General features: G+C 35.4%; 4 protein-coding genes and 1 pseudogene across 22 annotated transcripts; 2 read left to right on the forward strand and 3 right to left on the reverse strand.

The window, feature by feature from the left end:
* The first annotated feature begins 1,216 nt into the window (after positions 1–1,216).
* LOC144552575 (ethylene-responsive transcription factor RAP2-2-like) lies at positions 1,217–4,137 on the forward strand. Of its 2 annotated transcripts, none has more exons than XR_013511166.1 (4): positions 1,217–1,626; positions 2,325–2,547; positions 3,095–3,629; positions 4,015–4,137. XR_013511166.1 is itself a non-coding variant. In XM_078300557.1 (4 exons), the coding sequence occupies exons 1-3, from the start codon at positions 1,365–1,367 to the stop codon at positions 3,570–3,572; spliced, it is 963 nt and encodes a 320-aa protein (XP_078156683.1). In that variant the 5' UTR covers positions 1,217–1,364; the 3' UTR covers positions 3,573–3,619; positions 4,001–4,137. The 2 variants fall into 2 exon arrangements, 1 of the variants encoding a protein (XP_078156683.1); XM_078300557.1 differs by having other exon boundaries at positions 3,095–3,619; positions 4,001–4,137.
* Positions 4,138–29,295: 25,158 nt separating this feature from the next.
* On the reverse strand, positions 29,296–34,021 carry LOC144552570 (uncharacterized). Of its 5 annotated transcripts, none has more exons than XM_078300537.1 (6): positions 33,797–34,021; positions 33,161–33,215; positions 32,529–33,052; positions 31,569–31,820; positions 29,742–31,084; positions 29,296–29,544 (listed from the first exon to the last, which is right to left on the reverse strand). In XM_078300537.1, exons 3-6 carry the CDS (start codon positions 32,989–32,991, stop codon positions 29,509–29,511), a joined length of 2,094 nt encoding a protein of 697 aa, XP_078156663.1. In that variant the 5' UTR covers positions 32,992–33,052; positions 33,161–33,215; positions 33,797–34,021; the 3' UTR covers positions 29,296–29,508. The 5 variants fall into 5 exon arrangements, with proteins under 5 accessions (XP_078156663.1, XP_078156660.1, XP_078156664.1 ...); XM_078300534.1 differs by having other exon boundaries at positions 29,742–31,099; XM_078300538.1 differs by having other exon boundaries at positions 33,161–33,219; positions 33,797–34,017.
* A 1,553-nt stretch (positions 34,022–35,574) lies between these two features.
* Positions 35,575–44,872, reverse strand: LOC144552571 (alpha/beta-Hydrolases superfamily protein). Of its 5 annotated transcripts, none has more exons than XM_078300540.1 (11): positions 44,051–44,872; positions 43,537–43,813; positions 43,083–43,268; positions 41,968–42,120; positions 41,280–41,663; positions 38,597–40,555; positions 38,213–38,379; positions 37,872–38,027; positions 37,326–37,560; positions 36,449–36,762; positions 35,575–36,072 (listed from the first exon to the last, which is right to left on the reverse strand). In XM_078300540.1, exons 1-11 carry the CDS (start codon positions 44,791–44,793, stop codon positions 35,778–35,780), a joined length of 4,869 nt encoding a protein of 1,622 aa, XP_078156666.1. In that variant the 5' UTR covers positions 44,794–44,872; the 3' UTR covers positions 35,575–35,777. The 5 variants fall into 5 exon arrangements, with proteins under 5 accessions (XP_078156666.1, XP_078156668.1, XP_078156665.1 ...); XM_078300542.1 differs by having other exon boundaries at positions 38,213–38,376; positions 44,051–44,867; XM_078300539.1 differs by having other exon boundaries at positions 38,213–38,382; positions 44,051–44,866.
* A 4,428-nt stretch (positions 44,873–49,300) lies between these two features.
* On the forward strand, positions 49,301–58,731 carry LOC144552572 (uncharacterized). 9 transcript variants are annotated; one of them, XM_078300549.1, is made up of 11 exons: positions 49,301–49,662; positions 50,265–50,603; positions 52,104–52,369; positions 52,707–52,892; positions 53,232–53,384; positions 53,686–54,087; positions 54,627–56,515; positions 56,705–56,860; positions 57,169–57,403; positions 57,547–57,833; positions 58,220–58,731. In XM_078300549.1, the coding sequence occupies exons 2-11, from the start codon at positions 50,474–50,476 to the stop codon at positions 58,512–58,514; spliced, it is 3,999 nt and encodes a 1,332-aa protein (XP_078156675.1). In that variant the 5' UTR covers positions 49,301–49,662; positions 50,265–50,473; the 3' UTR covers positions 58,515–58,731. The 9 variants fall into 9 exon arrangements, with proteins under 9 accessions (XP_078156675.1, XP_078156674.1, XP_078156673.1 ...); XM_078300548.1 differs by having other exon boundaries at positions 50,273–50,603; XM_078300547.1 differs by having other exon boundaries at positions 50,352–50,603.
* A 271-nt stretch (positions 58,732–59,002) lies between these two features.
* On the reverse strand, positions 59,003–60,178 carry LOC144553337 (carboxylesterase 1 pseudogene; annotated as a pseudogene). The gene has a single exon (XR_013511358.1). The product of XR_013511358.1 is annotated as a carboxylesterase 1 pseudogene (transcript).
* Between the last annotated feature and the right edge of the window lie 770 nt (positions 60,179–60,948).

The raw sequence follows: 60,948 nt of genomic DNA on the forward strand, positions 1-60,948 counted from the left end.
TTATTATTTGAATATCTTTTTTTTCTCATTTGTGTCTTTTATTTTCATTTAAATATATTTTTCTTAATTTTGTGTGAATGTCAAACAAAAATATATCTTTATATTCTATTCAATCTTATAATATATTCCCGTTGCAACGCACGGGCAAGATACTAGTATATATATATATATATAGAGAGAGAGAGAAAGAGGTTGGCTACTCTGCTTTCATAAGCATATGAGGGTATATGCTTATAAGTCATTTTTTTATTTACAAAATCCAAAAAGTCGATCTGAACCGTTATATGTGATTTCTATATTGAAATGTGCTTGGAGACCAAATTTTATATTTTTTTGAATTTTTTACTATTTATTAAGTCACTTTAAAAATCGCTAATCCAATAGTGACTTAACAAAACAATAAAATCAGAAACCACCGTTGAATCAGTTATTTTCAAAGTCGCTTAATAAATAGTAAAACAAATTATATAGATAGAGAAGGAAACTACCTAGAACTACAAGTGTTAATGGTACGATAATCATATAGATAGAGTACAAGTACAATTATTTAACTAAATAATAAAACACGTAAATAAAACTAATATCGGCGCAGGCGAACTTACTCGTTTTCTCGTGTCAGGTGAGGTGAGGCGACTCTTGTAGACTAGTTGTAGGAAAGAGCGAATCATTATTTGAAATTGACTGCCACATTTTGAAGTGATAAATATCCTACGTGCACGTGGAGCATGAGCCAGCCAGACTTCAGTAAATCATAAATATGCAGTGAGGTCCTACACAACAGAGAAATTATTTTACTATATCCGAGTAAATCTTTACTATATCTTTAATCATTACATGTGAACCAACTGCACAAAAGAGCACTCTTCCTGCGCGCTAGAGCTAGATTTCTGGCAATGGCAGTGGCAGTGGCAGTTTCTTTTAAGCCCTTCAGAAAAGTAGGAATTGTCATTTACACCTGGAAATGGTTGTTAACTTTCTGTTCACTGCGAACGCTGTTTTTTATACTGAAAATAATTTCTAGACAGAAAAATAATAAGACTTAAAAAGATAACTTTAGTATAATTTTTTTTTAATTCTTTCTGCGGCGAACAGTAGGGGTAAAAAATATTTACTCTGGACTAGATCGAGAATTTAATGATTTGAGAGGGCATATTAGAAAAAAGTGACAAGCTTTCTTTCTTTCTCTCACTTATAAAAGACACCTAACTCTGTCTATGCTCTTCTCTCTTTACCATTAAATCACTCGCACAAGTAACCAAATAAATCCAAAGCGAACCTTCTCTCCTACTCCATTTTCTCTTCTCTGGCAATATAGCCTACCTACCGAGAAACAAACCAAAATTGTGACCTAGAATCAAGGCACCATGTGTGGAGGAGCGATTATCAGCGACTTCATCCCAGCCACGAAGTCTCGGAGGCTCACGGCGGATTTCCTCTGGCCGGATCTGAAGAAGGCGAAGAAGGCAAAGAAATCGACTGTCCAGATCGAAGATGACGCGGATTTCGAGGCGGATTTCCAGGAATTTAACGATACTGGGATCGAGTCCGACGAGGAGGACGATGACGTGGTAGAGATCACCACCCCCCAGCCTTTCTTCTTCACTGCTACTCCCGGCATTGCTAGAGGTTTATTCTTAATTTCATCATTTCTTACTTTCTTTTAAGACTTATCAGAATAGACAGAGATAGAAGAAAGGAACTTTTTTTATTTTATTTTTTTCTTCTTTATTCTGAGTTCACTCGTGAGGCTAGTGAGTGATTCCATCGTTTGCCACGGAGCTTTAGGAAGCGATATACAGAACTAAAAATAAGTGGAATTTTAGGAAGCAAAGTAAAAGGAACAACTTTTTCCGGTCTCTCTTTTTATCACTTTTAAAGTTTAAGCCTTAAGGTGGGAATTAGGTTGAGATTAATGGAACCTTTAGGTTCTCTGTATGGAAATTTTTCCTTTGTTCCAAAGAAAATTTGTAAAAACAAGAAAAAAAATTTATCTTCCATAAATTCTTTGCACAGGCAAAATCTTCAGAGAAAAAAAACTGTTCTTTGATAAAACGTTTGCATATATCTTACTGGAATCTTTCCAAAAGCAATCTATGTCATGTTAGTATTTGCATGTCCCAAAATTAGAGGAAGCAACAAAAAATATGTGCAGGACATCTACCGCATTAATTGTTAATTAGATCAACTGCATGCATATTCTCAGTTCAATTTATTATCAAAGCTGCTCTAATAGCAACTACAAAGCCCCTCTTTTATTGAACCAGAAGATGAAGCAACACATCACTTCAAACCTTCCTATAATTAATTATTAATTTTTCTGACAGGTGGACCTGCTGCTCAGAAGAAGGCTGTGGAGTGCTCCAGCCTGGCAACAAAATCGGTCGAGTCCAAGAGGAAGAGGAAGAACAAGTTCAGGGGAATTCGCCAGCGCCCATGGGGCAAGTGGGCTGCTGAGATCCGGGATCCGCGCAAGGGTGTTCGTGTCTGGCTCGGCACCTTTAACACTGCCGAGGAGGCTGCTCGTGCCTATGATGCCGAAGCCCGCAGGTAAAAAATTGATATCTTGTATATTTCTAGAAAATAAATTAGGAAATTAATTGTTAATAAGTAAAGAGTTTGAGTTGGAAATCTAGAAAGTAGGTTGGACAAGAAAGGGAAGGATTACTTGCTGAATTAGGGTTGGTATAAATTTGGTAGATAGCACTAATTGGGATTAGACATCACTGTACGGATCCCTTTTATTTGGTACTCATGGGTGTTGGATTGGACATAACATCGCTATCAGTATGCTTTATGCCTTAATTCAACCCTTAGGTGGAAACTGTGAAAATCAAGAACCATATAGAAAGGTTAAAAATATGAAGTAAAAATATAAACATAGGCTGGTGGCACTACTGTAATACTGGTGGTCTGTATGATGCAAGCAGAATATAAAAACAGCATAGATAAAAATGTATTTATGTGTGGTAAACAGGTAATGACTCTTTTTTACTCGGTACTATACTATTAGTAGAATAAATTATTGTTAAAGAGTATCAGAAGCATGCATAAATGGTAAATTTATGATGTTAAATCTTTCATTTTGTGCTTGCAGGATCCGTGGTGAGAAGGCCAAGGTCAACTTCCCTGACGACACTGCCCCACCACCGGTTCAGAACTCTTCCAATCCAATGCTCTCTCAGGCCCCCATGGTGTCCCCCAACAATTACCTCCCTGAAATCGACTTTGTCGAAGAAAAGGTGGTTCCAATGGGAGACATGAATATGTACCCCTCCAACCAGTTTGCAAATTCATTTGGATATAATGCAGGGTTTGGATCTGCACAAAACATGGCTCCGGCAATGGGAAATGAGACTATACCTGACCTTTCTGACGACATCTCTGATCTCAGTTCATATCTGAAATTTTATCTGGATGGGAGCCCTGACGGGTCCACTGATGGATCTGTTAACGGGTTTCTGGGTGACGGGTTATTGGATGGCAGTGATGTTACTCAGGATGTGGTGGGGAATGAGCTGTGGAGCTTTGATGACTTCATGCCAGTGATGCCTGCTGCGGGCTCCTCCTATTGAGTGAAATTTGAGTTCTGCAAAGGTGGCTTTGTAAATATGGAGCTAAGGTAAATACTAGTATATATTTGGAGATCCTTGATCTTTTTTTGTTAAGATCACTATGGTGCTGTGCTGTCCCTTCTATAATGCCATAGCAACCTTAGGAATTGAAGGATGTATTCGGCTTCCATAGCTTTGTCCTTGGTTTCCTATTTGTCATATGTGCGCCCCCAAATCAGAAAATATTACTTGTATCTTGAAATTTTAATTATGAGCCTGAACAAAGAAAAATTGTTTCATTTTATTATACAAGTATTATATTGTGCTTGTCAGTGGTTATATATGAAAGGCCTGTAGGGTAGTGGATTCTGTGTTAGATAGTTTGGATTTTTATCAGTATATAAAAGTGGTGTGTATAAAGTATGAATTATTTGTAATAATTTTTGCAGAGCGATATGCTAAGATAAGATGGATGAAGAGATGAGAGCTAGCAAGTCCTGTTACTCTATGTTACTGTTGAACCTTGTGGACTCTGTAATGCTATTTAAAAAATTATACTATACTATTTCTAGGTACTATTGATGCAGCATCTTGTGTTATGTTTATGTTTGTTTCGTGAATTTATTGCTGTGTGTTTGCTAAATTGCTAGTTGGCTATGTGATGTGATGTGATGTGATGTGTATGTGACCTATATGCTGTCCTTAAAAAGTTTATAAGTGTGTCTGTCTGTGTGGCATCTGCGCATATGTACCAGTGTACCTTTGTGTAGTGTTGTTATGCGAGAGATGCTTGTCACTCATCTTTTGGTGGTTTGGGTTTGGGTTGGAGATTTTGGAGAATAGGCATCAATTTAGAGGGTGAGGTGATAGTCAAATTATAATTTTTTTATCATTTATTAAATTGATCGTTACTTCAACGGTTTAACCCCGAAAACTAGAATACATATAAAGTCAATACTTACTTAAATAATACATATTATACGGATGTAAAAATGTGCAGTGGGTTGAGAGATTTTTTAGGTAATGATTATACGTTTCCCAGATACAAAATGTCCGAAAATGAAACACTCATGTTTTCAGTTTAATCTAAAATTATGGTTCTCTTCTCTGAAAATGAAACAAATGAGGAGGGGTCAGGGGACGAATGAAAGAGAAAGATATTTAATTATTTAGCTTCTCAAGTTGCCAACTTGTGTGGGCTCACACCTCCTCTCCATTTTTTTTTTTTTTTCTGTGAATTTGCTCACATTTCTTGCTACCTCCAATTTTAGTTTTCACCCTGAAAATCTATTAATTAGATACTCTCTTGTCCTCAGCAAGATTTTCAAAAATATTTACTCATTTGATAATGAGATGGAGCAGCCCGACAATTTTTATTTTTACCTATTTTCTAATATATTTTAATAAAAATAACTAAACTTTTGAGTTTTTTATTAAAAATATCTAAGTCGCAGGATTTGATTCAAAGTGTTTTTTGTGGACTTGGGTATGCGACTTGATTCAAAGTTTGATTCAAAGAATTGAGTCAAAGTTTAAGATATATATTATTTTATTTTATGATTATTTTTTACCGAATACTCTGGAAATTTAATCGTTAATAATTCTAAATTCATTTTTATGACAAAGAAGTCTAATTAGATATATTTTATTTTATTTTATGATTATTTTTTACCAAAGACTCTGGAAGGTTATTGGCGATTAAATTTCTCTAGTCTTCGGTGAAAAATAACTATAAAATAAAATAAAATATATCTAATTGGACTTCTTTGTGTTAAAAATTAATTTAGAGTTATCGGCGATTAAATTTTCAGAGTCTTCGGTGAAAAATAACCATAAAATAAAATAAAATAAAATATATTAAAATATATATTAAAGTTTGACTCAATTCTTTGAATGAAATTGAGCTGCGAGTTTGAATCAAACTTTGAATAAAATAATATATACCCAAGTTTAAAACTCAAGTCCACAAAAAAAAAGAAAAAGAAAAAGAAAAGATGGCAGAATTTTCATGCGACTTGGATATATGAGACTTTGCATCGGATCGGAGCTGCTGGAGAACTAACTGCAAGTTTTAATTTATGGAGTTCCTACTTCAAACTTCAAAGGGTTGGTAGTTTACTTTTACTTTTATCCAATGTTTTTCATGCAGTTTTTCTACAGTCGCACATGCGGAATGGAATCCTATATATGAGACTGCATCAATATTTTTATGCAGAATTCAACTACATAAATCACATTTTGCAACACTCTCGCACTAGTTACATACTCTCAAGCCGAGCAGAGAGAGAATGCCACTTCTTCACAAAACACATTTTACAAAAATATATGTAACCAAACTTCCATGCATTGCATTGCTTTCTTACTAGGCTTCAAATTTGCCTCAATTTAGTTTGTATTAACTCAATTTGTTCCTCAATTCATTGTAAGAAGAAGATAAAATAATTTTGTAATCTATACACAGTTCAAAGCATGAACAAACTAACTCGGCTCACAATACTGAAGTCCGACTCAATTTATTCTGGCATAATCCAAGTTCATACTTTATTTCAACTTAGAGTGAGCTGAATTCAAACTTTGTTTAGTTCGGTTTATATACAAACTTTGGGTGCGCAATAATAACATTTGATGCTTTGATCTAAGGATTCTTGAATTATTGTTTTATAAAGGTCTGACATTAAAAGAGCCATAATATGGAACCGAAATTTTTATTAATAGGAAATTAAATAAATAAATATCGATAATGGATAACGAAATTGAGTTTTTTCGAGATATAAGTTAAACGTGATAGTTGATAATGTCATCTGGACGTTATAGACTATCACGGCCAAATTAGCCACAAATTAATTATCTATCCTTCTAACTGAACCGTGCAAAAAAAAAAAGGTCGTGTTACTCTATCATGGCCAGAGGTGCGCTGTATTATGTGTAATTGGTGATTGGATTGCACATGATAGGGTTATGTGTTCAAGACTCTTATAAAAACCTATATTGGATTTCAAAGAATAGCTTGAGTTGAAAACCATCTTGATGAAATCAATTCAAGAACAAACAAAAAGCCCAAGATAGAATAATATAAGCAGCCTGATTACACGGCCCAGCTCGAGATGGAGGCATCCCGATTCAAGGCCCGGCCCAGAGTCGACTTAGGATCACCTCCATTAGCCGTTCGTACAAGGTGGGTGCCACTTAGTCACCGCTTCCTATGCAAACGTCACCGCCTACTATGCGGACCCCACATTCCGAATATGTGAGCACCATTGCGCTCCGCAGAAGCATGATTGTTCCTATGCAAACTCCTCTGATAGTTCTGACAACGCGGTATGTCAATTTGATTACTCTATCATGACTTTATTATTTTTTTTCTTTTATGTACAGTTTAGTTAAAAATGAGAGTAATTAATTTGTGGTTAATCTGACTGTGATAATCTATACATTCAGATGACGTTATAAACTATCACGTTTTTTCTATATCTCGAAAAAACTCAATTTAGTTCTCATTATCAATATTTATTTAATTAATTTTCTATTAATAAAAAAATCGGTAATATTGAAGGATTATGTCCTTTGGCTGGTTATGCGATTGTCGTCGTTTGCTTTTCTTTACAGTAACTCTGTAAGGTACTAAGGTGCATGAACCTGCGCATTTTTTGAAGGAGATATTTTTGGGAAAAGGTGACAGTCCCCGTACCTCCCCACTTGGTTCCAACCTCATCTCCTTTCAGAAAATATACAATTAATCTAAAATGATGGTTCTCTGAAAATGAAACAATTGAGGGGACGAATGAAAGAGAAAGATATTTAATTATTTAGCTTCTCAAGTTGCCAACTTGTGTGGGCTCACACATCCTCTCCATTTTTTTTTTTCTGCGAATTTGCTTACATTTCTTGGTCCCTCCAATTTTAGTTTTACCCCTGAAAATCTATTAATTAGATATTATCTTGTCCCCAGCAAGATTTTCAAATTTTACTGATTTGATAATGAGATGGAGCGTGTTTGGATAAACAATTGTGAAGAGGGAAACATTCAGGTTCAAGATTTTTGTCGATGGATTAAAAAAATTTCGAATCAGATTTAAATTTATTAGCTAATTAAGTACTCGATAAAATACAATACTTTGACTTATACTTTCTAATGCTCCGACTTGTAAGAACCTCCGGGGACCAAGTGGGTCCGTCCCTAAAAACATTATTCTCTCATAAAAGAGTGGATATGCTAATTAATGGCTAGTGGTTTATAAGTCAATGACTAGCTATTATTTTAAAATAATTCTGAAGTATTTCTGATTTGTTTTATTTTCTTTTCTTTTTTAGTATGTTTTCAATTAAAAACAACAATAATAAAATAATGATACTAGACATAAGTTTAAATTTGGGATGCAGTTAAGGGGTGCAAATATAATTTAAATTGAAATATAAGTTTATGGGGATGTTATTGGTCATTTAGGTAGCCTAATAATTAAATTTTTATGAAATTAAATATTATTTGATGATACATCAAAGACCATTATTTTAATTTAACCTTTATTTTTAAAAATTAAAATGGTCAAGTATACCTTTTTTTTCTTTATATATATATATATAGAGAGAGAGTTGGATTATTGTGCATTGCAATGTATCGTTGGATTCGAAGTTTAAACAGTTGATCTAAAAGGTTCAACATATTCTCCATATTAAAATATGTTTGGAGACCAAATTTTATATATATTTTAAAAAAAATTACTATTTTTTTAGAATTTTTGAAAATTGTTATTTTTTATAATTTTTTGGACTATAGAAAAATAGTGATTTTCAAAAATTCTAAAAAAAATATGTAAAATTTAGTCTCCAAACACATTTTAATATAGATATCAAATTGAATGATTTGGATCAGTTATTTGAAAATTAAAACCAACTATTTATAGTGCAATATACAAGAGAGACTATACATTGTAATGCACCATAGCCCATATTTCATTGCAATGTATGAGTAGAACTAGGGTGTTCTTAAGTTCACCAAGTCCCTTGATGAACTCAAGTCTAAAATCCGTCAAATTGGCTTCAAATGACGAATTTGAGCAATTGAAACCCGCCCATCTTACGAGTGATGCGTCTACATGTGAAAATTTTAAACATTCAAATTAATTTAGTATAAAGTCAATCGGTCAAAATTAAAAGGTTAATAAATTCATTTTTTGAACATTTTTTGACCGCTTGAGTTTATACTAAATTAATTTGAATGTTTAAAAATTTCATATAAAGGTGCATCACTCGTAAGATAGACAAATTTCAACGATTTGAATTCATCATTTAAAACCGATTTTAGACTTGAATTCACCAAGAGTCTACTCGTAATGTACAATTTTAGTTATAGAAAGAGGGAAAAATCACATTTCACCGTGTACGGCGCTTATATCCGTTGTTTTGGATATATCTTGAGAGTTGAGAGCTACACAATTTCAGTTTACCCAAATTGTCAACTTTTTGAAGCAATACCCAAATTGGTCCAGCTCTCTCTCTCTCTCTTCCCTCCATTTCAGGAACCGTGCAGAGAGAGAATGCCACTTCTTCACAAAACACCTTTTACAAAAATATGTGTAACCAACTTCCATGCATTGCTTTCTTACTTGGTCCCTCGTATCTCTATAATTAACAGCCAAACATTTTTAGAGCTGACAGAAAAAATAAACTTAGAAAAATTTCATAATTAGCTCGTTTGATTCTGATTCATTCTAGACTTTTAGCATAAGTGAGTTCAAATTTTGCCTCATATTGATTTGTATTAACTCAATTTATTGTAAGAAGAAGATAAATTAATTTTTTAGATCGTAGTCCATATGCGGCTCACAATGACAATACTGAGTCGACAAAATTTTTTAATCTATACACAGTTGAAAGCAGGAATAAACTAACTCGGCTCGACTAATGTCCGACTCAATTTATTCTGACATAATCCAAGTTCATACTATATTTGAAGTTAGAGTGAGCTGAATTGAAACTTTGTTTAGCTCGGTTTATAAAGAAAAAAAGTTTGGGGGCAAGAATAACATTTGATCTATAATGGCATTGTTGAATGAATTATTATTATTATTTTAGAAAGGTCTGAGTTGCAAAAGAGGCACAATATTTAAGGATTATGTCCTTTGGCAATTGTGGACAGTAACTCTGAAAGGTGCATGAACCTAGTACGAATTATTATTTATTTATTTATTTATTTATTTATTAGGTTGGGAAAAGGATATATTTGTATTTGTTTTTGTTTTTTGACACGGTTGTTAGAATAGACTCCCATAGGCATACGATACGGCCATACCTTCGACTTCGACCTTCCCACTTGGTTCCAACCTTATCTATCTCCTTTCACAAATTTAATGGACCTGGCTGTGCCTGTGCCTGTGAGTCTTTGAAACAATCATTTTCTCTCAAAAAATGCATAAAACTAAACATTAAAACAATGATATGCAAGTATGTTGGAGTTTAATGAACCTTTAATTCTTTTTCAAATAAAAGACAATCTTCTTTAAATATAATTTCTGTTTCTTCAGGAGTTATATAAAAAATGTGTGTGTGTGTGATTGGTTAAGCACTTAAGCTATAGCTTTTAGATTTCTTGGAAATGGGCTAAGATTTTGGACTATTAATTGTATGCATTTTATATTTATTTTTGTGTTAAATGGAAGCATGTGGGGCGGGCTGGGACTGCAATAAATAGATGGATTCAATTTCTAAATTTCTCTGCGATTGCTGTCAAAAATCCGAATTTATCAAGAGATCTAAGTCTGCAATGCCATATTATATATACTTCTATTTGTCTGATTTCATTTTTGCTTCTTATTTAATTTATAATAATCACAATCACATGACTTATATGTAAAACTCATTGATTATTTATCTTCTAAAATGTCATCAGAGGATGAGGATTGATTTCATGTTCTGTGATTTTGTATCGATATTTAGAACATTTTTATACTATGATTATGAAAGGGTGTGATGATATCGTAAAAGTATAATTGGGGAACACGCATGTTGGCATGTTGGCATGTTGCATAATTTATAAGTACTTTGTGATATATATGATAAGATCAACAACGACAAAAGAATCAAAGACACGCAGCATATAGTCTGACAATCGACATGCACAAGCACAAATGTCACCTATGTGGCTATATATGTGTGCATAGACAAATTCCCAATCAAGTTCAAATTGTGATTCCTTGATTCTTTGATTGACAGCTCTCATGGATTTTAGCATTGCTTCTCCTTTTTTGCATACCATGTTCAATGATTGGGGTTTCTTTTGTTGTACCCCTTTCGCATGAATTCAGATCCACCAACTGTTTTTTTTTTTAATCTTTTCTTTTTTCTCGTAATGGTTATCACAAAATTCCATTTAAAATGAGGAAATTTAAAAAAAAAAAGAATTCCATCAATTGGGGAAATTAAATTATGGAGGCGGTTGGATTAACACATACCACATGGTGAATGCATGGGTGTTCATTGCGGCGCCTGATTTTGGTATATATACAGCCAAGCCAAGCAGCTTTTCAAGGGTCAACTTAATTTTTTGGTGGTATTTATGATATGAGATATATGTTGTCCTCATAAGGTGGTTGTACGCAAGGGTATTTATTTAATTTTTATTTTATTTAAGGGGTATACGTTGAGAAAGTTAATGCGCATTATTTGCAATTATATATATATATATATATATGATAAAAGGGGGCCGGGAAATTCAGCATTAATATACGGCTCGCATTATTTCCATGCTCATGTGTTTGGTGTTGTAATAAATGCCTATGTATATATTAAACATTAATTTATTTCTTTCTTGTATATCTCGTCCAATTATTTAATTTGCCATATTTATTCACAACACCTCAGCTTCTCTAAAATTAATATGAAAGTACTTTAATGGCTGGGAAATAATGAATTTACATTTTCTTCATTTTGTTTGTTTGTTTGTTTGTTTGTTTGAGTACTAATTAACGGATATTAGAACTTCATGAAAACAAACTACAAAGAGACTAATTTATATATACATTGGCAAACTTGATTGCTTGTATAATTTGGATTATTAATTTATTACTCAAGTTCGAATATATATATAAAAGTTCGGTAAACTTTTAAAAAATGATAATTATAAAATTTGCAAAGAGATCTTCTAGATAAAATATGTTACCTTACCATATTCTGCCGAAATTGTGTAAACTGACATCACATATTCTCCATTGAAGTAAAAAATAAAAAATAAACCATTTTAAGACCAAATTATAATCTACGGTACGTTATATGTGTAGATATACTTTTAAATTACATGATTACTAAAATGTAGTATGTTAATAGCTAATCTTTTTGTATATTTTGATTCAAGTGAGTCTATGGTATTGTGCATAGTATGTATTGGTCCATAATACGGATCAATATTTTCGGTTTTAAAAACTTAACGGTCCATTCGAACTATTCAACATAATCCCTATATAAGTATATATGTACCTACAAACCAAATTTTATATTTTTTTTACCGTTTTAAGATAGGTAGAAGATCACTGTCTTTGAATGGTTTAGAAACAATAATTTTATACATATCTTAACAAATAGTACAAGAATTCTACAAAAATATATAATTCGTTTTGTAAGTACATATTTATATGAAAATCATGTTGAACGAATCATATCGACCGTTAAGAAAATTTGAAAACAAAAAACAAAATGAATCGTATTACCAACCAATCAATACTATACATAATGCCATAGACTCACTCGATCTTTTGATTCCTTACAATTTCGAGATTTGGTGAGATAATTAAAGATGAGAATAAAGTTTTTCAATTTAAAATATTTACGAAAAAAAAATTAGTTGAGTTTCGAACATGCATGGATCGAGTGGTAACGTTTTTAAGATTTTTGAATTATGAGAGCAGTAGAGCACCAACATTTTGACCAATAGTTTTTTTTAAAAAAAAATTACCTAAAAGAAAGAAAAAAATTTCTGGTTTAGATAATAATTAGAAAGATCATCACTTTGCCTGATTGAGGCTATTGTAATGCGCATAGCGCAAATTCGGCCATTTTTATTAATACCCAAAAATAACTTCGCATTATATCTTTTTTTCAAAAATAACCTAACCGCCTGGCCCATAGGCGGCCCAGTAAATAAGCAAACCGCCTGGCCCACGGGCGGTCTCCTTTTTTTTTTTTTTTTTTTTTTAGAAATCTGAGTATTTTGATTTAAATAATTTTGTGAAGAAAAAAATGAGTTTATAACACATGCGTTTATATATATACATATATTATAAAAAAATGAGTTTATAACAAAAAAAATTGTATATATGTATATGTGTATGTGTATATGTATATGTGTATATGTGTATATGTATATATGTATGTATATGTATATATGTATGTATATGTGTATATGTGTATGTGTATATGTATACATGTGTATATAGAGGAGGGTTCAAATGCCTCCATTTTTTAAAACTTTAATAATTCAAAAATTTAAAACTTAAAAGTTAAAATAAAACCGTTGGATATGATCTACATCATTTTATTTATGCACGTGCAAAAAATTATGGCATTTCAATTTTATTTTGATTGTCATCAAGAGCTTGTAAAAAATGCACTAATGTGGATGATTTCTAGACATTGATTTTTGAACTTATTGATTCACATAAAAGTAAAATTGAAATGTGATATTTTTTATGAGTACATAGAGAAAATAATATAGATCACATCTAACTGTTTTATTTTGACTTTTAAGTTTTGAATTTTGAGTTATTAAAGTTTTAAAAAATGGAGGCATGGTGGAGGCACAAAAAATAGAGGCATTTGAACCCTCCTCATGTATATATGTACGAGGAGGGTTCAAATGCCTCTATTTTTTGTGCCTCCATTTTTAAAAACTTTAATAACTCAAAATTTAAATCTTAAAATTTAAAATAAAACCGTTGGATATGAACTATATCATTTTATCTATGCACATATAAAAAATTATGGCATTTCAACTTTGTTTTGATTGTCATCTTGAGCTTGTAAAAATGTATACAAATGTGGATAATTTCTAGACGTTGATTTTTCAACTTATTGATTCATATAAAAGCAAAATCAAAATGTAATAATTTTTTATGGGCACATAGAGAAAATAACATAGATTACATCTAACGGTTTTATTTTGACGTTTAAGTTTTAAACTTTGAGTTATTTAAGTTTTTAAAAATGGAGGCATGATGGAGGCATTTGAACCCTCCTCTATATGTATATATGTATATGTATATGTACATATGTATATATTATACATATATTATAAAAACCGAAAAAAGAGAAAAAGATCAACAAGCTGTGAAATTTTTTAATATTAAAAATAAGTTAAAGAGAAAAAAATTGAAATAAAATTGAAATGCCATAATTTTTTGCATATGCATAAATAAAATGATGTAGATCATATCCAACGGTTTTATTTTAACTTTTAAGTTTTAAATTTTTGAATTATTAAAGTTTTAAAAAATGAAGACATGGTGGAGGCATTTGAACCCTCCTTTATATACATATATACATATATACATATACACATATACACATACACATATACATATACACATATACACATACACATATACATATACACATATACATACATATATACATATACACACATATATACATATACACACATATACACATATACATATACACATATACACATATACACATATACATATACACATACACATACACATATACACATATACACATATACATATACACATATACACATATACATATACATATACATATACATGTACATATACATATATACAATTTTTTTTGTTATAAACTCATTTTTTTATAATATATGTTTATATATATAAACGCATGTGTTATAAACTCATTTTTTCTTCACAAAATTATTTAAATCAACATACTCAGATCTCTAAAAAAAAAAAAAAAAAAAAAAAGACCGCCCGTGGGCCAGGCGGTTTGCTTATTTACTGGGCCGCCCGTGGGCCAGGCGGTTAGGTTATTTTTGAAAAAAAAATATAATGCGAGGTTATTTTTAAAATTAACTTTTTATTTTTGGGTATTAATAAAAATGGCCGGCGCAAATTATCTAATACTATGAATTAATATTTTTATTTTTAAGTTCAAACAATCAATCTAAACCATTCAATATGAACTCCATATGAAAACATGCTTGTAGACAAAAAAATTATATGTTTTACAATATTTATACAATTATTTTAGATAGGATGAAAATCACTCAATGTAAAAATTCTTGATCATTCAAAGAAAGTGATTTTCTACCTATTTAAAAATAGTAAAATAGTTCTAAATAATATAAATTTTAGTATGCAAGTGCATTTTTCTATAGAGACCATTCAAATCAACATTTGAACTTTGAAACTGAAAATATTGATTGATAATACGTATGAATCTGCGCTATGCATAGTACCATATCCTCACTCCACTTTGCCCTTTCTTTTGTTTTCTATTTTAATTTTTAAGTAGCATAACCATTAGAATTAAAAATAGTATCTCTTTTACTATTATGAATTTATTATTAGTCATTTATACGTTTGTGCATGTATATGAATATTGTACTAGATGATATTTTTTTTAATATATAACACAAGAGTCTGTACATTTAATTATAAATAAAATTTGAGAATTAAGGTATAAATAATATATGTGAGATATTTGTTGCTACACCAGACGCATGAAAAAATGAATGCATGTCAAAGGAGAATTATATATCATTTGGAGAATATCCGTATCTTTATTTTGTATGGTGTTAATTGGATCTAGATGAGCAAGGCAATTACACAATGATGTCGACATCGATCAAAAAGAGGATTGCTTGTTGCAAAAATATTCTAAAATTGATTGTGACTTATTACTTTGATAAGAACAAAACAAGTACAAAAGTAAATCTAATCATGTATGTTATTTGAAAATATTAATCTTTGTCGACTATTTAAATAACCACTTGTTGTACTATTTTATTCAAATGATGACAATTAATCCAATTTGAAGAAATTCAAATTTAAAATATAACTTTATTTGGAAAAATCGTCTCTTGCTATATATCCACAAGCTAGACTATAGTTTTGGTGAAAAAAACTATGTCCGTATTTTTATGAGAAATGAAAAAATAACAATAATTTGGGTCTTGGTAATTAAGCTTAGACCAAGTGCATGCAAAGTTTGCAGTTTTGAGTTTGGCAGGCACATGTAAATGTAAATGTAAATGTAAATAATGAAAGAAATAAATGAAGAATGGATACTAGCTAGCTTGTAAGTTGGCGCTTGAAGTTAGTGAGCATTAAATAATAATAATGGGGGCATTTATAGTTTATTTTTATATATCGTTATCGTCAGAGAATTTGTCCTTGACGGCTTCATTGTTTGCACAACATGATCATCACAATATATTTTGTGGGAACTTGGAACCATTCATTCATTCACAAGTCATAACCTACTTAATTTACTGGCTACTGCCTACTACAAATTAAGGGATATTGGAGCGGCCATGCCCATGCATGCAAGTATATATATATACATATGCAACACGCGCCAATTTCTATGATATAATCATAGGTGTATAAAAATGAATTCTAAAAATTATAATATTTTACAAGATGACATATATCATTAATATGAACAAGATCAACAATTTTAATAAAACATTTAAAATTCAAGTTTTAATGTAAAAAACAAAAAAAGTAATTTTATCTTGTTTAATAACTGTTGTATTTGCATGGAACACCATCTAGAAAGATAAAAATGGCAGATGGAGCCATGGAGGGAGAGCGTGGGCTAGGTCGGCAGGAAAGAGAATCTTTTTGAGTTAATGAGTCCTCGATTTGCTTTAAGATTCGTGCAGACTAGATCTGCACTAATGCTAAAGATATTGACTCTGTTTAAAATCAAACGGTTAAGATTTCATTAACTCAAAAGATTCGAATCTTTTGAGTTAATATAGAGGATAGGAATTGGGTCGGCAGATAAGTTTGGCATATTTTGATTTCAAAATTCAAAGTGATCACATGACTGATGACATGTCATTTGAAAGAAACGTGACTGTCAAAAATTACACAGAACGATTAATGAAAATTACGACAAAGTTTGACATAAATTGACATTGACATCTAGTAAATAAAAAAAATGTAGCAATTTATAAAAAAAAATTGAGTGATGAGCTATCCAATATTCCTAGTACAGGCTACAGAGACGTCACCTACTCGGTTATGATTTATCAATGAATAAATTATTTAAATAAATAAAATAATGGCAATTGAAATGGCTGCTGAGCTGTTGTAGACACGCGCCTCCTCCTTTTGTCTTCTCTCCTCTGCCCTCTGCGTGCGCGCGGTGCGCGTCCGTCAACGCTTCACTTTCTAATCTCTATCCGTCCTTTTATGTAGTAGCATAGCATTTAATTAAAAGAAAAGAAACATTAACTTTTTTTATGTAGTGGCATTTGCATTTCGCATTTCGGAACGGCATGACATTGACGCTAACAAAATTGCGTCGAAAATCGAAATGGACGCTGCGAAACAAAGCGGCCGCAATACAACCAGATGCGTCTAGAGACCTCCGCGTTTTTTTCTCTTTCCACGATACAACCATCCTCTTTTCTTTTCTTTTGTTTTCTTTTCTTTTGTTTTGTTTTATTTTGTTTTGTTTTTAACTTATAAAAAAATGGGGCCCTTGCAAACAAATTTAATAATTAGCAGTAAAAGTGGTACGGTGACTAAACATTCTGATTGTTTGGTACATCGATTAAACTGGTTAGTACTATCAAAATCTGTACTGTATATCTAATCCCATTGGATGATTGGATTAATTATCCTAATTGGTTCCATGGCCCATGAAGAAAGGCCTTTCTGGATTTTCTCAATTTACGAACAACTGGGCCTCAACGTTAAGCCACTTCATTGGGCTTTTCATATATGGGTCAAGTCCAAATATTTCACCCAACAAACCCGCACAAAACCGATCTTTCATTCGTCATATCATGAAACAAAACAAAACATATTGGAGAGAGGCTAAATCTTATTTCTATATTATATCTCCATATCAAAATGTATTTTCAACCACTTACAAAACTTATATTTATAGGCTAAAGAAAACAAATAAAAATCCATACCATTAACATGAGAGTTAATACAGAAATTAAATCTAATAGATAGTGGAGGAGGTGGAGAAGGTGAAATGTCTACCGTTATTATTTTATAACACTTCCTCTTAGATATTTTACCTTATATTATACACTATTAATATTGTACTGCAGGACAAATATTAATTTGGTACTTCAGGACCAATTTGAATTGACTGATATTTTCGAATCAGTTATGCTACCTCATTAAAAACCTTACTAAAAAAATCAAGTGGGATAAAACTTAGTGAAGGGAAAAAGAGTGCAGCATGTATAATACTCCCCCTCATTTTAATGTATATCTTTTAAGCGACGGATGCCGATCTTCTGTGAAAGTTGCTCAAAAACTTTGCTTGGCAATGATTTTGTGAATAGGTTTGCCAAATTGTCGCTTGATCTGATTTGACAAACATCTATCAAGCCATCCTTTTGTAGATCATGAGTTGAGAAGAATTTTGACGAGATGTGCTTGGTTTTGTCTCCTTTAATATATCATTCTTTAATTTGAGCAATACATGCTGCATTATCTTCATATAGTACTGTCGGGCTTCCTTTGATTGACTCGAGCCCGCATTCCTCCTAGATGTGTTGGATCATTGATCTTAACCAGACACATTCTTGACCAGCATCGTATAGAGCAATTAATTCGGCATGTTTTGATGATGTTGCCGTCAGTGTCTGTTTTGTTGATCGCCATGAAATTGCAGTACCGCAATATGTAAACACATATCTGGATTGTGATCGGGCTTTATGTGGATCTAATAAATATCCTGCATCTGCATACCCAACTAATTTGGACTTTGTATCTTTTTGATAAAATAGTCCCATATCACGTGTCCCGCAAAGGTAACAAAATACATGTTTAATTCCGTTCCAATATCGGCGTGTTGGATCAGAACTATATCTTGCTAGTACATTTACAGAAAAAGCAATATCAGGTCTCGTATTATTAGCAAGATACATCAAAGCCCCAATTGCACTTAAGTATGGTACTTCTGGACCAAGAACTTTTTCATTCTTTTCTCGGGGACGGTAAGGATCATTTTTTATATCAAGTGATCGAACAACCATTGGTGTACTTAGAGGATGAGCTTTGTTCATATTAAAACGTTTCAACATCTTTTGGATATAATTTGATTGATAGACAAAAAATACCATTATACAAATGCTCAATCTGCAGGCCGAGACATAATTTTGTTATACCAAGATCTTTCATTTCAAATTCTTTCATTAATAATTTTGCAGTCTTTTCAATCTCTTCAGGAGACCCAATGATATTTAAATCATCAACATATACTGCAATAATTGTAAAATCTGAGTTTGATCTTCTAATAAAAACACATGGACTAATTACATCAGATTTATATCCTTCTTTTAAGAGATATTCACTGAGTCGATTATACCACATTCGACCCGACTGTTTTAGTCCATATAAAGATCTTTTTAACTTTATATAATACATTTCTCGAGGTTTTGATTTTAATGCTTCAGGCATTTTTAATCCTTCAGGGATTTTCATATAGATATCATTATCAAGTGATCCATACAAATAAGCTGTGACTACATCCATGAGGCGCATTTGAAGGTTTTCAGTGATTGTGAGACTGATTAAAAATCTAAGAGTTATTGCATCCACTATAGGTGAATATGTTTCTTTATAATCAACCACTGGTGTTTGTGTAAAACCTTGTGCCACAAGCCTTGCTTTATATCTCACAATTTCATTTTTCTTATTCCTTTTTATTGCAAATACCCACTTGTAACCTACAGGGTTTACATCTTTGGGGGTTAAGACTACAGGTCCAAAAACATTCCGCTTTTCAAGCTAATCTAATTCAGTCTTCAGGGCATCTTTCCATTTTGGCCAATCATTTCTGTGCAAACACTCTTCAGGAGTTTTTGGAACATAATCTTTCTCATTTAGCACATCAATTGCTATAGCATATGCAAAAATTTCATCAACACATGTTTCATTTTGGTTCCATATTGTACCATTATGTACATAGTTTATTGAGATCTCATAATCACTAGGTTCCTGAGTTTCTTCTGGAACTTCATCCACCTCTTCTGGGGTTTTATCAATCTCTTCTGGAATTTTATTAATCTCTTCTGGGATTTTATCAGTAACCTCTTCTGGAGGTACACCAACTGTTTTATTCTGCTCTTTCTTTTTTTTATGGATTTTTATCTTTGGAACTAGTTGGTCTTCCATGTTTTCTCTGTATAGTAACCTCTGCTAGGATTACATCAATTCGAGCAGTTGCATTTAAAGCTGGTACATGTGATTTAGTCACTCTTTTTGTATCTGTAAATGCATCTGGTAACTCATTTGCTATTCTTTGCAAATGTATAATCTTTTGAACTTCCGATTCACATTGACCACTTCGGATATCAAGATAAGATATTGATGATGCATTCCAAGTTACTTCTTGTTTTACCAACTTTTCTTTTTCTCCTCAGATTGAAAATATTGTCTCATCAAATTGACAGTCAGAAAAACGTGTTGTAAAAACATCTCCAGTTAATGGTTCTAAATATTTGATAATTGATGGAGAGTTAAAACCAACATAAATTCCCAATTTTCTTTGTGGTCCCATTTTTGTACGTTGTGCTGGAGAAATTCAAACATACACAACACAACCAAAAATTTTAAGATGGGGCAAGTTTGGTTCTCTTCGAGGAACCAATTGTAATGGAGAAAATTTATGATATGCAGTTGGTTTTAATCTAATAAGTGCAGCAGCATGTAAAATGGCATGCCCCCATGCAAAAGATGGTAGATTACATTTCATAAGTAATGGTCTAGCAATCAGTTGCAATATTTTAATTAATGATTCAGCTAAAACATTTTGTGTATGTACATGAGCCACTGGATGTTCTACCTTAATCCCAATTGACATACAATAATCATTAAATGATTGGGATGTAAATTCTCTTGCATTATCAAGCCAGATTCTCTTAATTTGATAATCCAGAAAATTTGCTCTCAATTGGATTATCTGTGCTAATAGCCTAGCAAATGCAACATTTCTTGTGACTAATAGGCAAACATGTGACCATCGAGTTGATGCATCAATTAAAACCATAAAATATCTAAATGGTCCACATGGAGGAGAAATAGGCCCACAAATATCTCCTTGAATTCTTTCTAAAAATGTAGGAGATCCATTTTCAATATTATTTTTAGATGGCCTAATTATCAGTTTTCCAAGAGAACATGCTGCACATGATAAATCTTTTGATAATATTATTTTCAAGTCCTTTAGGGGATGCCCATTTGCACTTTCAATTATTTTTTTCATCATAATGTTACCTGGATGACCTAATCTGCCATGCCACAGAGTAAACATCTTTGTGTCAAGTAACTTCTGGTTACTTACCATATTTGATTCTATTGAATTTATGTTCGTACAATATAATCCAGAGGATAAAGCTTTCAGCTTTTCCAATATGATCTTCTGGCCGTATTTAATAGATGTAATTTGGAGATACTCAATATTATTTTCAGTCATGGTTTCAAGATGATAACCATTATGCCGAATATCTTTAAAGCTTAGTAAATTTCTTCTGGATTTACTAGAGTATAATGCATCATTTATAATTAATTTTGTTTCTTCAGGTAACAAAATACAAGCTCTTCCGGAGCCCTCAATTAAATTACTAATGCCAGAAATTGTATTAACATGTGTCTTTGAAGGAGACAATAGAGAAAAATATTTCTTGCTTTTTAGTATTGTGTTTGTTATTCCACTGTCTACGAGACATTCATCTCTAATATTTATCATAGCTCTTCTCGAGTCTCCAATTATATTCTTTTTCCTTTGAACATAAAAGAAAATGTATAAGATAAAAGAAAACTAATTTTATTTCATGATAAACATTGACTTACAACATTAGGAAATAGATACAAATTAACTTCAGTTTATTAATGTTATAACTTCAGGTTATTAATATCATAACTTCAGATTATGAAAAAGGAGATAAATAAATATAAATAAAAGAATACGTAAATTACATGAATAAATAAATAAAGTTAAATATAACTTCAGGTTAATATTATATAACTTCAGGTTATAATAAAATATTTATTTAATAACTTCCGGTTATTAAATTACTTGACTATGCAATTGTAGAATTTAATTTGAAATAACTTCGGGTTATATTTTCATTTAATGATCTATAATAACTTTTGGTTATTATATTGATTTTATTTGAGAATTTATAATAAAACTTCAGGTTTTTAATTGAGAATAATTTCAGGTTATTATTCATCCAGTGGCCTATAATAACTGCTGGTTATTATATTAATTTTATACTAAAATTTCTAATAGAACTTCAGGTTCTAAATAGAAACAGCTCCTGGCCAAAACAGATAGTTCCTGGCAGAAACAAAAAATGTTGAAAAACAGTATATTCGGCCAAGGCCGAAACTGAGGCCGAAACAGATGCGCAAAAACATTTCTAACAATAACTTCAAGTTATTATTTTATCTGGGTAATACGAACTTCGGGTTCTTGAGATATAGGTTATACTATCAAAATGATACAAAATAAAAAATGCTACTATTATTAACTAATTTAATTAAATATGCATTTGTGCTTGATAAATAAAAAAATAAAAACGATTGAAGAGAAAGAATCTTAATAACTTTAGGTTATTAAGAGAATTAATAACTTCAGGTTACTAAGAGAATTAAGTATTTGAGACATTTTATTTATTTGATTACTTCCGGTTATCATAAATATCAATAACTTCTAGTTGTTAGGTAAAATAAAAACATTCCGTGGCATATAATAACTTCTGGTTATTGTATTATATATAAGAATTTCTTGTTCATATAAGAACTTCAGGTTCTTTTAAAAAAAACTTCTAGCTATAGTATGTACAAAAGCTTCTGACTATTATCATGTACTTGCTTTATCATTCTCTTTAGGGAATGAAAATATTACTCTCATTTAAATAAGAAAATTTCATCTAAGAAATAAAAATTATTACTAACAGTAAGCAATATAAAATAAGAAAATTTCATTCAAGAAATAAAAATTATTACTAATAGTAAAGTTATGAATGTAATCTTAAGAGTGCCTTCTTCTTGAAAAAATCGCGTCACAACTTGACTAGAGCAAACTCGTGCTGATAACGTATTATGAAACAAAACAAAACAATATTGGAAAGAGGCTAAATCTTATTTCTATATTATATCTCCATATCAAAATATTTTTTCAACCACTTACAAAACTTATATTTATAGGCTAGAGAAAGCAAATATAAAGCCATACAATTAACATGAGAGTTAATACAGAAATTAAATCTAATAGATAGTGGAGGAGGTGGAGAAGGTGAAATGTCTACCATTATTATTTCATAACACGTCAATTTATTTCGTTGTTCAGCAACTGTTCAAATTTGAAAATTGAAATGGACCTGATTAAAATTCTTTCGTCTTGCTCCATCCATCCATCCATCCATCCATCCTTGCTTAGTTTGAAGAGATTCATTGCGAAAGGTCCAATTTCCCTTCACCTTTTCTTTTCTTTTATTTCGCTTAGCTTTGAATTGAGGAAGAAGGAGCTGACAATAGGAAAGTGGGGTCCTATTGTCAGCTCCAGTGAGAAAGCAAATCGCGTCCCTCGTTATATTCTATTTTTGGCAAATCCAGTTCGGAAGCGCTGAGTTTAAACTCATCCGTTTTCCCTGAATGAACGCTGTGCTTCATGCGTCATGCCACAGTTCGTGGGGTTCATTTGTCAGTTTGCAAAGAACCAAGCCCATTTCCCTTTTCTTTTCTTTTTCATCGTTGTAAATCCTTCCACTGCCACATGGGCCCCATTTGTCAACTACCTTCATAAGTATCCCTCCCCATTGTGCATCCAGCAACTGTCTTCACGGTGTTAGGTCTCTCCCTCTTTGTGCACCCATTGATGTCCCCATAACTTCTTTTATTTTTCTTTGTTCATCCCTTCTGAATTTTCAGTGTTTCTTCCACCAAAATTCATGATTTTAGTTGTATAATTTTATCATGAATTTTATTTCAACAAAAATATTTTTATTTCTTATTTTTTATAATTTTCAAGAAATTAACCCTTCCAAGTGTTTTTTTAAACCAAATTTCAAGAAATTAATTGAGTAAATTTCTAGAATCCTCTTTTTAATTTATTTAGGGTCCAACACGTGCAAGATTTTGTGATTTAGTAACTTATATTGAGTTCAGATTTAATAAAAAAAAAAATCTAAAATTCATACAACAAGCTATGAACACTGTACTAGAGATTATGCTACGTAAAAATTAATTTATACTTCCAAAATTGATCCAATCATTTTTTACATGTTTAATTATATTTGGAGTATACCTACAAGTTTTATTATTTAATCACTTGAAATGATTCATGAATTAATCATGTAAGAAGTAAGATGGATACAAGTTGTAAATGCTTTACAAGAGGTTCTATTGCGTAAAAAGTAATTTATACTTTTGAAATTGATATAATTACGTTATATTTGAAATATACTTGCAATTTTTTTCTCTGCACAAGGGTTAGGGTCTTAGGGAGGGACTAATCGCAGAGAGAGGGGCAGGTCGAGTAATGATCAGTGTGCAGATTTAGAGTAATGCTAACGAGCCGAGTTAGCTTGAGTTATGAGTAACTCGAATTCACCTCGGAAATATTGGAGTCGAGTTCACTCAAGTTGAGATGGCCGGACCGAGTTGGCTCGTTGACTCGAACTCAACTCGTGAGTAACTCAAGTTGGCTCGTTGACTCGAACTCAACTCGTGAGTAACTCGAGTTGGCTCTTGATCAGTGATCGTAATTACCTACTAGCAGTCTAGCAATTTGATGTTGAACACTTGAACTGTTGATATATGTCATGAGAATGTGCATTTGTTAAACTGTTGAAAAAAATGAGAACATTTTGCCATTTCGGCAATTCTTTACTGTCCCTCTCAGCCATAGTGGCTCAGTTTGAGTGGAATGTGAAATGAAATGAATTGGGTCAAGTCAAATCGGGGTATGGGACGCTGGTAATCAACCGAGTTTGAGTTGTAATGAGCGAGATGAGTCCCAACTCAAACTCAACTCATGAGTTAAACGAGTTACTCAACTCGAGTCAGACTAACTTGAGTTGTTAGCGAGCTCGACCAACTCACGAGCCGCGAGTTTTTTTTACAGCTCTACATCCAATGTTGGACAATGAACTTTTGCGTTGAGCCGCTGATCATTACTCTAATTCTGCACGCTTTTGATCAAGGGAAGATCCAATGCATAACGCGCATTCGAATTCGGGAGGGGAGGTGGGTGGCATCCTGAATTTTGGGAAATAATTTTGATTTAATAAGCCCGGATTAATTGGCCTCCCTTTGTCGTTATTGTTATTTTTAATATATAAAAAATTACTATTTGTTTTTTTGTTATGTAAGAAACTATTTTCGTCATTTTTATTATGTAAGAGACTAATTTTGTTGTTTTTTTTTTATCTAATACTCTATTAACTAATGAACTTTGCCTGTGTACTTTTTACACAGTCTGTCCCAATTAAAAAAAAAGAAAAGAAGGAGAGTTTGTGATAGACTTGGCGAGCCAACGGAAAAAAAAAATCTTTATACAAATGAAACCCTCACGAATTGGACAGGAGTAGTACTAGGATGAATAACCTCTTGGAAAGTCTCTATATTGTTGATTCCGGTTGGATTTCATTTCTAGCCTATCCCAACTTATTTGGGAATAAAGACTTTGAAGAAGAAAAATAAGAAGACTATTAACTAATGGATTTGAACTATTAACTAATCGATTTGATCCCCATAAGTTATATGAATCCGATTTTTACCTCACCTGACAATAAATTCCAGATCCACCCCTGCTTTTTATTCAGATTGGAAAGTTCATGTTACAGTTATTATACGATAAGTACTATCTCAGATATCTTGTTATAATACATTAGACATTTTTATATGTTTGCGAGAAAATCGTGATACATATACATATCTTTTAAGTACATAATATGCATATGTATGTAATTTATCACAACCTTATGCATAATATGATTAGTATTTAGAATATATATTACATACTAAAATAATATATTATGTGATCACCATAAAATATTTGTATAGGTACATATGTGGGTGTAAATGGTCAGATATGGATTGAATAGTGGTCTTCCCATATCCTTATCCGTTATAATTTTTCGGATACGGATACAGATCAGATATTAAACGTTACGGATACGGATTGGATATCGGACGGATACAAATATTTTTCATAATTGATTTGTTGGTTACAAAACATCTATTATATTATTAAAATATTAGTCACTAATTATGTCATAGTTTTATATTGTTCATCAAAAAATATTTATCTATATGTAATTTTTTAAATAATTGGTACAATATGCAATTTAATAAATTAATTTAAGAACATATAGTATATTTGTTGTGGTTTAAAAGTATAAACGGTCGGATACAGATAGTTAAAAGTCTTACCATATCCTTATATGTTATAATTTTTCAGATACGGATACGGATCGGATAATTTAGGTAATTTTCCGGATTCGGATCCGGACGAAATCAGATAATATCCAATCCGTTTACACCCCTAGGTACAGATACATTATGGATACTTGATGGAACTGGATATTCGTATAGGTACAAATACGCAAGTACAGCTGTACAGCAGAAATAAGCATTTTAGAATATTTAACCAAAATTACAAAATTGATTAAAAGAAAATCTCCATATACTTACTATTTGATAAGTTTACAAAATATGGGTCCAACAAAAGGGAAAAGCAACAATTACTATTCAAGAGGAGTATTTCAACAGAATAATTATCCGTATCCCTATCCCTATCCACACTGATATGGATAATTATTTAGGATAATTAAGCAAATACGGATGATATTTGTTCTGTTTACACCCCCCCAAGGGGGTTCAAAGTGGAATAGATCGAAGGACTATGGCAATCGACAAGTGGGAAGAAGAGAAAGAGGTGGGAGGTATTGGAGAAATGGGAAGTAGAAAGGACCAATGAGAAGTATTAATAAGGATCCATTTTGATTATTTGAGAAAAATGAAACAGAGAGCCTTGTTTGCGATTGAAAGATAAGGCCTGAGTCTTAGCTAAAAGATTAATTCATAACAGGACCATAGAGACCACCTGCCCACTCTGATTTTCTAAAGAGCAGAAGCTAAATATATAACTATTTTTCAAAGTGATACATTTGATTTGAGATCCGACTCTTCTTCTTCTTTTTTTTTTACCATCTTTGTAAAAAAGAAGATAAAACCCTTTAGCTAGTTTTTTTCTTTAAATTTTCATATTTATCAGGTTATCAGGTCCACAAATTATATCTGCAGGACCAAAGGTCCACACATTATATATGCGGGACGAACAGGCTGGTCCCGCAGATTTAGTAAATACGGAAGTTGTCAGAAAAAATGGCTAAAGGGTTTATCTTTTTTTTTCCAAAGAAGTAAAAAAAATGCATTGAGGTCCCTGGACTATTCTGAATCATACCTCAGTTCAAAACATCTAAGAACTCTAATAATCAAATGAAGTTTCAATAAACCAATCTACTTAACCGCACCTTATGCAGTTTCTACAATTGGAGAAACTCGAACATTTTCCGTAACCTACACTAAGAACATTGTACTTATGTTTGTTGTAAAATTTCTCATGAGAAAGCACCATCAGAAAACAATTTGCAGCGGACACGGTGATGTCGCTGATGCACATATGAAAACACTGGAAGTAATCACTCGTATCCTCTAGTGGCATGAGGACATCACCGGGCTAAAGATAAACTGGCAGAAAACAACATTTGTGCCAATTGCCATACCGACTGATCTGGTTCCGGTTATCAAGCAAACAGTGGGCCCATTGGAACTACCACTTAAATATCTTGGCCTGCCTCATACTCAGAGGAAACCGATGAAAATACATTACTAGCCTTTCATTACGGCGGTACAAAGAAGAATGTCAGGATGGAAATCTAACTTCCTGTAATTAGGAGGACGGGTGACGCTATTCAGGCAAGTCATGTCGACCATACTTCCACACTATATGCAGGCCTTCAGAATCCATAATTTGGGCAATCAAACACATCTATAGTCTACGGCAAAGGTTTCAATAGCATTTATTGCGTCATAGCGGACCGGTTAAAAAAACAGTGCTATGCCCAAATAGCGCCGCTATAGTGTGGAATAGCGTGCTATGGCGTATCAACGCCGTAGCTTTTATGGTCCGAAAACGCTATAGCGCGCTATTTAGAACCTTGGTCTACGGAGAAGCTTTCTATGGAAAGGGAACAAGGTATGTAAGGGAATAAATTGTCTGGTTAATTGTTAGTGAGTATGCGCTCTGAAGAGGAATGGGGGATCATCGATCTTTCAACACAGAATGATGCACTCTTGTCAAAGTGGCTATGGAAGTTAGCAACCGAGCCATATGGCAGCTGGTCCAAAACCTTAAGGGAATTTTACGGCATAGTGGATGTCTCAAACATACAACCAGTCTATGGCCAATCGTTTTTTCTATGGAGCCCTGGCAAAAATTGTGTTGTTCTTCACGGCTTCGATTCAGGTGGAAGTTGGAAGGACCAAGTTATGGTGCTGGACTGGGCATGGGCATTTACAAGTGATTCAGCTTATGTAGTCATGCCTGGCAGGGGATTAATGTGCATGTTTCAAGAACCATTATGGAGGCTAAAGACACCGCTCAAGGTAAAGGTTTTCCTATAGCCAGATTCTGGAGGTCCCTGGCTGTGCAATTTAACATCCCACTGCCATCTAATGCCTATGAAACATTTACAGATCTGTGGATGAGGTACAGACGATACATCGGACTGAATGGGAGAGGGCAGTCTGGGGACACCTTATGGGCTGCAGGAGTGTGGGCTTTATGGCGAGAGATGAATAAAAGAGTCTTTTCTCAAGAGAATAAGATGGTCCCGGTACTGGTACAAGATACCAGCATACAGGTGCAACTGTAGTGGAAGTGGGGTTCGATACTCAAGAGAATTAGTTTTCTGATTTGTAATTTTCAGTTAGCAATACTGTACATATGAACACGTAGCGGCCATGTAAAAAATTCTCTTTTTTATTGATATATCAGTTAGTAGGCATCTGACCAACTAACCTTCAAAAAAAAAAAAAAGTACCATCAGTACCTTCCACCCTCTCTGTACCTCAAATCCAGAGCTTTAGATCAGGAAATAACCGCCACGAATCCATGCTCAGCTAATCAGGTTAGTCACAATAATTGGAGGGGTACCAATCACCAAAAGCTGAAAGGATATACTCGTATTCCTTAAAGAGCATACTCTTGTTCCTATCCTTAGCCAAAGGATGTTAGATACTATGCCAAGAAAACCCTATCTATCCCTACTCATTTTAGGATCTAGCAAAAATGGCAAGCTCAAAACCAACCAAATAGATACTATGCCTAGAAATCCCTATCTATCCTTACTAATTTTAGGATCTAGCAAAAATGGCAACCTCAAAAAGCAACCTTCCACTCAACCACATCCTTAAGAATCTAAATTATCATTTACAGCCTACTGCTATCAATTATCTACCTGCAATTATCTGCACAAAGCTAAATTAACAGATGTTAAAGATGTTCAAGGGAAAAACTATATCATGGACAACAGTCAATAAGATTCCATAAACCACAAGCTGAACATAGGAAGACAGTTGTAAAGCAAGAATTGAAATAAAGTTCAAGAAGTATCAGTATTGGTACATACAGTTCAACAGGTTCAGCGAAAATCTCTGATGGATAGTACATCTTCATTTGTTGTTATTCCTCTTTCAATTTGCACTGAAACAAACTAAAGCTGCTTCTTAACATACTTGTCAACGTAACTCTGGAAAAAAAAAGAAAAGAATTTATCTCAACAAATTTGGAGTAATTTAGATGCAAGTGAATGAGAAAAACATACTTCAATAAAAAAATCATAACATCATATTTCAGTTTGCTACCAGTAAGGTACCAGGATGCACTTGTAAGTACTTGGAAAATTAAATATCAATACCTAAGGCTGTAATTATAAATACTACGTACCATGACAAGCTTGGTCACTTTCTGTTGAGATGTCTCGACATACTGGTTAATCTTCGAGGGTGTTTTGGGAATATGACGACTTGGCACAGATGCAGCCACCTTGTCAACTGTCTTTTTCACAATTGTCTTAAATGCATCCTTGCTGATATTCCCTTGTCGCCATGCTGGCTTCAATACTTCTTTCACATAATCAGCAAGTGCTACTTTCAACAGCTTCATTGACCTTGACTCCTCTTTGTTCTTCTCTTTTGACCCAGTAACTGTACCTGTACCGCTTGGACTCGGATTTGCTATTGGCTCTGGGCTGAGATTTTCTACTTCACCCACCACCTCCTCTCCCAACTCATCAGCTTCTGACACAGTGGCCAGTTTTGATGACAACTGATCTGGTACTGGCACAGGGTTGGATTTCTTAATGGGCTCGATACTGTCAGACAATGGATCATAAGGGGTACCTGATGTGGAGTGTTTCACTGTTCCATATTTTGCACTGTAACTGGTACTGAACCCTTGGCCAGGTAGGTTAGATGAAATGGTGAAGGGTGGAGGAGGCGGTGGTATTGTTTCAAAAGTGGATGCATAAGGGTTGTAGCGGGTGGTGATCGTTGACCCAGTAAAAGATGGAAGAAGTGTACTTGTACTGACAGCAGCACCAGTACTGGTGTTTGTAGGGAAGCTAGGAGGCAGATTTATAGGTACAGACATTGATGGGTGGGGCCACCTCTCAGCATGAGAAGGAAAAGGAAGGGGGAAATTCTGCGGTGGTTCCACTGGAGGGTATGGTGCAACAAGATTTGTTGTAAAATCACTTGTAGGATGTAAGGGATTATGCACATGCTGCATGTGTGGTGCCAGTGGCAGTGGTGGAGGAGGTGGCAAGTGAGTCCACATTTGTTGACTTGGCTCTTGGGCTGAAATCAGAACAGGGTTACCAGAAGGAATGTGAGATGGGTTGGATCCGACCGGTGGCATCTCAGTTTGTTGTGTGTGGAAGCTGCTTGTCATAGGTGATTTGATTCTCTTTCTGGGAGATTCACTAGGGCTGTTGCTTAGCAGTCTCTTTCCATTTCTCGCCACATTCAGCTCTCTACCATCTATCTCCTTGCCTGTATGTTTCACATTGTTCTTGTCTGTGTTTTCTATTTCCTTGTCAGAAGTGGGGTTGTCAACATCATCCCCGCTATCTAAAGATCCATAGTCTTGTTGTAATAGTTGGAAGGGGCTAGGATTAGGATTCTCTTCCAAAAGTTTGCTGTTAGTGTTTGCATCTATGACACACTCAACAGGTGTCAGTGATGACCTGGCAGGGCTTACATCCTCCATGAATGGCGTAGTCATATCACCTGAAAATAACATATCTAAAGTCGTACCTTTTATACATAAAATATTACTGAAGTTACAAGTCAATGGCGTATGATTTAAAATCTCTAAATTAACAAGAGAGACAAATAGAAAGATATGGGAGATAATGGAAAGTAATGAGAAAAAAAAAATAGAAAAGTATATTTCATTTGCTTATTAAACACAAGGGATGAGAACTGCTTTATTAAACACAAGGGATGTAAAACTGGAAGTTGAGTGACTCAAGCTGGGAAATTATTGTGGACTGATCCATTTATGCTTTCATATAAGACATAAAGAGATGTTAGCTGATTGATTGGAACAAAAAAAAGGTTGACTCAAGCTGGGAAATAAAGTAGACTGACCCATTTATGCTGGGTATAGTTTAGTGACTTCCTAATGGCACTTACCCTTTTATGCAAGTATTATGCAACAAATTGTCTTATTCTTAATATCCTTTGATATAGGCAACAAAATGAAACTTACTTCCAACTGTTGAGGTTTGTGGTAAAGGATTTGGTGTACGTGCATTAACCACAGCATCAGCCTCTCCACCGAGCGTATTGTTGATGCTTTGGGACCCATGCAAAGGTTCTTCAACATGCTCTTTTATCATGCTTTGAGATCCGTGAAAGACTTCTTTGACATCATCTAATTCCTTGTTTTCTAATGAAGGTTTCACGAGTATTTCTCTATTAGACCAACTAGTTTCCTTGTCGGAAATTGGTACATCATCATCTGTATATTCATGAACACATCCAACAAAAGACGATTTAAATAGACCTCAGAAACAACAGAAGAGGCATCACGCTTCCATATTTGCAAACAAGACCTGAAAAACTTCAGGTTACTTTTACGAACAGCACTCCAACTGTTGAAACTTGAAACTAAGGTTAAATAAGCAAAATGGAAATTATTCTAGACATGTTATAATAATTCAACAATGTTTCTCACAACTAGTCCAATCAAACTTGCAAACAGAAAATCAAGCTTGAGCTAGAGCTTTAGGGAGAAAATGGTCAATGCTACACTAACCTACAAATTTACTCAAAAATTTGTTCCATGTAAATTGACTTAGAAAGGCTGAGAGCAGATCTTCATGAACCTCCGTTACAATGCATAAAACCTTCTACTGCTTAGATTATGACAATTCTATCCATTATTCAATACATATGTCAGCACATTCTTGTTTTCTCTTTATTACCAAAAATTATTGCAAAAAAAGTTCTGTTTGTTCTCTTAGTAAGAAACTAAACAAATAGGGCAAGGAAACAATTTAAAAATTGAACATTACAAGGTTTATGCTAGTTGCGGTACCAAAATATTTGTAAGCCCTACTTTGTCTCATGTAAAGTGTAATTTATGAATTCCAACTCCAATTTTGGAATTATGCTATATTGTTCTCCCCAAAAAAAAAAAAAAATTATAACAAAATAGAAGTTACACCTTCCATATCCATATCTGAGAGAGCCGGTGAAACTGAACCAGCTTTCTCTTTCTCCAAATTTATACAACTGGCGAAACCCAAGCTCTCTCTATCTGGTACTTCTTCTCCACGTGGCTCAGGTGCTACTTCTGGGGGAGGTGGAGGCATAGGTGGAGGAGGCAGTGAAGGAGGTGGAGGTGGAGGTGGTGCTGGGGCGAAATTAGGAGGGGGAGGTGGTGCTGGGGCAAAATTAGGAGGGAGAGTGGTGGGGGACTGGTAGAGCTGTTGTTGCTGTGGCGGAAAAGGCAGCCTTGGTGGGGGAGGCAGAATTTGTTGTGTGCTATGGGGGATGGGATAGGAGTGACTAGTAGGAACTGGGTAAGAAGGGTTTCGGCCCGGCGGGCCGCTAGGCCCCATTTGGTTTGGTGCTTGGCCTTGTGATGAGTGACGGTATGGAGGTGGGAAGTTGCCTTGGCCGTACATCTCTCACTTGACTAATCAATTTTGTTTTCTTATTTGGACTTAGAATTCAGCAGCGAAAGATCTGCATAAAAGTGAAAACAAAATATTTATCCCATACATTAGGATACGAAGAACAAAACAAAAATTCAGCATGCTGGCCAATTACAAATCTCAGAGGAGGTAGACGTACCTCATAACCTGTCTAGCCACATTGGGACCTCAAGCACTTCCAAACAGTCGAATAGCTTTCTTAAAGACAAACAAAAGTTCGCTAGTGAAAGAGTAACATTAAAGATATGCCTAATTAATACACAATTATATCTGTAACAAAAACATATCAAAATTTTGCTCAATTTTGAGTAAAACAAAAAAAGAAGTGGAAGCTTCATTTCTATTCAATCCCATTGCAAACCCATTTGACCAGAAAAGTATCCAAGTAATGAGTTGGTTGATGTGGGTTCCAACCTAATCAGCTGACAACATTAAGTTCTACTGTTCAATGACCTTACTCAAAAAAAAGGCCATGGACTACATTAAGCAGCAATCAGAACTTAGGAATGAATCTTATTTAAGTGTGCAGAAGTGAAGGATATATACAATATGATGCATTCATTTGAAATCTGTTAGAGTTGTGCTTGATTGAAATTAATACAAGCCAGTTCTTGAATTGCTATACACTGATACAACCTGATCCTTTAGTTGTGCTTGATTGAAATTTAATAGAAGCCAGTTCTCCAATTGCTATACACTGGAATAGCCTGGTCCATTAATGGAGATTTCCATCAATCAAATCCAAACAGAAACAAGTGAGGAGAGAAGAAAGTACCACAACTCAGAGATCAATCAAGAGACTCCAAGCACACAGACGCAAGAAATAAAGCAAGGGTAGTTCGTTGGGACAGCAGGAAGAGGCGAGCAGGAGCCAAGAGGAGGGATCGGCGGCGGGGACGGGGGCGGAGGAGGAGGAGGAGGAGGAGAGGGGGCCGGATTACGCGAGAAAAAAAAAGGGGGAAAATAGGGTCCGGGTATGATCAGAACCAAGTCTCCTCCCCTCCTCGATTCTGTCGCTTACAGTAACCGAAAATTTGATTTTGGATCCTGACCGTCCGATCAGAATCTGCACGTATATTAAAGGGTCTTGGTGAATTCTATCTCGGACCGGATTGGACCGGGTTCTGATCGGACGGTCTGGATCCAAACCCAAACACAAACTCTTGAGTTACTTTTTTACTACAAGAATTTAAGTTCCCATCCATCATTTATTTAGCAAATCTTCCTCGGTCAGCCTCAGCCACGACTTAGCCGTAAGATTATTTATAAAGTAGATATATTTTAATCGGTAACTGCCCTAAATTTTTGTTCATGCTAAATGAAAAAAAGAAAACATGGAAAAGCTTTACGTTGTCTATTAAATTGTCCGAGCATATTCATCGATAAAATTAAAAAAAAAAAAAAATTAATTAATTCCAAAAAGCATTGTACTTGTATAATTAATTTTAATTTCTTCAACGTTCCAAATAGGGGTACACTAAAAGCTCATCACTCGAAACTCAGTTCGGAATTAATTCGGATTCAACTCACTATAACTCGAGTTAAAATTGACTCGAGTCAAAACTAACTCGAGTCCAAACAGACTCGATTACTAACTCAGTTGATTTATGAGTCGATTCCAAGTTATCCCCAACTCAGTTCGGAATCAACTCGGTTGGACTCATCACACCAAATCCTAATTCATATATTTTCAATTTTTAAGGGGCCCCAAAACCTTAAAAATTAGAAATATTTGCCACTGCCAATATTTTATTTGACTAGTACTTTTTTTTTAGCAATTTGCAGTAGATAAAGAGAAGTAGAGAAGAAAGAGGAAGAAAAGTAAAGAAAAGAACTAAGTACCGCTTTATTAGACTTTTTTTTTTGTAATTTGATAATTGTGTAATGTTTTGTTAAACATCGTAATATTTAGTAATTTTATGAACTGTGTATTATTTCTTTTGTTTTGTTAATTTATTAGACTCTGTATTATTTTGTTAGACTTTATTAGTTTGGTAATTTTTATTTATGTCCTATTTTGGTATTTTCGTAATTTTTAATTGTGTCGGCCATTATTTCATTATGTATTATCTTTAATTGTGTATTATTTTAATAAACTATGTAATATTATTTTTTGTTAGTATTTAATTAGACTGTCTCACTATGTACTACATTATGAGTCACGAGTCAACTCGCTTCGACTCGAGTTGCTCGCGAGTTGATTCAAAATCGGAGTTTTTGACTCGGAACTGGATTAGCAACTCGGACTCAACTCGGCTCATGAATTTGCAAGTTGAATCCAAGTTGTCATCAACTCGGCTCATAAGCAGCCCTAGTTCCAAAACTAGAAAAAATTCTCATACATCCAACAAATTATTTTTTCAGAAGAGTGAACAAATGATAATCAATTTTTTTTTTTTACCAACATGACATTCTAAAAACGATTTCATTAAAAGAGAACTTACTATTTGTAAAATTCTCTATACATATCAACTGAAAAAAAAAATTGCCACGCTGTACTGCAATTGGAATGAAATTGCCAATGTAGATGAACTATGATTATTCAAGATTTCCTTTTTGTACTTTCTATCAACGCAAAATGCAACAATTACAAAACTATTATTATCTAAATTATTATCGACTAATACTTGCCTAATACAAACATATAACTATACCATCCTTTTAAAAGAACAAAATACTATTATTTACAAATTCCTATAACAAAATTTGGCATTTCCCTTCAGCAATTTATACTTCATATAAACTTATTTTTCTCGCTAAGTGCTATCACCTTCATCTTTAGCTCGTTCACGTGGCAAGAAGATGATGGCTAACATCAAACAAATACCCAAACCAACAGCTCCATGGAATGGATGCTGAGGATGGGTACTGTTGAGCCAAAAAGGAGTGTTTGCCTTGTATGTTATGAAACCACCAGTATATAAGGTATAGCTTGTGCTCATTATTCCTGCTCGCAAGCCAATTGGTGCCGCCAATTTACCCATAAACTGTTGCTTTATTCCCGCAAGAGCTACTGACAAGAGCAAAAAAACCGGTATGGAGTACACAGACCTGAAAATTTCCCCAAAAATTAGACTAGTGCTCAAGCCCAAAGGTTTACAAATTCTTCACATATAGTGCCATTTATAGCCCCACTATTCTCCTTTGAGAGCTTGTGGTTTCTTTTGTACTTCTTGGACAACTTATTAGGGAAAATCATGACTAACATTGGGTCAAACTGGGTCTCAGCTGGTGGCTGAGCCGCACTTGGAATTATTTTTCTAACTAACGATGCTGTTGCTGCAACATCCGACATTGTTTGAGTGCTAAAATACTGAGTAGGAAAAACATAGAGGGGCTGGGAATTGAACTCATGCATCCTGCTCTACTGTTACATAAACGGAACAATGGCTCTAAGAAGTTCAATTATAAGATAGAAAAAACATACCTATGAATGAGAGAGAAGGCAATTCCAGAGAATAGAATAGCTGGGTAATAACCATAATCAACTGCAATTTCTTTTTGAAGCCATGACCGAAAAAGCAGCTCCTCCACCAATGAAACACCTGTTGCTGTTAATAGACCTCTAACCACAAGAACCAGCAAATTGCTGTATGCTTTTAACGCAGCCAAACTGCCCAATGAGAAGGGAGGGAGGTTAAGGGGCCAAGAGAGGTGAGCATATCCTAAGAGTGAGTTGACCAAGTGCACTGACAACACGACCATGACTCCACCAGCCAGACCTTTAAAAAATTCACAAACCTGAAAGGAAATAACACTGGATTTAACCGCTATGCAACAGCTGAAAATAACATAAGTTTGTGTTTGGCTTCTTTGACTGTTTACTTAATCCAGTGACTGTATAGCTTTCTATTTTCCTTTAATTAAACTGATTGCAGAGTGCATCATTTGTATGTTAGTCTGCTGCTTTAGAACAATTTTTTTTTGCCAAAGATACAACATGCCTTCTTAATATCCTATATATCATATATGCAATTTAACAAGTCATTCACCAACTAATTCTTATGACATGACAAGTTCATTTTCTTTTTGCTTTTCTTTTTCATTATCTAAGCAATACCAGGTGGAGCCCATCTAGGGGGTGGCACTTGCCACGCCTGGCCCAAAGAAGTTTCAAAGATATGCTTATATAGGAATATTATGCGCCTCTAAAATAATTGTAAAATTTTGCCCCTCTTATCATTATTTCTGGCTCCACCCCTGGCAATAATACGAGTGTGTGAGCATACATATAGGAACTTATATAGTGACTTTGTACTAATGAAACTTAAGCAAAAAAAAAAAAAAAAAACGAGAATAGAAACCCTGGTGGTAGACATCACATCAAGTCCGTAATGAACAACTGGGTCCTCGTATCCACGAATTCTCTTGCCCCAAATTATGACAAGAATAGTCACTGCCGCGTAAAGCCCAATTACACATGCATCTCCAACAATTCCAGTTGAGGCTTTCATGGCCCAGCACTGCACCAGTGTCGGCAAGAGTGGGATCACCACTGGGGACCAGAGCAACAGTGCCATGCAGCCAAATCCAAGTAACCTAACAATTGAGTACATAATTAATTTGAAGACATACTTCACAATGTCAGGAATACTTTACCGGAAACTGCTAAATGTGTTACTTGCTCATTTTATTCAAGAAATTCAAGTTTTCATTAGGTTTGTACTAAAAAATATCAATATAAAGAACACATGTCAATCATTTAACAACAGGGGACCACATTAGGTATAGGGTTCAGATTCATGATCTGATCTTCTTTAGGAATAAAAGATGACAACTTGACCCAAACCACATTGCCAGCTCTCTCAAAATAGAAAAAATATAAGAGAAGTGCCAAAAAGATGAGAGACCTGTGCAACAAAGGACGTTCGCCAATATGCAAGAAGGAGATGAGACGATCAGTGAGGCTCATGGCACCGCGAATGCCTCCCCATAATAAAGCTAGTTTCCCTACAAGCCTCAAAATCCCACCTCTTTGTCCCAGCTCTGCTAAAACTGCAACTAGTCTTCAAAATAATAATAAAACAAAAGTATTAATGCAGATTTGCATAAAGCTGGGACAAATGTACACTACTAAGCTTCATTCGGCTTAATTTAGGCAATTGCAAAACATACCAAACTTCACTATGAATGTTTGTCCAACAGCATTTTTCGCCTGATAAAAAAGAAAAGAATGAAACGTGATAAGTACCTTTCAAGGTCAACTCCACCATTACTTTTTGTGGGGATCACAGACCCAGCAACAGACATGGCCTTCTCAGTGAGGCTGCTTACCAGACTACTGTTTTTTTCTGGTGCTTCATCCACAAAATTCTGATTTGATGTACTAGAGGTCTGTTCTTTGCTTTGTTCATTCTGCTGCTTCATAAACAAATAACAAACGTACCAATAAGAATGAAAATCAATCATCTCCATGGTGATCAGGAAAAATAATCTAGTTTTGAAGAAATCAACTTACCATGATCGACAAGCAACAAAGAAAAAAAAATTCTAAATCAAATGATCTTTAGCATATACTAGTACCTCATGCACATACTAAAGCACCACAAACAACTTGATACTACAAAATAAATACCTGATGCTGCACCAGCAATGCTGATGCACCTAAGGCTGCGGTAACAGTTCCGACCATGATGCCTTGGTTTTGTCTTCTATCCATCTCCAACTCTTTCTCTCTATCTCTCAAAGGTCCACCCTCTTTACCATTTTGCTCTTCCTCTTGAAGATCAACTTCCTTCTCACTGTGATAGTTCTCTCCATCAAAAGAATCATCAAGTTTAATTTCACCATCACCGTGTGACTCGCTGAGCTCGAAATATTTCCTCAAGCATGCCAACATAGAACCAACAACCAAACCCACTGGAAGAAGCCTCCTTAAATGGTTTGACTCATGAACCACACGGGACACTGTCTTAATCAGGTACTCACCCTGAATTGTGCCAATCTTTCCCTTTGGAATATCACATCTGGAAAACAATTCCAAGTTCAACTCACTATGCTGAACCACTTTCTGAGATACTGATGTGGCAAGCTCTTCTATATCACAAACTAGGGTTGCATCAACTTTTTCAATATCTAGGTGTGATACACCCAACTTTCGACATACGTCAGTTTCCAGTGCACCCAACAACTCTTCTCTGATAAACAGTGCTACTTGTTCTCTCGTAGCAGTAAATTTGATATTTTCTTCTTCATTTGGGGTTTCATTGGTGCTAGTCTCCAAAATAACATAGGATGGCTCAACTACATTATCCAGTTGGGGGGAGGTCTCTGAATCAATGTCTGAATTGGGATCTTCATTGTCCAATTTCCACATCCCCTCTTGTGGGTCAAGGATCAGGTCAGTTGCCGTATCTGAATCCAATTCCTTGGCTTCTAACTGCTTCTCAACATCCAGGGGTAAAAATTGCGTGTATTGCATGCTCCAATATAGCTTCTGTGAACTGCTTAATTTCTCATAAAAGTCCTGTTTGAGATAGTCATGACTGAGATCTCTCTCCTTTAGCAGGTTACTCGTGCTTTTCAGTGGTGAGATAATGCTTCCATTGCTCATCTCCTTTTGTGAGTCACCTTCAATCTCATTGGAAGAAGTGGAATGGTTGATTTCATCTTGACCCACTTTCACCTTGTTTCTGTGTTCCTCCGTTCTGACTTCTGTCTTCTGATCTTGGGCATCTTTGCTTTCCTTAGCATCAGTTGCATTCTCATCATTATCCTGTTTTTTCTCTAGCTGGTCAATCATGTTTTCAAGCACACCAAAAACACTGGTAACTGCCATTTGAGTTGAGTCATCAAATCCTGTCAAGGCATCCAGGGCCTGACCAACATTGATGGGAGGCGGCTGAGATACCACAGGTGATGGTTCCTCGATTTTTGAGGGGCTATTTTGTAAATTTGGCTCCACAACAGCATTGCTTGGTGTAGTAGCAACATCCTTGCTCCTGCTTGTTTCATTCACCTGCCCTTCAGTTTCTTTATGTTCTGTCTCATGAGGGTTAGGGTTTGGGGACTCTGCAGGTGCACTCTGTTCTATTGTAGGGGCATCCACTTTTTTGACTTCATCTTTAGGGGTATTTGCGTCATTTGATGTTGGTAATTCATCTCCAGTGAGCTTCTGACCACCTTCAAGCTCCAGATTTGAAATTTGTGGTTGTTGGTCTTGTGCTATTGGTACAGTTTTTGCAGTTTCTCCATCGGCCGAATTTTGCATACCCTTTTCTTGATTCGCCATTCCAGTATCAATGGAATTTTCAGGATTGGATGCACTTTGTTCAGGCAGGGAGCTGGCATCTTTGACTTCTCCACCATCATGGGTCGTAGAATCTATTACGGTACTATTATCCTGGATTTTTGGTTTCAGATCAAGAGGGGGCTGGGTCCCACCATCCTGTTTTAAAACATTGAGGCTTAGATTTGATTTCTGAGCCTGTATTATTTCAGAGGCCACTGTGGTGAGCTTTCCACGTACATCCTCTGGCACAGCTCCTTCTAAAGCTTTAATAAGGGTTTCTCCTCTCCCCATGGCAGTCAAAACCTTATTCAGTCATACTATATGTTAGTAAGCAAAGAAATGGGCAGTAGAAAAGAGAAAAAATGCTGGGAAGTATTCCATTGTTTCCATCGGGTTGATAGTTCAACTGGTGTAATGTGAACACACACACACACACACACACAGAAAAAGAACTTTGGAGGTAGTTCTAGCTTGCAATTAAAACAACTGTTGGATCTTACATCCAGACATAGAAATATAGGTGTTCACATGTAAAATATCCAAAAGTCAGTTGCAAAACGATTAAAATTGCATCTATGCTGATAACACAAATGAGAAATGCTCAATAGAACCTCCGCAAAACATGGAAAAAATTTCACATAGGTTTGTACCCTCTAACTACTGTAACAATAACAAAATAACCCCATCTCTTCATCATTCATTCAGAGACGAACAATGAAAAGAAGGGTATGGGTTATGAAAAAAAAGGAAGCCTTGTAACTTAACTTTTGTTTCAATAATATGAAACGGGCTTTTAGCCTTTTTTCACAAAAAAAAAAAAGCCCACAGAAGATGGGTGCCCTCAGGGTATGGGTTATGAAAAAAAAGAGGAGGCCTTGTAACTTAACTTTTGTTTCAGTAATATGAAGATGGTGCCCTCAAGGTAGACTTTATATTTATTGGAATTTTCTTTTCCTCTTGTTAGCATAGGAATACATTATATTTGTGTACAAAAAAATAAGTGACAGTGTTCCAAAAGAGTCCGCACCTTCTTTTTCTGTTCATCATTCAAAGTACCCGGCATAGTAACATCCAGCATATTCATGACAACAGTTGCCGTTTGTAAAACCTGGCTATCTTCCCCCTCTACTACCTCTTCCTCTTTAACATCCTCTGAACCCTCCACCGCTTTCTCTGAACTCTTCCCTACTTTCCCATTTGTTGAATCCACCTCAACTGGGGGGGCAATAAGATATCCATTTGAAGGGGCCTTGTTTATAGGCAAGGAAGATGATCCTTTGTACCTACGCTCCGGTTTGCTCTTAGCGCCCTTCACAAATGAGAAGTCTTTTGATGGGTTGATAGAGATGTCGATGTCTTCTAAGAGGGGGTGGCGGCCTTTTAAAAATGCAAGCTCTACTGCTGATAGCCACTGTATGAGAAGTGAGAAAATGAGAGATTTCACCATATGCATTATTAGAGGTACTTCGAATATAAGTTTACGAGCTTTTGAACCAGTGAACACGTCATAGCTTGTACAGCATCAAAGTAATTTTCCAATACACAAGAAATAGCTAAACTTTCATTAAGACTTAAAGCATGTTCAATTTATAGGGTACTGAGCAAGTACCAAATAGAACAGAAGTATTAAAGCATGTTCAAGCTCACTTTTATGAATAAACTGTCAATGCCCACAAGCTAAAACAACAACTTTCTATACTCTGTCTGAAAAGTACCTCTATGGCAAGTTGTCCGATCCACATAACATCCATTTGATCACTTCTGATGGTACCAGAAGTCAAATAAGAACTTAGCAGGAGGCTTGTAAAAGGATTTTCTGAAATCTCAGTACGTGGTATTGAAAATACTGGTACATTCCCGTTGCCACTCTGCAAGGAAATTAATGCTATCATAAGAAATCAATCAATGATGTATTAGATCAATACATCAAGCTGAAAAGCCGGAAGAAGCATTTATGAACTGTACAAAATTCTTACCTCTTTGGTCGGGAGTAGAACTAGGGTGTTCTTAAGCTCACCAAGGTGTTTGGTGAGCTTAACTCCAAAATCTATTAGATTAGCTTCAAACAATAAATCCAAACCGTTGAAACTGATTTGATTTACTTCACGAGTGATGAATTTACATGTAAAGTTTTTAAAATTTCGAATTAATTTTGTATAAAGTGAAGTGGTCAAAAAGTGTTAAAAAATGAATGCACTAAAATTAATTTATAAACCTTCTAATTTTGACCACTTGACTTTATACTAAAATAATTCGAAAACTTAAAATCTTTGCATGTAAATTCATCACTTGTGAAGTAGATGGATTTCAACGGCTTAAATTTGTCGTTTGAAACCGATATAATATATTTTGGAGTTAAGCTCACCAAACACCTTGGTGAGCTTAAGAACACCCTAGTTTTACTCCTTTGGTCGGTTCTAGTAACAGCGCTATCTGTACAAAATTTTGACAATCTTTCATTTTTTTTTTCTCTTGTTAAGTTAGCATTAGTTAAGTTCTTTGATTACAAATTCTTTAATTACACAGAAGTTCAAATCAGACATTAAACATTAATTCAGTGACAAAAAAAACAAAAAACATACATTACACACACACAAACAACACAAGCACAAAGCAGACACAGACAAAAATAAGTGCGTATCCAAAGAGATATCTCAACTTTTGCATTACCAACGTGTCCAGTGCCTATTCGGGGATAGTGTGGGGACCAGTATTATTTGTGTTTTGTGATTCGTGCAGAACATATTTGAACGGTTGAAATTTACCAAAAAAAAACAGGCAGAAGTTGAGATATCTCAGAAGATGCGAATTCGACAAAAATGAAAGATACCTCAATAAAAAGGATTGGAGTTTTGACATTTTGAATGGACTGTCTTGTGTTAATCTTAGCATAAAATTGTTCAACGGAGTCACAACCATGAGAGACCATTGATATTGCTTCATCAAAATCTCGAAGTGTCGCAGCTGACAAAGCCTTTTGAACATCAAAACCTTTGCCTTTTCCTACGAACAGCTCCTGTAAAATGTTTCCATTTCAATATCTCACGAAAATTTCAGTTCGTAAGTATTTAAATTTAACATGTGAGAGCATATCTAAATTGGGGTTTATTCAACACAGCGGAAACTTACAAAGAAGTATCAGTTCAGGACAAGAATATCATACATGGTCTTATTTACCTCAATGAACCTCATTTTTTTTGCAATTAAGTCTAAATTTAATCCATCTCAGCTTATTTTACCATCCAATTGTGCAATAAAACACCAAACAGGCAAAGTTAACATACCTTATTTGCCTTCATAATATCTATCAGCCCACTGAGAAGCTCTTGATCCAAGGAAAGCCCATATGGGATAGACCATGTAGCTTCATCCAGGTCGAATGGGTTGTTGATACACACAGCAGCTGTGAGAGGCGTAGAATCACCAACTTCAGCCAGATATTTCGTCAGCATGTTCGATCCGTACCCCCAACTTACACCAACAAGCGTTGTCCATGGCCGCATAGTGTTTAAGAAGCGAACCACTGTGGAGATATCGTCACTGTCAGCTGCTGTAAATAACCTACATGAGCAATGCATCTTAACATAATATTCTTTTTCTTTTTCTTTTTTTTCTTTTTGTTATTTTTCATGCATTTCCACCCATGACTTCACTTGCATCTTGGGAAATTTATAATTGAGGTCTATTGTAGGAATCAGGTTTATAGAGAATTAAACAATTAACATCTTGCCAATAAGTAACTGTATCGTAATATTGATCCAGATTATCAGTTAAAAATGAAACCAAACTAAAGCTAACCTAGGAGTAGTCACCGGCGACCCAGCACAGCCTCTAGGATTCATAACCACAGGAAAGTACCCATGCCGCAGTGCATCCAAAACAAAAAACTTCACTCTCCTATCCATGCTACCTTGTGTTGTACCTGGCACAACCACCACTGTTGTATCCAATCCATGTTCCTTTCTCAAATCCAAGTTCTCAGGCCAATCCACGCTCAACACCCCACCGTCCTTGGTCCGTACACAAACCCTCTGGTACAACAGCTCCGATTCTGACTCCGCATCCTCCTCCGCCTGACCCGGTATCTCACTGCTGCTGAAATTGACGCAGTGTCGTGTCTCGATCAACAGCCGATCATTGACACCGTCCAATAGCTCACCACCGTCTTCAAACGAGACGGAGGGGCAGCGAAGGAGCACACTGCGGTTGAACGGGGTGGGGCTGGTGAAGAGGACCCACTCACTGAACGGAGAGGGGGCGGGAGAGGCCCCGGAGTCTGCTTTAAAATTCGCGCCGGGGTTGTAGGAGGAGAGGAAAAGAGCGGCTCCGGAGATGAAGCCGATGGCAGGGGCGAGGAGGTATAGCGAAGACGGAGTACTGATGAGTTCGTCGAGAGAGGAGTGAATAAGAAAAGAGCGAGGTTTTCGTCGGCGGCGGTGCCTAGGGGTGACGAGGAGGAGGAAGGATGGGTTGCGGCGGGATGGAGCGAGAAGGAAGTGAGGAGGAAAGGGGGAGGAAAGAGGACTTGGTCGGAGTAGCATGGGAGAGTGATAAGCGGCTCAGACGTTCAGTTGGGGGAGTGATAAGTGGCAGAGAAGGCGCGACCCGCGCGGCATCGAGGATGGACTTTTTTCTGGTATCTCTAGCAATACTTTATTCTACATCCCAAAGGAGAAATTTCTATGAGTAGTGGTTTGCAACTCGGGCGGGTACGGGTACCCCGGGTATACCCGTCTCGGGTACGGGTACGTCTCGGGTACGGGTATACTCGGGTACGGGTATGGCGGGTATAATTTTCAAAATCCATACCCTACCCGTCCTATACCCTTACCCGTGTACCCTTGACGGGTAAGGCGGGTACGGGTACGGGTAGGGCGGGTACGGGTATTTTTTTATTTTTATTTTTTTGCTGTTTTTTTTTTGGTTTTTTTTTTTTGCTGTTTTTTTTCTGGTTTTTGTTTTTTTGTTGGTTTTTTTCTGATTTATTTGGGGGGGGGGGAAAATCAGAATTTTTGAATTTTGAAATGGATGAACAGTAACTCAGGTATACGGGTAGTCGGGTACGGGTAAACTCGGGTAGGGTATGGTCGGGTATTGGTCCAAAATAACGGGTCCGGTCCGGTTTTTGCCCGTACCCGCGTACCCGACCCATACCCGAGCTCGGGCACGGGTACCCCGGGCGGGTATACCCGACTGGGGTAAAATCAATCCACTATCTATGAGTGAGTCTATGGTACTATGCATATTACGGGTTATTACCGTGCTACAGCTCTATATTTGAGTTTTCAAATTCTAACGGTTCATCCGAACCGTTCATCTTGTTCTCCATATTAATATATATTTGGAGATCAAATTTTACATTTTTTGAAATTTTTTTACTATTTTTTTAGACATTCAGAAAATCACTTGATCTGAAAATTCTGAACCATCCAAAAACAGTGATTTTCAATAAATCTAAAAAAATAGTAAAAAAATTTCAAAAAATGTAAAATTTGGTCTCCAAACACATATTAATATGGAGAACAAGATGAACAGTTCGGATCGACCATTAGAATTTGAAAACTCGAATATAGAGTCGTAGCACGGTACCAAATCGTAATATGCATAGTACCATAAACTCACTCAATTTCTATTTATATCCCAAAAGGATTTCACTTGTACTGTAGTAGGGGTGAAAAAGGGAAAACAAATCTGCTGCGATCCAAAGCGATTGCAGGGACCTGTTATTTCAAATTCAATCTTTTATTTGACCGTGATAGTTTATGACGGTCAGAGGACGTGATTAACTATCACGTTTTTTCTATATTTAAAAAAAAATCAGATTCGTTCTTCATTATGAATATTTATTTAATTAATTTTTTATTAATAAAAATTTCGGCGAAGCGAATAGTGTTAAAAGTTAAAATTTCTTCATATTTTTTTCTCATTTTACGAATACTAATGTGGAGCGAGTATTACTGATACGTGTAATATTCGAATCCAAACATCGGATATTTATTAAAATAATATAAAATAATATTAAAAATGTTAAAAATCAAAATATTTATCTAATTATAACAATGAATAACATAAATTTTTATAATATATATATTAAAATATATAGTATATATATACTATTCGGGAGATGGGCTATGGTGCATTGCAATGCATGGAGGGGTTGGTGCATTGCAATGCATGGAGGGGTTTGTGCATTGGACCATAAATCTAAAATTCAAAATCCAAATGACCGATCCAAACCGTTCATCTTGTTCTCCATATTAATATGTGCTTGGAGACCAAATTTTACATTTTTCTGAATTTTTTAAATATTTATTAAGTATTTTACAAAATTGTTGATCCAACGGTGGCTGCTGATTTTACTGTTTTGTTAAGCCACCGTTGGATCAACAATTTTGTATAATTAAGAAGACCCATTTGGTGTTCTTTGTATAATTGATGCAGTCTATTATATATTTATTTTTGCTTTTGAATCTGTGGGTCTAGATGTAAGAACTGCTTTTGAATATTGTTGTTCAACTTAATTAGTTAATGTTATGAGTTGTTCGTTATAAATTGATGACATTTAATTAATATGTAAGAACTTGTTTAATACTTTAATCAAGTAAAAAAAAAAGTTTAATACTTTAATGTGCTGTCTATTGGTCAAGTTTACCAAAACTTGTTTTTTGTTCTTCAATGCATCAATGATTTATAATAAATGATATGGATTGGTACAGCTGGTCTCAAACTTAATTAAGTAGCACATGCAAAAGTGCTGTGCTTGTTTCTTTACCCAGAATTGGAATTAATATCCATACACCTGTACTGTACATCAACATTCTAGCCTACTCTAGTCTACTCTTGAATAATCTAGAGTATTTTAGACTAATCTAAAGTAATCTAGAATAATCTAGTAAGCTCTCCATTATAATATTGGTGCTGCAACTTTCAACAGACTTCATTATTAATTAATTATGACTGTACGTACCAGTTATTAACAAAGCTATTCAACAAGTTAATAATATAAAATGCATAACTATAGTTAACAGTGGCAGAGAACGCGCGATCCACATCGTAAATGGAACTTTTTGGTTTTGGTATCTAGATTAGATTCTAGAAAAACTTTATTTATATATATATATATATAGAGTACGGCTAACGCGCTTCTTCTAGCATATGGGCCGAAATGCTTCCGGTGGAAATTTGAAATTTCAAAATTCAAAAAGTCGATCTGAACCGTTCATCTTCTTCTCCATATTAATATCTGCTTGGAGACCAAATTTTACATTTTTTGGAATTTTTTTACTATTTATTAAGCCACTTTGAAAATCGCTGATCCAACGGTAGCTTGCCAAACAGTAAAAATCAGAAGCTACCGTTGGATCAGCGATTTTCAAAGTGGCTTAATAAATAGTAAAAAAAATCCAAAAAATGTAAAATTTGGTCTCCAAGCAGATATTAATATGGAGAAGAAGATGAACGGTTCAGATCGACTTTTTGGATTTTGAAATTTTAAATTTCCACCGGAAGCATTTCGGCCCATATGCTAGAGAAAGCGCATTAGCCGTACTCTATATATATATATATATATATATATACATAGTTTAAATACTCTACTTACATAAGCATACGAGAGTATATGCTTATAAGTCACTTTTTTGTTTTCAAAATCCAAAAAGTCGATCTGAACCGTTAGATGTGATATATATATTGAAATGTGCTTGGAAACCAAATTTTACATTTTTCTGATTATTTTTTTTTACTATTTATTAAGCCACTTTGAAAATTGCTGATTCAACGGTGGCTTAACAAAACAGTAAAATCAAAAGCCATCGTTGGATCAACGATTTTCAAAGTGGCTTAATAAATAGTAAAAAAATTCAGAAAAATGTAAAATTTGGTCTCCAAGCACATTTCAATATAGAGATCACATCTAACGGTTCAGATCGACTTTTTGAATTTTGAAAATGAAAAAATAATTTATAAGCATGTACCCTCATATGCTTATGGAAGTAGAGTAGCCAACCCCCCCCCCCTCTCTCTCTCTCTATATATATATATATATCCGTAAGAATTTCATTTTTATTTATCAATTTTTTTGAATTTAAATTACTTAATTTATTAGTATTTCTATTTTCTAATTTAATCAAATAAAAAATACATATTAATAAAAAAAGAGGAGGGTTCAAATGCCTCCATTTTTAAAAACTTTAATAACTCAAAATTTAAATCTTAAAATTCAAAATAAAACCCTTGGATATGAACTATATCATTTTATCTATGCACGTGTAAAAAATTATGGCATTTCAACTTTGTTTTGGTTGTCATCTTGAGCTTGTAAAAATGTATACTAATGTGGATAATTTCTAGATGTTGATTTTTCAACTTATTGATTAATATAAAAACAAAATCAAAATGTGATAATTTTTTATGGTCACATAGAGAAAATAACATAGATCACATCTAACGGTTTTATTTTGATGTTTAAGTTTTAAACTTTGAGTTATTTAAGTTTTTAAAAATGAAAATATAATGGAGGCATTCGAACCCTCCTCTAAAAAAATGATAGTTATGTCAAAGGTATCCATGTGGACAGGGCAGTTTTAATTCATAGAGTGCACCACAATAGAGCCAAAAACAATCATGTGTATGATTCTTGCTCTGCATGATTCAAAAATTGTCCTGTCAAAATGTGTACTCCAAGGAGTGAATGCACACTGTAGGAGGGTTAATTAACTCTTATTTATTTTCTAAATTTATGTACTTATATATGATTTCTATATGATTTTGAGTAAAATGTCATAGATACTATAAAATTGATCCCATTCGCACCATGAAAAATTTATATGATTGACTTTCATTCATATTTGATCCCCATAGCTTCAAAGTTTGACTCCGCCCCTGTGTGCCCCTCACTTTGCTAATCTGCAAGAATCATATGCACTGTTGTTTTGATTCTTAGTCAGTGCGCTGCATGTAGCCAAAACTACTCTGTTAAAAGTTCTACCCATTTCAATCAAGTACAACTAATGGACCAGGTTGTACCAGTGTGTAGCAATTGGAGAAGTGGCTTGTGATTTCAATCAAGCACACAACCCTTGTCCCTTGCCACAACAAATCCTGCCTCCCCCACCAAGGCTGCCTTTTCCGCCACGGCAACAGCTCTACCAGTCCGGCAGTCCCCCACCACTCTCCTTCCTAATTTCGTCCAGCGCCACCTCCTTTCAAGTTTGGGCCTCTAAATACCAATCCCACTATTACCACACCAGTACCAACCGATCTTCCTCCACCATCCCCAGAAGTAGCACCTAAGCCAAGTAGAGAAGAAGTTGTACCAGATCGAGAGAGCTTGGATGTGGCCAGTTGTATAAATTTGGAGAAAGAGAAAGCCGGTTCAGTTTCACTGGTTCTCTCAGATATGGATATGGAAGGTGTAACTTCTATTTGTTTATATATATATATTTTTTTTTTTTTGCGAAAAACATAGCATAATTCCAAAATGGAAATTGGCTTTCATAAATTACACTTTACATGAGACAAAGTAGGATTTACAAAAATTTTGGTAGCATAACTAGCATAACCCTTGTAATTTTCAATTTTTAAATTGTTCCCTTGCCCTATTTGTTTAGTTTCTTTGCTAAGAGAACAAACAAAATTTTTTTTTCCAACAATTTATGGTAATAAAGAGAAAAGAACAATGTGATGATAGATATATTGAATAATGGGTACAATTGTCATTATCTAAAGTAGTAGAACTCTGTACATTGTAACAGAGGTTTGTGAAGATCTGCTCTCATCCTCCCAACATTTCTGAGTTCAATTTACATGGAAAGAAAGATTAGTAGGTTAGTGTAGCATTGACCATTTTCGCCCAAAAGTTCTAGCTCAAGCTTGATTTTCTGGTTCCAAGTTCCTTTGGATTAGTCGTGAGGAACTTTATTGAATTATTATAACATATCTAGGGTTAATTTCCATTTTGCTCATTTAACCTTAGTTTTCACAACTGGGTGTTGTTTGTAAAAATAACCCAAAGTTTTTCAGGTGTTGCACGATTGCCTGTTCTGTTGTTTCTGAGGTCGATTTAAATCGTCTTTTGTTGGATATGTTCATGAATATACAGATGATGATGTACCAACTTCTGACATGGAAAGTAATCAGTCTAATAGAGAAATACTCATGAAACCTTCCTGAGAAAACAAGGAAATAGATGATGTCAAAGAAGTCATTAACGGATCTCAAAGCATGACAAAAGAGCATGTCGAAGAAACTTTGCATGGGTTCCAAAGCATCAACAATATGCTCAATGGAGAGGCTGATGCTATGGTTAATGAACATTCACCAAAGCCTTTACCACAAACTTCGACAGTTGGAAGTAAGTTTCATTTTGTTGCCTATATAAAATTTTATTAAGAATACTGGTACATTGACATGTCATAACTCATCACAGAGCTGCACCTAATTATGATGTTCTACACCATTAGATCCTATTTTAACACAATTGCATCTAATTACGGTGTTCTACAAAGATCAAAATCCTATTTTAACATAGCTGCACCTAATTATAATGTATATTAATTATTTTATTTATTATTTATGCGTTTTCTAATTATGTAACATTATTATTAATTAGATTATTCTATTTTAATTTTTTTTCTAATTAGGTCTACATTTAATGGAAACAAAAAAATTAATTCAGTTGAAATCATGACTTAATCTTAGACTTCAATGAAACAGAAAAATAACTTATGTATGACTTAATTTAGACCTCTAATTAATTCAATTAGGCCGGCATCCACACCAACCAGATACCTAAAATTCCGCCCACGATGCCGTGCTGGTCCCGTCTTCTCTGTCGCTCCCCGCTTTCTCTCATTCCCAACTGAGCGTCTGAGTTTCTCACCACTCTCCCATGCTGCTACAACCAATTCCCCATTCCTCCCCATTTCTCCTCCGTTCCCTCGCTTCATCCTATCGCAACCCCTCCCTCCTCGTCACCCCTAGGCACCGCCGCCAACAAAAAGTACTTTCCTTCCATACCCACTCCTCCCTCGATAAACTCATCATCAGCCCCTCTTCCCTCTACAACCCTGGCACGAATATCAAAGCAGACTCTGTGGCCGCTGCCTCCTCATTCCATGAATGGGTTCTCTTCACCAGCCCCACCCTGTTCAACCACAGTGTTCTCCTTCGCTGCCCCTCCATCTCGTTTGAAAACAGTGGTGAGCTCTTGGATGGCATCAATGATAGGTTGTTGATTGAGACCTGGCATTACCACAAATTCAGTAGCAATGAGATACCGGGTCGGGTGGAGGAGGATGTGGAGGAGCTGTTGTACCAAAGGGTTTGTGTGCCGACCAAGGATGGTGGGGTGCTGAGCGTGGATTGGCCTGAGAACTTGGATTTGAGAAAGGAGCATGGATTGGATACAACAGTGGTGGTTGTGACTGGTACGACACAAGGTAGCATGGAGAGGAGAGTGAAGTTGTTTGTTTTGGATGCACTGCGGCATGGATATTTTCCTGTAGTAATGAATCCAAGAGGCTGTGCTGGGTCACCGGTGACTACTCCTAGGTTAGCTTTAGTTGGCATCATTTTGTACTGATAATATGGATCAATAATATTACAATAAGGTCACTTATTGAAAAATAAAAGACTGAAGCTTAATGGTGCAACAAAATTCTGACAATTTCGCTGGCAAGATGTTAATTGTTTAAGTCTCTATAATCCTGATTCCTAGAAAAGAGCTCATTTATAAATGCCCAAAATACAAGTGAAATTATGGGTGGAATGCATAAAAAATAACAAAAAAGAGAGAGAAAAAAAAGAAAAGAATATTATGTTAAGGTGCATTGCTCATGTAGGTTATTTACAGCAGCTGACAGTGACGATATCTCCACAGTGGTTCGCTTCTTGAACACCATGCGGCCATGGACGACGCTTGTGGGTGTAAGTTGGGGGTATGGATCGAACATGCTGACGAAATATCTTGCTGAAGTTGGCGATTCTACGCCTCTCACAGCTGCTGTGTGTATCGACAACCCATTCGACCTGAATGAAGCTACAAGGTCTATCCCTCATAGGCCTTCCTTGGATCAAGAGCTTCTCAGTGGGCTGATTGATATTTTGCAGGCTAATAAGGTATGTTAAATTAACCTGTTTGGTGTTTTATTGCACAATTTGGATGGTAAAATAAGCTGAGATGGATTCAATTTGGACTTCATTGCACAAAACTGAGGTTCATTGAGCTAAATAAGACCATGTATGATATTACTTGTCCCAGACTCATCCTGTAAAGAAGTTTCCGTAGCGTTTGATTAAACCCCAATTTTGACATATAATTATATTAACTCACATATTTATATTAATTCTCTTTTTATTATTAATAAAATTCTATGTAGGTGAAGCGTACTTTCCACACAAAAAATACTTGTGAACTGAAATTTTTGGCGAGATATTGAAATGTAAACATTTTCAGGAGCTCTTCCTAGGAAAAGGCAAAGGTTTTGATGTTCAAAAGGCTTTGTCAGCTGTGACTCTTCGAGATTTTGATGAAGCAATATCTATGGTCTCTCATGGTTATGATTTTGTTGAACAATTTTATGCTAATATTAGCACAAGACAGTCCATTCAAAATGTCAAAACTCCAGTCCTTTTTATTAAGGTATCTTTCATTTTTCCGTGTCTGCTTTGTGCTTGTGTTGTGCATGTGTAATGTGTGTATGTTTGTTTCTTTGTTTGTCATTGAAACAATGTTGAAAGTCTGATTTCAGCTCCTAGGTAATTAAGGAAAGCTGTGTAATCAAAGAACCCTATTAATGCTAAATTGAAAGATTGTCAAATTTAGGATGGTCCAAATCTGGGTAGAATTGGTTCAGCATGGTATGACACTAGTATCAGATTGTATCGTTACTGGACTTGACCAAAGAGGTGAACAATTTTGTACAGTTCATATTTGCTTCTTCTTGATTGATTTCTTATGAGAGCATTGATTTCCTTGCAGAGTGATAATGGTACTGTACCAGTATTTTCCATACCACGTGCTGAGATCTCAGAAAATCCTTTTACAAGCCTCCTGCTAAGTTCTTATTTGACTTCTGGTACCATGAGAAGCGATCAATTGGCTGTTATGTGGTGCCGACAACTTGCCATAGAGGTACTTTTCAGAGTACAAGAGTATAGTTGCTGATTTAGTTTGTTGGCATTGACAGTTTATTTAAAAAATGTGAGCTTGAACATGCTTTAATACTTCTGTTCTTTTTGGTTCTTGTTCAGTACCCTATAAATTGAACATGCTTTTAGTCTTAATGAAAGCTTATCTGTTTCTTGTCTATTGATAAAATACTTTGATTGCTGTACCAGCGATGACTTGTTCCCTGGTTCGAAAGCTTGTAAACTTTATTTAAAGTAGCTCCAATATTGCACATGTGAAATCTCTCTTTTTCTCACTTTTACAGTGGCTATCGGCAGTAGAGCTTGCCCTTTTAAAAGGCCACCACCCGCTCTTAGAGGACATTGACATCTCTATTAACCCATCAAAAGATTTTTCATTTGTGAAAAGCATAGGTGTTAAGAAGAAATTGGGTCGGAGGTACAGAGGATCATCTTCCTTGCCTTTAAATAAGACCAGGAAAAATAAGACCCCTTTAAATGGATATCTTATTGGCCCCCCAGTTGAGGTGGATTCAACAAATGGGAAGGTAGGGAAGAGTTTAGAGAAAGAGGTGGAGGGTTCAAAGGATGTTAAGGAAGAGGTAGTAGAGGGAGAAGAGAGCCAGGTTTTACAAATGGCAACTGTTGTCATGAATATGCTGGATGTTACTATGCCGGGTACTTTGAATGATGCACAGAAACGGAAGGTGCGGCTTTTTTTGGACCATTGCCACTTATTTTCAACATAGTACAAAAATATAATGTCTACCTTGAAGGCAGCATCTTCTGTAGGCTTCCATTATACTAACCATACCCTCCTTTCTCATTCTCTCTCTCAAATGAATGTTGAAGAAAAAGGGTTATTTTGCTATTTTCAAAGTAGTTAGGAGGTGCAAACCTATATGATTCTTTTCCATGTTTTCTGTAGGTTATATTGAGCATTTCTCATTTTTTTATGAGCATAGATGCAATTATTCTCGTTTTGCAAATAACATTTAGATATTTTACACACTAACACCCATATTTCCATGTCTGGAGGTAAGACCCAACAGTTCTTTTAATTGCAAGCTAGAACTCTACCACTAAACTTCCTTTTCTTTGTTCATTTTTTATTTCTTTTTTCTTTTTTACATATTACACCAGTAGAACTATCAACCCGATGGAAACATTGCAATATTTCTCAGAATATTTTTTCTTTTATCTTGTCCATTTCTTTGCTTACTAACCGATAGGTTGACTGAACAAGGTTTTGACTGCCATGGAGAGAGGAGAAACTCTTATGAAAGCTTTACAAGAAGTTGTGCCAGATGATGTACGTGGAAAGCTCACCACGGTGGCAACTGAAATAATACAGGCTCAAAAATTAAATCTAAGTCTCAATGTTTTAAAACGGGTCGGTTGGACCAAGCCAACTGTACCAATGACACAAGACCAACAAGAGATCCAACCACAAATTTCAAATTTGGAGCTTGAAGGTTGTCAGAGGGGCACTTCAGATGAACTACCAGTGTCAAATGACGTGAATACCCCTAAATATGAAGTCAAAAGAGTGAATGACCCTACGGTAGAACAGAGTGCTCCTGCAGAGTCTCACAACCCTAACTCTGATGAAACAGTTTTACCTCAGCATGAAGAAATGGAGGGGCAGGTGAATGAAACAAGCAAGAGCAGGGATGTTTCTACTACGCCAAGCAATGATGTTGTGGAGCCGAATTTACAAAATAGGCCCTCAAAAATTGGGGAACCACTACATGTTGAAACGGAGGGGCAGGTGAATGAAACAAGCAATAGCAGGGATGCTTCTACTACACAAACCAATACTGTTGCGGAGCCAAATTTACAAAATAGCCCCTCAAAAATTATGGAACAACTACATTTGGCTTCACAGCCACCTTCTATCAATTTTAATCATGCCTTGGATGCCTTAACGGGATTTGATGACTCAATTCAAATGGCAGTTACCCTTGTTTTTGGTGTGTTTCAAAACTTTATTGACCAACAAAAGAAAAAACAGGAAACAGATGAGAGTGCAACTGATGCTAAGGAAAATAAAGATGCCGAAGGTCAGAATACAGAAGTCAGAACGGAGGAACCCAAAAACAATGTGAAAATGGGTCAAAATGAAATCAACCATTCCTCTTCTTCCAATAAGATTGAAGATGACTCACAAAAGGAGATGAGAAATCGAAGTATTATCTCATCACTGGAAAGCACGAGCAACCAACAAAAGGAGAGAGATCTTAGTCATGACTATCTCAGACAGTATTCTTATGAGAAATTAAGCAGTTCACAGAACCTATATTGGAGCATGCAATACTGTGTGTATTTCCCTCAGTATGTTCAGAAGCAGTTAGAAGCCAAGGAAATGGATTCAGATCCGGCAACTGATCTTATCCTTGACCCACAAGAGGGGATGTGGAAATTGGTAAATCAAGCCCAAATTTCAGACATTGATTCAGAGACCTCCCCCCGACTGGATAATGTAATTGAGCCATCCTATGTTATTTTGGAGACTAGCACCAATGAAACCCCAAATGAAGAAGAAAATATCAAATTTACTGCTACGAGAGAACAAGTAGCACTGTTTATCAGAGAAGAGTTGTTGGGTGCACTGGTAACTGAGGTACGTCGAAAATTGGGTGTATTACACCTAGATTTTGAAGAAGTTGATGTAACCCTAGTTTATGATATAGAAGAGCTTGCCACATCAGTATCTCAGAAAGTGGTTCAGAATAGTGAGTTGAACATGGAATTGTTTTCCAGACGTGATATTCCAAAGGGAAAGATCGGCACAATTCAGGGTGAATACCTGACTAAGACAGTCTCCTGTGCGGTTCATGAGTCAAATCATTTAAGGAGGCTTCTTCCAGTGGGTTTGGTTGTTGGTTGTATGTTGGCGTGCTTGAGGAAACATTTTGAGCTCAGCGAGTCACATGGTGATGGTGCAATCAAAATAAAAGAGAGATATGTGCCAAAGTATTATGATTCAAAATGTCTCTCTGGGGTACAGACAAAATTTGAGGATGAAGCACAGGAAAAAACCGGTGGTCTTGTAAGCAGCCTCACTGAGAAGGCCATGTCTATCGCTGGACCTGTGGTCCCCACAAAAAGTGATGGTGGAGTTGACCTTGAAAGGTACTTGTCACGTTTCATTCTTTTCTTTTTATCAGGCAAAAAAATGCTATTCGACAAACATTCCTAGTGAAGTACAGCATGTTTTGCAATTGCCTAATTAAGCCGAATGAAGCTTACTAGTGTACATTATTGTCCCAGCTTATTGCAAATCTACATCATTAATACTTTTGTTTTATTATTATTATGAAGACTAGTTGCAGTTTTAGCAGAGCTGGGACAGAGAGGTGGGATTTTGAGGGTTGTAGGGAAGCTAGCTCTATTATGGGGAGGCATTCGCGGTGCCATGAGCCTCACAGATCGTCTCATCTCCTTCTTGCATATCGGCAAACGCCCTTTGTTGCACAGGTCTCATCTTTTTGGCACTTCTCTAATATTTTTCCATTTTGGGAGAGCTGGCAATGTGGTTTCCTTCAGGTTGTCATCTTTTATTCCTGAAAAAGATCAGATCATGAATCTGAACCCTATACCAAATGTGGTCCCTTGTTGTTAAATGATTGACATGTGTTCTTTATATTGATATTTTTGAGTAAAAACCTAATGAAAACTTGAATTTCTTGAATAAAAAGATCAAGTAATACATTTAGCAGTTTCCGGTAAAGTATTCCTGACATTGTGAAGCATGTCTTCAAATTAATTATGTACTCAATTGTTAGGTTACTTGGATTTGTATGCATGGCACTGTTGCTCTGGTCCCCAGTGGTGATCCCACTCTTGCCCACACTGGTGCCGTTCTGGGCCATGAAGGCCTCAACTGGAATCATTGGAGATGCATGCGTAATTGGGCTTTACGCAGCAGTGACTATTCTTGTCATAATTTGGGGCAAGAGAATTCGTGGATATGAGGACCCAGTTGTTCATTACGGACTTGATGTGATGTCTACCACCAGGGTTCCATTCTAAATTTTTATTTTCTTTCTTAAGTTCCATTAGTATATGTCACTATATAAGTTCCTATATGTATGCTCTCGCACTTGTATTATGTTATTTTCAGCTGTTGCATAGTGGTTGAATCCAATGTTATTTCCTTTCAGGTTCATGAATTTTTGAAAGGTCTGGCTGGTGGAGTCATGATCGTGCTGTCAGTGCACTCAGTCAACTCAGTCCTTGGATATGCTCACTTCTCATTGGGCAGTTTGGCTGTGTTAAAAGCATACGGCAATGTGCTGGTTCTTGTGGTTAGGGGTCTGTTAACAGCTACTGGTGTTTCATTAGTGGAGGAACTGCTCTTTCGGTCATGGCTTCAAAAAGAAATTGCAGTTGACTATGGGTATTACCAAGCTATTCTGTTGTCTGGAATTGCCTTCTCTGTCATTCATAGGTATGTTTTTTCTATCTTATAATTGAATTTCTTAGAGCCGTTAAATGTAACAGTAGAGCAGGATGCATGAGTTTAATTCCCACCAAGCCTCTCTGTGTTTCCTACTCAGTATTTTAGCACTCAAACAATGTTGGATGTTGTAGTAACCGCATCATTAGTTAAAAAACAATTCCAAGGGTGGCTGTCACCACCTGAGACCAAGTTCGACCTAATGTTAGTTATGATTTACCCAATAAATTGTCAAGTACAAAACAAAACACAAGCTATCAAAGGAGAATAGTGTGGCTATAAATGGCGGCAGGGAGTTAGCTGTCAGCATTATATTTGAAGAATTCATAGTACCCTAAGAACTCAAGCAGTAGTCTAATTTTGGATAAAAATTTCAGGTCTGTGTACTCCATACCGGGTTTTTTGCTCTTGTCAGTAGCTCTTGCGGGAATAAAACAACGTTTTATGGGTAAATTGGCGGCACCGATTGGCTTGCGAGCAGGAATAAGGAGCACAAGCTATACCTTATATGCTGGTGGTTTCATAACATACAAAGCAAACACTCCTTTGTGGCTTAACAGTCCCCATCCTCTGCATCCATTCAATGGAGCTGTTGGTTTGGGTGTTTGTTTGATGTTAGCCATTATCTTCTTTCCGCACAAACGAGCTAAAGATGATGGTGATAGCACTTAGTGAGAAAAATAAGTTTATATGAGGTATAAATTACTGAAGGGAAATGCCAAATTTTGTTCCAGGAATTTGTAAATAATATTATTTTGTTCTTTTCAAGGGATGATAACTATATATTGTTCGTATATGTTTATATTAGGCAAGTATTAGTCGCTAATAATAAAATTTTGTAATGGTTGCATTGATAAAAGAGCACCAAAAATAAAATTTTGAATAATCATAGTGCAAAACATTGGCAATTTCATTCCAATTGTAGATACAACGTATTTTTTTTTTTTTTTTCATTTTATGATTTGTATGAGAATTTCACAAATAATAATAATATATGTATATATATTTTAATGAAATCGCTCTTAGAATGCTATGTTGTTAAACATAATTTATTCTCATTCGCTCTTAGAATGCCTAGAATGCTATGTTGGTAAACAAAAATTTCGAGCGGCACAGCGTTTGTCATGGAAGTAGAATTCTCCCTACTTTAAAACAACTGCTAAACACCCTGAATGATTACACACTTAGTAATATCAACCACTAAACATCAAAATATAATCTATACAGCTTGAGATTCCCCAGTTTTAGAGGGGATAAAATTCGGAATCTAACAAAAGCATAGCATGCCTTACACTTCCTGTTCAAGACAGTGGACCGGTGCACCGATGCCATACACAAAATTCTTAACATCAGCTGCCACCTCGGCTGCCTTCTCAGAATCTAAATACTCAACACCATGGTGTCCCGGGCTCCCCATCTTGTCCACAACAGTCACTCCCGCTCTCCTCAGCATTTCCACAAACAGCTTCTGCCTATCAAAGAGTGGGTCACCAATGGTGCCTCTGACAAAACACGGTGGGAGAAGCTTAACCTCCTTTGTCTCATGTGCAATCACATTGCAGTACTCATGGTCCCGATCGGCTCCCAAAGGCAGCGCGAGTTCCCATAGAAGATCGTTTGCGGGAAGAGGTATGATCATGTCATCGACCAATGCTAACTCAGATGCCGTCCTGTCAATTCCCCCAAAGTAAGGCTGGTTGAGTATTAGCCCAGAGAGACGAAGGGGACTGAGATCAAGCTTAGAAGTGATGAGATCTAAAGCAGCATGGTAGCAAATATTGGCACCGGCACTGCAGCCCATGAGGAAGAGTTTAGTAGGATCAGCAAAGTGCTGAACCCATGGTTCAGAGTCAGAGGAGATAGCCGACTGGGCCCAGATGAGAGCATCTCTGGCATCATCAAATGCGGCAGGCAAGCGGTGGTCAGGAGCGTGGCGGTAGTCGACAGAGGCAACAATGGCAGGGAGGGAGGCAGCGAAGTGGGCACAAGAGGCGTGAAAGGGGGCGGAGGCGGCTTGAAAGAGCACAAAACCTCCGCCATGGAAGCAGATGATAAGAGGAAGGGATTTGGAGGGAGGGAGGGAAGGGAGGAAGAGGCGCACGGTGGTGTTGTGGGCGGGGTTGGGGTTGAGAGGAACGTCCTTTGAAAGCACGCTGATTGTTGAATTGTGGAGGGATTCGCCGTCTGGGAAGGCGGGGGAGAGCGGCACGGCAGCGTTGCAAGAAATGGTGCCGTCTTCGTTGACGGTCAGACCAACTTTCTCGTACGGATCCATTAATTCCGACTTCAGACCTCACGCGGGAGATCACGCGGGAGAGAGAGAGAGAGAGAGAGAGCGAGAGAGAGCGGTCAAAATTAAATTTGAGTGGCAGCGTTTGTCAGTCCAATAGAGTATTCTTCTTCTTTTAAAGACTTAATTTGTTTTCATCTTTAATTTGATCTTATCTCTTCAAAAGTAACTGTCATATATAGACTTCATTTGTTTACATCTTTCATCCTCCGATCTTATCCTTATCGCTTCTTAAACATTTGTCAACTCTTTTATCACTAGTCTTTATATACTATATATTAAGATCATATTAAGATGTACTATTAAGATGTACAAATTGCTTTCTAGTTAACAATTACTATACTATTAACATCATATTTCTTAGTGCGGAGAGGAAAATAACAAAAGTTTAAGGATTATCAATTTGTCATAAGTTAGTTTCTATTTAACCAATGGATTAGACTATGGTAATCACATTCTCAATGTATACCCTCAACGGATTTTGTTTTCAAAATAGAACTAATTTTAAATATTTTAACATAACAAGCATCATTGATTTGGTTTTTATAAAAAAACATGCATCATTGATTCAGTTATTGGTGGAGACATAAACATGTTTGCTTCACCGTTCTACAGGATCAGTGGAGCTATTTACTATTGATTTTTGTGGTTAGATTTCATAGATGGATCATAAAATGGCTTCACCGATTCAGAGAATCGCTGGAGCAAACATGCAGATCTGGGGAGCTGATTTTGTAAAATCCAAATTAATGGTAATTATTTTGTTAAAAATATTAAATTTGGTTCTATTAAAAAAAAATCCCCTCAATGTCTATC

The sequence above is a fragment of the Carex rostrata genome, chromosome 4 (genome assembly GCF_964058835.1).
Source record: "Carex rostrata chromosome 4, lpCarRost1.2, whole genome shotgun sequence".
Taxonomy (NCBI): domain Eukaryota; kingdom Viridiplantae; phylum Streptophyta; class Magnoliopsida; order Poales; family Cyperaceae; genus Carex; species Carex rostrata.

Bases quoted from the DNA above. Each gene is read 5' to 3' on its own strand.
- LOC144552570 (XM_078300534.1), bottom strand. From the start codon at position 32,991: ATGTACGGCCAAGGCAACTTCCCACCTCCATACCGTCACTCATCACAA. The intron at 31,100-31,568 runs GTAAGTTTCATT...GTACGACTTTAG, and splicing joins ACAAACCTCAACAGTTGGAA to ATATGTTATTTTCAGGTGAT. The intron at 29,545-29,741 runs GTACGTAGTATT...TTTTTTTTCCAG, and splicing joins AAGTGACCAAGCTTGTCATG to AGTTACGTTGACAAGTATGT.
- LOC144552571 (XM_078300539.1), bottom strand. From the start codon at position 44,793: ATGCTACTCCGACCAAGTCCTCTTTCCTCCCCCTTTCCTCCTCACTTC. The intron at 43,814-44,050 runs GTTAGCTTTAGT...TTGCTCATGTAG, and splicing joins TCGCCGGTGACTACTCCTAG to GTTATTTACAGCAGCTGACA. The intron at 42,121-43,082 runs GTATCTTTCATT...ATTTCCTTGCAG, and splicing joins CTCCAATCCTTTTTATTGAG to AGTGGCAACGGGAATGTACC.
- LOC144552575 (XM_078300557.1), top strand. From the start codon at position 1,365: ATGTGTGGAGGAGCGATTATCAGCGACTTCATCCCAGCCACGAAGTCT. The intron at 1,627-2,324 runs GTTTATTCTTAA...TTTTTCTGACAG, and splicing joins TACTCCCGGCATTGCTAGAG to GTGGACCTGCTGCTCAGAAG. The intron at 2,548-3,094 runs GTAAAAAATTGA...TTGTGCTTGCAG, and splicing joins TATGATGCCGAAGCCCGCAG to GATCCGTGGTGAGAAGGCCA.
- LOC144552572 (XM_078300545.1), top strand. From the start codon at position 51,141: ATGCTGCTACAACCAATTCCCCATTCCTCCCCATTTCTCCTCCGTTCC. The intron at 56,516-56,704 runs GTACTTGTCACG...ATTATTATGAAG, and splicing joins GGTGGAGTTGACCTTGAAAG to ACTAGTTGCAGTTTTAGCAG. The intron at 57,834-58,219 runs GTATGTTTTTTC...TAAAAATTTCAG, and splicing joins GCCTTCTCTGTCATTCATAG to GTCTGTGTACTCCATACCGG.